At 44.3% G+C, this 70,930-nt stretch overlaps 5 protein-coding genes across 5 annotated transcripts; 2 read left to right on the top strand and 3 right to left on the bottom strand.

The window, feature by feature from the left end:
- The first annotated feature begins 19,585 nt into the window (after positions 1-19,585).
- Positions 19,586-34,194, top strand: LOC109748375 (kinesin-like protein KIN-7D, chloroplastic). The gene is made up of 23 exons (XM_020307407.4): positions 19,586-22,362; positions 22,460-22,557; positions 23,609-23,698; positions 24,040-24,092; positions 24,430-24,495; positions 24,590-24,643; positions 25,476-25,535; positions 26,461-26,539; positions 27,695-27,762; positions 27,905-27,967; positions 28,104-28,208; positions 28,783-28,887; positions 29,004-29,111; positions 29,232-29,378; positions 29,553-29,735; positions 29,922-30,077; positions 30,238-30,459; positions 30,956-31,096; positions 31,186-31,311; positions 31,398-31,448; positions 31,954-32,001; positions 32,099-32,299; positions 33,296-34,194. Exons 1-23 carry the CDS (start codon positions 22,109-22,111, stop codon positions 33,818-33,820), a joined length of 3,003 nt encoding a protein of 1,000 aa, XP_020162996.1. The 5' UTR covers positions 19,586-22,108; the 3' UTR covers positions 33,821-34,194.
- Positions 34,195-43,472: 9,278 nt separating this feature from the next.
- Positions 43,473-44,722, bottom strand: LOC109748376 (allene oxide cyclase, chloroplastic). The gene is made up of 2 exons (XM_020307408.4): positions 44,222-44,722; positions 43,473-44,111 (listed from the first exon to the last, which is right to left on the bottom strand). The coding sequence occupies exons 1-2, from the start codon at positions 44,534-44,536 to the stop codon at positions 43,707-43,709; spliced, it is 720 nt and encodes a 239-aa protein (XP_020162997.1). The 5' UTR covers positions 44,537-44,722; the 3' UTR covers positions 43,473-43,706.
- Positions 44,723-48,722: 4,000 nt separating this feature from the next.
- LOC109748378 (alkylated DNA repair protein ALKBH8 homolog) lies at positions 48,723-50,438 on the bottom strand. Its single transcript, XM_020307409.3, has 4 exons — positions 50,096-50,438; positions 49,875-49,903; positions 49,423-49,626; positions 48,723-49,217 (listed from the first exon to the last, which is right to left on the bottom strand). Exons 1-4 carry the CDS (start codon positions 50,349-50,351, stop codon positions 48,903-48,905), a joined length of 804 nt encoding a protein of 267 aa, XP_020162998.1. The 5' UTR covers positions 50,352-50,438; the 3' UTR covers positions 48,723-48,902.
- Positions 50,439-51,446: 1,008 nt separating this feature from the next.
- On the top strand, positions 51,447-51,990 carry LOC109748373 (putative ripening-related protein 5). Its single transcript, XM_020307405.1, has 2 exons — positions 51,447-51,878; positions 51,967-51,990. Exons 1-2 carry the CDS (start codon positions 51,447-51,449, stop codon positions 51,988-51,990), a joined length of 456 nt encoding a protein of 151 aa, XP_020162994.1.
- A 631-nt stretch (positions 51,991-52,621) lies between these two features.
- On the bottom strand, positions 52,622-54,155 carry LOC109748374 (uncharacterized). Its single transcript, XM_073500697.1, has 6 exons — positions 54,113-54,155; positions 53,883-53,995; positions 53,665-53,775; positions 53,424-53,557; positions 53,234-53,285; positions 52,622-53,159 (listed from the first exon to the last, which is right to left on the bottom strand). The coding sequence occupies exons 1-6, from the start codon at positions 54,153-54,155 to the stop codon at positions 53,046-53,048; spliced, it is 567 nt and encodes a 188-aa protein (XP_073356798.1). The 3' UTR covers positions 52,622-53,045.
- Positions 54,156-70,930: the final 16,775 nt, after the last annotated feature.

The raw sequence follows: 70,930 nt of genomic DNA, 5'->3' as shown, positions 1-70,930 counted from the left end.
TGCCTCGATTTTTGGGAGGTCCATTAAAAGATAAGGATCTGTTAAGATATTCTGGGCCTCGTGCGAAATTAATGCGAGATGACGTCATGGTGGGATAATATGATTCTGTGAGCTGACGTCATGGCGGGTTACAGCAATTTCATAAAATGGACGGTGTAAGATTTTTTGACAAGTCAAGTATTGAAGATTGATGTGAACAAATTCAAATCAACCTGCGGCCTAATGTTGGGGATATAATTATTAGATATAACCCGCCTAGGAGGGGCCGAGTCATACCCTTGATGACTTAAAGATGAAGATGGCGGGTCATGAAGGAAGCCCATTAAGGGCCCAAGACCTGGAGGCGACTTGAGGCCCAAGAGGATGAACCGCCATATATGTAACTTGTATTGTAAGGCAAGCTTTATTAGTCACCGGGCCGGACATGTTGTGTATGAGCCGGCCAGGACTCTGTAAGCCGCCGGGCATCAACCTGTGTATACAAAGGGGTGACCCGGCGGCGGGTTAACTCAAGAGACAACAAGTCGAGAACTACGTCAAGCGTATTCACTCCCCAGTAATCGAAACCCAAGCAATACAACCCAAAGCAGGAGTAGGCTTTTACCTCGTTGAGAGGGGCCGAACCTGGGTAAACTCTTTGTGTCCTTTATCCCGTTTAACCCCTTCAAGCTAACTACGTCGTGATGGCTCCACACCTAAGTCCTTTCGCTAGGACATTTGTCGTGTTAAGTCCACGACAGGGCTCCACGATGACCTCCGTCCTGCCGCGCCATCGTCCTGGTCTTCTTTCATCAAAGCGGAAAGCTTTGGGGGCAAGTAAGCCCAACTGCTCCCTTATCACCGAAGAGGAAACCTGAAGGAAATATGCCCTAGAGGCAATAATAAAGTTATTATTTGTTTCCTTATTTCATGATAAATGTTTATTATTCATGCTAGAATTGTATTAACCGGAAACATAATACATGTGTGAATACATAGACAAACATAGTGTCACTAGTATGCCTCTACTTGACTAGCTCGTTAATCAAAGATGGTTAAGTTTCCTAACCATAGACATGAGTTGTCATTTGATTAACGGGATCACATCATTAGGAGAATGATGTGATTGACTTGACCCATTCCGTTAGCTTAGCACTTGATTGTTTAGTATGTTACTATTGCTTTCTTCATGACTTATACATGTTCCTATGACTATGAGATTATGCAACTCCCGTTTACCGGAGGAACACTTTGTGTGCTACCAAACGTCACAACGTAGCTGGGTGATTATAAAGGTGCTCTACAGGTGTCTCCGAAGGTACTTGTTGGGTTGGCGTATTTAGAGATTAGGATTTGTCACTCCGATTGTCGGAGAGGTATCTCTGGGCCCTCTCGGTAATGCACATCACTATAAGCCTTGCAAGCATTGTGACTAATGAGTTAGTTACGAGATGATGTATTACGGAACGAGTAAAGAGACTTGCTGGTAACGAGATTGAACTAGGTATTGAGATACCGACGATCGAATCTCGGGCAAGTAACATACCGATGATAAAGGGAACAACGTATGTTGTTATGCGGTCTGACCGATAAAGATCTTCGTAGAATATGTGGGAGCCAATATGAGCATCCAGGTTCCGCTATTGGTTATTGACCGGAGACGTGTCTCAGTCATGTCTACATAGTTCTCGAACCCGTAGGGTCCGCACGCTTAAAGTTTCGATGACAGTTATATTATGAGTTTATATATTTTGATGTACCGAAGGTTGTTCGGAGTCCCGGATGTGATCACGGACATAACGAGGAGTCTCGAAATGGTCGAGACATGAAGATTGATATATTGGACGACTATATTCGGACACCGGAATGGTTCCGGGGGTAATCGGATATATACCGGAGTACCGGGGGGTTACCAGAACCCCCCCCCCCCCCGGGGATTAATGGGCCTATATGGGCCTTAGTGGAGAAGAGGAGGGGCGGCCAGGGTAGGCCGCGCGCCCCCTTCCCCTCTAGTCCGAATTGGACAAGGAGGGGGGCGGCGCCCCCCTTTCCTTCTTCTCCTCCTCCTCTTTCCCCCCTTCTCCTAATCCAACAAGGAAGGGAGGGAGTCCTGCTCCCGGTGGGAGCAGGACTCCTCCTGGCGCGCCCCTCCTGGCCGGCCGCCTCTCCCCCCTTGCTCCTTTATATACGGGGGCAGGGGCACCCTTGGAGACACAACAATTGATCTGTTGATCTTTTAGCCGTGTGTGGTGCCCCCCTCCACCATAGTCCACCTCGATAATACTGTAGCGGTGCTTAGGCGAAGCCCTGTGTCGGTAGAACATCATCATCATCACCACGTCGTCGTGCTGACAAAAGTCTCCCTCAACACTCGGCTGGATCGGAGTTCGAGGGACGTCATCGGGCTGAACGTGTGCTGAACTCGGAGGTGTCGTGCGTTCGGTACTTGATCGGTCGGATCGTGAAGACGTACAACTACATCAACCGCGTTGTGCTAACGCTTCCGCTTTCGGTCTACGAGGGTACGTGGACACAGTCTCCCCTCTCGTTGCTATGCATCACCATGATCCTGTGTGTGCGTAGGAAAATTTTGAAATTACTACGTTCCCCAACAGTGGCATCCGAGCCTGGTTTTATGCGTTGATGTTATATGCACGAGTAGAACACAAGTGAGTTGTGGGTGATACAAGTCATACTGCTTACCAGCATGTCACACTTTGGTGTGGCGGTATTGTTGGATGAAGCGGCCCGGACCGACATTACGCGTACGCTTACGCGAGACTGGTTTTACTGTCGTGCTATGCACACAGGTGACTAGCGGGTGTTAGTTTCTCCAACTTTAGTTGAACCGAGTGTGGCTACGCCCGGTCCTTGAGAAGGTTAAAACATCACTAACTTGACGAACTATCATTGTGGTTTTGATGCGTAGGTAAGAACGGTTCTTGCTCAGCCCGTAGCAGCCACGTAAAACTTGCAACAACAAAGTAGAGGACGTCTAACTTGTTTTTGCAGGGCATGTTGTGATGTGATATGGTCAAGATGTGATGAGATATAAGTTGCTGTATGAGATGATCATGTTTTGTTGAAGTTATCGGCAACTGGCAAAAGTTTTATGGTTGTCTCTTTATTGCATAAGATGCAAGCGCCAAATAATTGCTTTACTTTATCGCTACGCGATAGCAATAGTTGCAAGAGCAATAGTTGGCGAGACGACCATGTGACGACACATTGATATAGATCAAGATGATGGAGATCATGGTGTCATGCCGGTGACGATGGAGATCATGACGATGCTTTGGAGATGGAGATCAAAGGCACAAGATGATGATGGCCATCTCATGTCACATATTATGATTGCATGTGATGTTTATCTTTTATGCATCTTATCTTGCTTTGATTGACGGTAGCATTTTAAGATGATCTCTCACTAAATTATCAAGTATAAGTGTTCTCCCTGAGTATGCACCGTTGCGAAAGTTCTTCGTGCTGAGACACCACGTGATGATCGGGTGTGATAGGCTCTACGTTCAAATACAACGGGTGCAAAACAGTTGCACACGCGGAATACTCAGGTTAAACTTGACGAGCCTAGCATATAACAGATATGGCCTCGGAACACGGAGACCGAAAGGTCGAGCGTGAATCATATAGTAGATATGATCAACATAGTGATGTTCACCATTGAAACTACTCCATCTCACGTGATGATCGGACATGGTTTAGTTGATTTGGATCACGTAATCACTTAGAGGATTAGAGGGATGTCTATCTAAGTGGGAGTTCTTAAGTAATATGATTAATTGAACTTAAATTTATCATGAACTTAGTCCTGGTAGTATTAGCATATCTATGTTGAGATCAATAGCTCGCGATGTTGCTCCCCGTGTAATTTTTATATGTTCCTAGAGAAAACTAAGTTGAAAGATGTTAGTAGCAATGATGCGGATTGGATCCGTGATCTGAGGTTTATCCTCATTGCTGCACAGAAGAATTATGTCCTTGATGCAGCGCTAGGTGACAGACCTATTGCAGGAGCAGATGCAGACGTTATGAACGTTTTGCTAGCTCAGTATGATGACTACTTGATAGTTTAGTGCACCATGCTTAACGGCTTAGAATCGGGACTTCAAAGATGTTTTGAACATCATGAACCATATGAGATGTTCCGGGAGTTGAAGTTAATATTTCAAGCAAATACCCGAGTTGAGAGATATGAAGTCTCCAACAAGTTCTATAGCTAAAAGATGGAGGAGAATAGCTCAAGCAGTGAGCATGTGCTCAGATTGTCTGGGTACTACAATCACTTGAATCAAGTGGGAGTTAATCTTCCAGATAAAATAGTGATTGACAGAATTCTCTAGTCACCATCACCAAGTTAGTAGAACTTCGTGATGAACTATAGTATGCAAGGGATGACGAAAACGATTCCTGAGCTTTTCATGATGATGAAATCGATGAAGGTAGAAATCAAGAAAAGGGGCAAAGGGAAGAAGGGGAACTTCAAACAGAACGGCAAATAAGTTGCTGCTCCCGTGAAGAAGCCCAAAGCTAGACCCAAGCCTGAAACTGAGTGCTTCTACTGCAAAGGAAATGATCACTTGAAGTGGAACTGCCCTAGATACTTGGCGGATAAGAAGGATGGCAAAGTGAACAAAGGTATATTTGATATACATGTTACTGATGTGTACTTTACTAGTGTTCATAGCAACCCCTCAGTATTTTGATACTGGTTCAGCTACTAAAGAGTAGTAACTCGAAACGGGAGTTGCAGAATGAACAGAAACTAGTTAAGGGCGAGGTGACAATGTGTGTTGGAAGTAGTTCCAAGATTGATATGATCATCATCGTACACTCCCTATACTTTCGGGATTAGTGTTGAACCTAAATAAGTGTTATTTGGTGTTTGCGTTGAGCATGAATATGATTTGATCATGTTTATTGCAATACGGTTATTCATTTAAGTTAGAGTATAATAGTTGTTCTGTTTACATGAATAAAACCTTATATGGTTACACACCCAATGAAAATGGTTCGTTGGATCTCGATCGTAGTGATACACATATTCATAATATTGAAGCCAAAAGATGCAAAGTTAATAATGATAGTGCAACTTATTTGTGGCACTGCCGTTTAGGTCATATTGGTATAAAGCGCATGAAGAAACTCCATGCTGATGGGATTTTGGAATCACTTGATGCTTGCGAACCATGCCTTATGGGCAAGATGACTAAAACTCCGTTCTCCGGAACAATGGAGCAAGCAACTGGCTTATTGGAAATAATACATACTGATGTATGCGATTCGATGAATCTTGAGGCTCGCGGCGGGTATCGTTATTTTCTGACCTTCACAGATGATTTGAGTAGATATGGGTATATCTACTTGATGAAACATAAGTCTGAAACATTTGAAAAGTTCAAAGAATTTCAGAGTGAAGTGGAAAATCATCGTGACAAGAAAATAAGGTTTCTACGATCTGATCGCGGAGACAAATATTTGAGTTACGAGTTTGGTCGTCAATTAAAACAATGTGGAATAGTTTCACAAATTCGTGCCACCTGGAACACCATAGCATAATGGTGTGTCCGAACGTCATAACCGTACTTTATTGGATATAGTGCAATCTATGATGTTTCTTACCGATTTACCACTATAGTTTTGGGGTTATGCATTAGAGACAGCTGCATTCACGTTAAAAAGGGCACCATCTAAATCCGTTGAGACGACACCGTATGAACTGTGGTTTGGCAAGAAACCAAAGTTGTCGTTTCTCTAAGTTTGGGGTTGTGATGCTTATAAGAAAAAGTTTCATCCTGATAAGCTTAAACCCAAATCGGAGAAATGTGTCTTCATAGGATACCCAAAGGAGATAGTTGGGTACACCTTCTATCACAGATCCGAAGGCAAGATATTCGTTGCTAAGAATGGATCCTTTCTAGAGAAGGAGTTTCTCTCAAAAGAAGTGAGTGGGAGGAAAGTAGAACTTGATGAGGTAACTGTACCTGCTCCGTTATTGGAAAGTAGTTCATCACAGAAACCGGTTCCTGTGACACCTACACCAATTAGTGAGGAAGCTAATGATGATGATCATGAAGCTTCAGATCAAGTTACTACCGAACCTTGTAGGTCAACCAAAGTGAGATCCGCACCAGAGTGGTACGGTAATCCTGTTCTGGAGGTCATGTTACTAGACCATGACGAACCTACGAACTATGAAGAAGCGATGGTGAGCCCAGATTCCGCAAAATGGCTTGAGGCCATGAAATCTGAGATGGGATCCATGTATGAGAACAAAGTATGGACTTTGATTGACTTGCCCAATGATCGGTGAGCCATTGAGATTAAATGGATCTTCAAGAGGAAGACGCACGCTGATAGTAGTGTTACTATCTACAAAGCTAGACTTGTCGGAAAAGGTTTTTGACAAAGTTCAAGGTGTTGACTACGATGAGATTTTCTCACTCGTAGCGATGCTTAAGTCTGTCCGAATCATGTTAGCAAATTGCCACATTTTATGAAATCTGGCAAATGGATATCAAAACTACATTCCTTAATGGATTACTTAAAGAAGAGTTGTATATGATGCAACCAGAAAGTTTTGTCGATCCTAAAAGTGCTAACAAAATGTGCAAGCTCCAGCGATCCATCTATGGACTGGTGCAAGCATCTCGGAGTTGGAATATACGCTTTGATGAGTTGATCAAAGCATATAGTTTTATATAGACTTGCGGTGAAGCCTGTATTTACAAGAAAGTGAGTGGGAGCACTACAGCATTTCTGATAAAATATATGTGAATGACATATTGTTGATTGAAAATGATGTAGAATTTTCTAGAAAGCATAAAGGATTATTTGAAAGGAGTTTTTTCAAAGAAAGACCTCGGTGAAGCTGCTTACATATTGAGCATCAAGATCTATAGAGATAGATCAAGACGCTTGATAAAGTTTTTTCAATGAGTACATACCTTGACAAGATTTTGAAGTAGTTCAAAATGGAACAGTCAAAGAAAGAGTTATTGCCTGTGTTACAAGGTGTGAAATTGAGTAAGACTCAAAGCCCGACCACGGCAGAAGATAGAAAGAGAATGAAAGTCATTCCCTATGCCTCAGCCATAGGTTCTATAAAGTATGCCATGCTGTGTACCAGATCTATTGTATACCCTACACTGAGTTTAGCAAGGGAGTACAATAGTGATCTAGGAGTAGATCACTGGACAACGGTCAAAATTATCCTCAGTGGAATAAGGATATGTTTATCGATTATGGAAGTGACAAAAGGTTCATCGTAAAGGGTTACGTCGATGCAAGTTTTTGTTGGAAATATGCCCTAGAGGCAATAATAAAATGGTTATTATTGTATTTCCTTGTTCATGATAATTGTGTATTGTTCATGCTATAATTGTATTAACTGGAAACTGTAATACATGTGTGAATACATAGACCACAACATGTCCCTAGTAAGCCTCTAGTTGACTAGCTCGTTGATCAATAGATGGTTATGGTTTCCTGACCATGGACATTGGATTTCATTGATAGCGGGATCACATCATTAGGAGAATGATGTGATGGACAAGACCCAATCCTAAGCATAGCACAAGATCGTGTAGTTCGTCTGCTAGAGCTTTTCTAATGTCAAGTATCATTTCCTTAGACCATGAGATTGTGTAACTCCCGGATACCGTAGGAATGCTTTGGGTGTGCCAAACATCACAACGTAACTGGGTGGCTATAAAGGTGCACTACGGGTATCTCCGAAAGTGTCTGTTGGGTTGGCACGAATCGAGACTGGGATTTGTCACTCCGTATGACGGAGAGGTATCTCTGGGCCCACTCGGTAATGCATCATCATAATGAGCTCAATGTGACTAAGTAGTTAGTCGCGGGATCATGCATTACGGAACGAGTAAAGTGACTTGCCGGTAACGAGATTGAACGAGGTATTGGGATACCGACGATCGAATCTCGGGCAAGTAACATACCGATTGACAAAGGGAATTGGATACGGGATTGATTGAATCCCCGACATCGTGGTTCATCCGATGAGATCATCGTGGAACATGTGGGAGCCAACATGGGTATCCAGATCCCGCTGTTGGTTATTGGCCGAAGAACGTCTCGGTCATGTCTGCATGGTTCCCGAACCCGTAGGGTCTACACACTTAAGGTTCGATGACGCTAGGGTTATAGGGAATAGATATACGTGGTTACCAAATGTTGTTCGGAGTCCCGGATGAGATCCTGGACGTCACGAGGAGTTCCGGAATGGTCCAGAGGTAAAGAATAATATATAGGAAGTGAGGTTTTGGCCATCGGAAGAGTTTCGGGCGTCACCGGTAATGTACCGGGACCACCGGAGGGTTCCAGGGATCCACCGGGAGGGGCCACCAACCCCAGAGGCCTGCGTGGGCCAAGTGTGGGAAGGGACCAGCCCCTAGGAGGGCTGGTGCGCCTCCCACAAGAGGCCCAAGGCGCAGGGAAGGGGGAAAACCCTAGGCGCAGATGGGCCTAAGGCCCACCCTAGGGCGCGCCCCCCTCTCTCCCCCTCTTGGCCGCCCCCTCCATCCACTCTAGGGCTGGCCGCCACCCCTAAGGGGGGAACCCTAGATGGGGGCGCAGCCCCTCCCCTTCCCCTATATATAGTGGGGGTTTTGGGGCTGCCATAGACATGAGTCTCCCTCTCTCTTGGCGCAGCCCTACCCCTCTCCCTCCTCGTCTCTCGCAGTGCTTGGCGAAGCCCTGCTGGAGTGCCACGCTCCTCCATCACCACCATGCCGTTGTGCTGCTGCTGGACGGAGTCTTCCCCAACCTCTCCCTCTCTCCTTGCTGGATCAAGGCACGGGAGACGTCACCGGGCTGCATGTGTGTTGAACGCGGAGGCACCGTTGTTCGGTGCTTAGATCGGATTCGGCCGCGATCTGAATCGCTTCGTGTACGACTCCACCAACCGCGTTCTTGCAACGCTTCCGCATCGCGATCTTCAAGGGTATGAAGATGCACTCCCCTCTCTCTCGTTGCTAGTTAATCCATAGATTGATCTTGGTGATGCGTAGAAAATTTTGAATTTCTACGCATCACTCCCCAACAGTGGCATCATGTGCTAGGTCTATCCGTAGTTTCTATGCACGAGTAGAACACAAGTTGTTGTGGGCGTCGATTTTGTCAATTTGCTTGCCGTTACTAGTCTTATCTTGATTCGGCGGCATTGTGGGATGAAGCGGCCCGGACCGACCTTACACGTACACTTACGTGAGACAGGTTCCACCGACTGACATGCACTTGATGCATAAGGTGTCTAGCGGGTGTCTGTCTCTCCCACTTTAGTCGGATCGGATTCGATGAAGAGGGTCCTTATGAAGGGTAAATAGAAATTGGCATATCACCGTTGTGGCTTTTGCGTAGGTAAGAAACGTTCTTGCTAGAAACCCATAGCTGCCACGTAAAACATGCAACAACAATTAGAGGACGTCTAACTTGTTTTTGAAGGGTATGCTATGTGATGTGATATGGCCAAAAGGATGTGATGAATTATATATATGTGATGTATGAGATTGATCATGTTCTTGTAATAGGAATCACGACTTGCATGTCGATGAGTATGACAACCGGCAGGAGCCATAGGAGTTGTCTTAATTTATTGTATGACCTGCGTGTCAATGAAAAACGCCATGTAATTACTTTACTTTATTGCTAACCGTTGGCCGTAGTAGTAGAAGTAATAGTTGGCGAGACAACTTCATGAAGACACGATGATGGAGATCATGGTGTCATGCCGGTGACGAAGGTGATCATGCCGCGCCTCGAAGATGGAGATCAAAAGGCGCAAGATGATATTGGCCATATCATGTCACTTTATGATTTGCATGTGATGTTTGTCATGTTTACATCTTATTTGCTTAGAACGACGGTAGCATAAATAAGATGATCCCTCACTAAAATTTCAAGAGATGTGTTCCCCCTAACTGTGCACCGTTGCGAAGGTTCGTTGTTTCGAAGCACCACGTGATGATCGGGTGTGATAGATTCTAACGTTCGCATACAACGGGTGTATGCCAGATTTACACATGCGAAACACTTAGGTTGACTTGACGAGCCTAGCATGTACAGACATGGCCTCGGAACACAAGAGACCGAAAGGTCGAACATGAGTCGTATAGTAGATACGATCAACATGGAGATGTTCACTGATGATGACTAGTCCGTCTCACGTGATGATCGGACACGGCCTAGTTGACTCGGATCATGTATCACTTAGATGACTAGAGGGATGTCTATCTGAGTGGGAGTTCATTAAATAATTTGATTAGATGAACTGAATTATCATGAACATAGTCAAAAGGTCTTTGCAAATTATGTCGTAGCTTACGCTTTAGTTTTACTAAGATATGTTCCTAGAGAAAATTTATTTGAAAGTTGATAGTAGCAATTATGCGGACTGGGTCCGTAAACTGAGGATTGTCCTCATTGCTGCACAGAAGGCTTATGTCCTTAATGCACCGCTCGGTGTGCTGAACCTCGAGCGTGGTTTGTGGATGTTGCGAACATCTGACATACACGTTTTGATGACTACGTGATAGTTCAGTGCGTAATGCTAACGGTTTAGAATTGAGGCGCCAAAGACGTTTTTGAAACGTCGCAGAACATATGAGATGTTCCAAAGACTGAAATTGGGATTTCAGACTAGTGCCCACGTCAAGCGGTATGAGACCTCTAACAAGTTTCTTAAGCCTGCAAACTAAGGGAGAAAAGCTCAATCGTTGAGCATGTGCTCGGATTGTCTGAGTACTACAATCGCTTGAATCGAGTGGGAGTTGTCTTCCAGATGAGATAGTGATGGTTCTCCAAAGTCACTGCCACCAAGCTACTAGAGCTTCGTGATGAACTATAACATATCAGGGATAGATATGATGATCCTTGAGCTATTCGCGATGTTTGACACCACAAAAGTAGAAATCAAGTAGGAGCATCAATTGTTGATGGTTAGTAAAACCACTAGTTTCAAGAAGGGCAAGGGAAAGAAGGGATACTTCATGAAACGGCAAATCAGTTGCTGCTCGAGTGAAGAAACCCAAGGTTGAACCCAAACCCGAGACTAAGTGCTTCTGTAATGAGGGGAACGGTCACTGAAGCATAACTACCCTAGATACTTGGTAGATGAGAAGGTAGGCAAGGTCGACAGAAGTATATTGGATATACATTATATTAATGTGTACTTTACTAGTACTCCTAGTAGCACCAGGGTATTAGATACCGGTTCGGTTGCTAAGTGTTGGTAACTCGAAATAAAAGGCTACGGAATAAACGGAGACTAGCTAAAGGTGAGATGACGATATGTGTTGGAAGTGTTTCCAAGGTTGATGTGATCAAACATCGCACGCTCCCTCTACCATAGAGATTGGTGTTAAACCTAAATAATCGTTATTTGGTGTTTGCGTTGAGCATAGACATGATTGGATTATGTTTATCGCAATACGGTAATTCATTTAAGGAGAATAATGGTTACTCTGTTTATTTGAGTAATACCTTCAATGGTCTTGCACCTAAAATGAATGGTTCATTGAATCTCGATCGTAGTGATACACATGTTCATGCCAAAAGATATAAAATAGTAATGATAGTACCACATACTTGTGGCACTGCCATTTGAGTCATATTGGTATAAAACGCATGAAGAAGCTCCATGTTGATGGATCTTTGGACTCACTCGTTTTTGAAAAGATTGAGACATGCGAACCATGTCTATTAGTATATATGCATGAAGAAAGTCCATACAGATGGATCGTTTGGACTCACTAGATTTTGAATCACTTGAGACATGCAAATCATACCACATGGGCAAGATGACTGAAAGGCCTCGTTTTCAGTAAGATGGAACAAGAAAGCAACTTGTTGGAAGTAATACATTTTGATGTGTGCAGTCCAATGAGTGCTGAGGCATGCAGTGGATATCGTTATGTTCTTGCTTCACAGATGATTTGAGTAGATGCTAAGTATATTTACTTGATGAAACACAAGTCTGAATTATTGAAAGGTTCAAGTAATTTCAGAGTGAAGTTGAAGATCGTCGTGACAAGAGGATAAAATGTCTGTGATATGATCATAGAGATGAATATCTGAGTTACGAGTTTGGCACACAATTAAGAAATTATGGAAATTGTTTCACGACTAATACCGCCCGGAACACCATAGTGTGATGGTGTGTCCGAACATCATAACTGCACCCTATTGGATATGGTGCACACCATGATGTCTCTTATCGAATTACACTACCGTTTATGGGTTAGGCATTAGAGACAACCGCATTCACTTTAAATAGGGCACCACGCAATTCCGTTGAGACGACACCGTATGAACTATGGTTTAGAGAAACCTAAGCTGTCGTTTCTTAAAAGTTTGGGGCTGCGACGCTTATGTGAAAAGGTTTCAGGCTGATAAGCTCGAACCCAAAGCGGATAAATGCATCTTCATAGAATACCCAAAACAGTTGGGTATACCTCCTATTTCAGATCCGGAAGCAAAGTGATTGTTTCTAGAAACGGGTCCTTTCTCGAGGAAAAGTTTCTCTCGAAAGAATTGAGTGGGAGGATGGTGGAGACTTGATGAGGTTATTGAACCGTCACTTCAACTAGTGTGTAGCAGGGCACAGGAAGTTGTTCCTGTGGCACCTACACCAACTGAAGTGGAAGCTTATGATAGTGATCATGAAACTTCGGATCAAGTCACTACCAAACCTCGTAGGTCGACAAGGATGCGTACTCCTTTAGAGTGGTACGTAATCCTGTCTTGGAAGTCCTGTTGCTAGACAACAATGAACCTACGAGCTATGGAGAAACGATGGTGGGCCCGGATTCCGACGAATGGCTCGAGGCCATAAAATCCGAGAGAGGATCCATGTATAAAACCAAAGTATAGACTTTGGAAGAACTACTTGATGGTCGTAAGGTTGTTGGGTGCAGATGGATTTTAAAAGGAAGACAGACAATGATGGTAAGTGTCACCATTAAGAAAGCTCGACTAGTCGTTAAGATGTTTTCCGGCAAGTTCAAGGAGTTGACTGCGATGAGACTTTCTCACTCGTAGCGATGCTAAGAGTCTGTTGGAATTATATTAGGAGTTACTGCATTATTTATGAAATCTTGCAGATAGGATGTCAAAACATTGCTTCCTCGACGATTTTCTTGAGGAAAGGTTGTATGTGATACAACCAGAAGGTTTTGTCAATCCTGAAAGATGCTAACAAGTATGCAAAGCTCTAGCAATCCTTCTAAGGATTGGAGTAAGCATCTCGGAGTTGGAATGTACGCTTTGATGAGAGGATCAAAGATTTTGGGTTTATGCAAAGTTTATGAGAAACTTGTATTTCCAAAGAAGTGAGTGGGAGCACTATAGAATTTCTTATGAGTATATGTTGTTGACATATTGTTGATCAGAAATGATGTAGAATTTCTGGAAAACATACAGGGTTATTTGAAAAGTGTTTTTCAATGCAAAATCTGGATTAAGCTACTTGAACATTGAGCATCAAGATCTATAAGGATAGATCGAAAACGCTTAATAGTACTTTCAAATGAATGCATACCGTGACAGGATTTTGAAGGAGTTCAAAATAGATCAGCAAAGAAGGAGTTCTTGGCTATGTTACAAGGTGTGAGTATTGAGTAAGACTCAAAACATGACCACGGCAGAAGAGAGAGAAAGGACGAAGGTTGTCCCCTATGCTTTAGACGTAGGCTCTACAGTATGCTATGCTGTGTACCGCACCTGAAGTGTGCCTCGCCATGAATTAGTCAAGGGGTACAAGAGTGATCCAGGAATGGATCACATGACAGCGGTCGAACTTATCCTTAGTAACTAGTGGACTAAGGAATTTTCTCGATTATGGAGGTGGAAAAGGAGTTCGTCGTAAAGGGTTACGTCGATGCAAACTTTGACACTATCCGGATGACTCTGAGTAGTAAACCGGATTCGTATAGTAGAGCAGTTATTTGGAATAGCTCCAAGTAGCGCGTGGTAGCTGCATCTACAAGATGACATAGAGATTTGTAAAGCACACACGGATCTGAAAGGTTCAGACCCGTTGACTAGTAACCTCTCTCACAAGCGAGATATGAACAAACCCCATGGGTGTTGGATTCATTACAATCACATAGTGATGTGAACTAGATTATTGACTCTAGTGCAAGTGGGAGACTGTTGGAAATATGCCCTAGAGGCAATAATAAAATGGTTATTATTGTATTTCCTTGTTCATGATAATTGTCTATTGTTCATGCTATAATTGTATTAACTGGAAACCGTAATACATGTGTGAATACATAGACCACAACATGTCCCTAGTAAGCCTCTAGTTGACTAGCTCGTTGATCAATAGATGGTTATGGTTTCCTGACCATGGACATTGGATGTCATTGATAACGGGATCACATCATTAGGAGAATGATGTGATGGACAAGACCCAATCCTAAGCATAGCACAAGATCGTGTAGTTCGTCTGCTAGAGCTTTTCTAATGTCAAGTATCATTTCCTTAGACCATGAGATTGTGTAACTCCCGGATACCGTAGGAATGCTTTGGGTGTGCCAAACGTCACAACGTAACTGGGTGGCTATAAAGGTGCACTACGGGTATCTCCGAAAGTGTCTGTTGGGTTGGCACGAATCGAGACTGGGATTTGTCACTCCGTATGACGGAGAGGTATCTCTGGGCCCACTCGGTAATGCATCATCATAATGAGCTCAATGTGACTAAGTAGTTAGTCGCGGGATCATGCATTACGAAATGAGTGAAGTGACTTGCCGGTAACGAGATTGAACGAGGTATTGGGATATCGACGATCGAATCTCGGGCAAGTAACATACCGATTGACAAAGGGAATTGTATACGAGATTGATTGAATCCCCAACATCGTGGTTCATCCGATGAGATCATCGTGGAACATGTGGGAGCCAACATGGGTATCCAGATCCCGCTGTTGGTTATTGGCCGGAGAACGTCTCGGTCATGTCTGCATGGTTCCCGAACCCGTAGGGTCTACACACTTAAGGTTCGATGACGCTAGGGTTATAGGGAATAGATATACGTGGTTACCGAATGTTGTTCGGAGTCCCGGATGAGATCCCGGACGTCACGAGGAGTTCCGGAATGGTCCGGAGGTAAAGAATAATATATAGGAAGTGAGGTTTTGGCCACCGGAAGAGTTTCGGGCGTCACCGGTAATGTACCGGGACCACCGGAGGGTTCCGGGGGTCCACCGGGAGGGGCCACCAATCCCAAAGGCCTGCGTGGGCCAAGTGTGGGAAGGGACCAGCCCCTAGGAGGGCTGGTGCGCCTCCCACAAGAGGCCCAAGGCGCAGGGAAGGGGGGAAGGGGGAAAACCCTAGGCGCAGATGGGCCTAAGGCCCACCCTAGGGCGCGCCCCCCTCTCTCCCCCTCTTGGCCGCCCCCTCCATCCAATCTAGGGCTGGCCGCCACCCCTAAGGGGGGAACCCTAGATGGGGGCGCAACCCCTCCCCTTCCCCTATATATAGTGGGGGTTTTGGGGCTGCCATAGACATGAGTCTCCCTCTCTCTTGGCGCAGCCCTACCCCTCTCCCTCCTCGTCTCTCGCAGTGCTTGGCGAAGCCCTGCTGGAGTGCCACGCTCCTCCATCACCACCATTCCGTTGTGCTGCTGCTGGACGGAGTCTTCCCCAACCTCTCCCTCTCTCCTTGCTGGATTAAGGCACGGGAGACGTCACCGGGCTGCATGTGTGTTGAACGCGGAGGCACCGTTGTTCGGTGCTTAGATCGGATTCGGTCGCGATCTAAATCGCTTCGTGTACGACTCCACCAACCGCATTCTTGCAACGCTTCCGCATCGCGATCTTCAAGGGTATGAAGATGCACTCCCCTCTCTCTTGTTGCTAGTTAATCCATAATTGATCTTGGTGATGCGTAGAAATTTTTGAATTTCTGCTACATTCCCCAACAGTTTTGACACTGATCCAGATGACTCTAAGTCTCAATCTGGATACATATTGAAAGTGGGAGCTATTAGCTAGAGTAGCTCCGTGCAAAGCATTGTAAACATAGAAATTTGCAAAATACTTACGGATCTGAATGTAACAGACCCGTTGACTAAAATTATCTCACAAGCAAAACATGATCACACCTTAGTACTCTTTGGGTGTTAATAACATAGCGATGTGAACTAGATTACTGACTCTAGTAAACCCTTTGGGTGTTGGTCACATATCGATGTGAACTATGGGTGTTAACCACATAAAGATGTGAACTATTGATGTTAAATCACATGGCGATGTGAACTAGATTATTGACTCTAGTGCAAGTGGGAGACTGAAGGAAATATGCCCTAGAGGCAATAATAAAGTTATTATTTATTTCCTTATTTCATGATAAATGTTTATTATTCATGCTAGAATTGTATTAACCGGAAACATAATACATGTGTGAATACATAGACAAACATAGTGTCACTAGTATGCCTCTACTTGACTAGCTCGTTAATCAAAGATGGTTAAGTTTCCTAACCATAGACATGAGTTGTCATTTGATTAACGGGATCACATCATTAGGAGAATGATGTGATTGACTTGACCATTCCGTTAGCTTAGCACTTGATCATTTAGTATGTTGTTATTGCTTTCTTCATGACTTATACATGTTCCTATGACTATGAGATTATGCAACTCCCGTTTACCGGAGGAACACTTTGTGTGCTACCAAACATCACAACGTAACTGGGTGATTATAAAGGTGCTCTACAGGTGTCTCTGAAGGTACTTGTTGGGTTGGCGTATTTCAAGATTAGGATTTGTCACTCCGATTGTCGGAGAGGTATCTCTGGGCCCTCTCGGTAATGCACATCACTATAAGCCTTGCAAGCATTGTGACTAATGAGTTAGTTGCGAGATGATGTATTACGGAACGAGTAAAGAGACTTGCCGGTAATGAGATTGAACTAGGTATTGAGATACCGCCGATCGAATCTCGGGCAAGTAACATACCGATGACAAAGGGAACAACGTATGTTGTTATGCGGTTTGACCGATAAAGATCTTCGTAGAATATGTGGGAGCCAATATGAGAATCCAGGTTCCGCTATTGGTTATTGACCGGAGACGTGTCTCGGTCATGTCTACATAGTTCTCGAACCCGTAGGGTCCGCACACTTAAAGTTTCGATGACAGTTATATTATGAGTTTATATGTTTTGATGTACCGAAAGTTGTTCGGAGTCCCAGATGTGATCACGGACATAACGAGGAGTCTCGAAATGGTCGAGACATGAAGATTGATATATTGGACGACTATATTCGGACACCGAAATGGTTCCGGGGGTAATCGGATATATACCGGAGTACCGGGGGGGTTACCAGAACCCCCCCAGGGGATTAATGGGCCTATATGGGCCTTAGTGGAGAAGTGGAGGGGCGGCCAGGGCAGGCCGCGCGCCCCCTCCCCCTCTAGTCCGAATTGGACAAGGAGGGAGGGGGGCGACGCCCCCCTTTCCTTCTTCTCCTCCTCCTCTCCCCCCTTCTCCTAATCCAACAAGGAAGGGAGGGAGTCATACTCCCGGTGGGAGTAGGACTCCTCCTGGCGCGCCCCTCCTGGCCGGCCGCCTCCCCCCTTGCTCCTTTATATACGGGGGCAGGGGGCACCCTTGGAGACACAACAATTGATTTGTTGATCTTTTAGCCATGTGCGGTGCCCCCTCCACCATAGTCCACCTCGATAATACTGTAGCGGTGCTTAGGCGAAGCCCTGCGTCGGTAGAACATCATCATCGTCACCACGCCGTCGTGCTGACGAAACTCCCTCAACACTCGGCTGGATCGGAGTTCGAGGGACGTCATCGGGCTGAACGTGTGCTGAACTCGGAGGTGCCGTGCGTTCGGTACTTGATCGGTCGGATCGTGAAGACGTACGACTACATCAACCGCGTTGTGCTAACGCTTCCGCTTTCGGTCTACGAGGGTACGTGGACACACTCCCCTCTCGTTGCTATGCATCACCATGATCCTGTGTGTGCGTAGGAAAATTTTGAAATTACTACGTTCCCCAACAAAACCGCCTGGCGCCTGCCATGGCGACGTCACCTGCGTGGCGGGCACGCTACCCGCGCCGTGTGGGCTCCTCGGGAGGCCTCACGGGATGGCCCCTCGTGAGGGGCGACCTCATTAGATCACATGCTGTGGTGGTACTTGGTGAAGTCCTTAGGCGGAGAGCCCTTCGCGGGGCAAAGCCCTAGCGAGGCCACTGGCTTCGCGGTGCATGCTGGGCCGCTTCTCGAGTTGGGCCAGGAGACCCTTCCTGGGCCGCACGCAGATGGCCCGTGGTACCCCGGTTCCCACTAGGCCGACGACGGGCTTCACAATGGAGGACACCATGGCGGAGTTCGAGGTCACCCAAGCGGAGGAGGCGGGGCAGCAGACTGCCATCCTAGAGTCCATCTAGTTGGAAGCTGTGGTGGAGCCAACCGACGCTTCCTGCGCCAGCAGAGGGCGGAGATTAGCGAAATATTCGCCTCTAGTGAGTCCTATGACGAGCCGGAGTTGCTGCAGGCACCCATCTTGCCCAGAGCCCTACACGGAGATCGTGAACATCTCCGACAATGAGTAGTTCAGGTAGATAGGACATTTACGTAGCACGTAGATTTTTATTATGCATGGTTTGTATGGATTTGAGGTACTAATTTTGAGGTACTTGTATGTAGCGGATGAATTTTGAGGTGTGACATGTCAGTGCGCCCGCGACGCGCCCGGACGCATGTGCAGGCGTTTGAGGGCCCAAATTTGACGTTCTAAAAGGATTGTTTTTTTCATCATCTACCATCCTTTCACACGATTGAGCGTGTTTGGGCCTCACAATAGTCAACTACTCCCTTCGTTTCAAAATAGATGACCCAACTTTGTATTAACTTTGTGCTAAAGTTAGTACAAATTTGAGTCATCTATTTTGAAACGGAGGGAGTAGCTTTTAGAAGATCGTTTTACTATTTTTTCTTAGCATCCCACTCCACAAACCACAATGGTTAGCACGAGGTAGAGTCGGCATTAAGATTTCTCAGCACCAAGTTTTAACCAAAATTGGCCGCCGTTACAATTTGCATGTCTTGCATTCCATATGTCCTCAGGGTATATTCTCCTTTGCTAAAAAAAATGCCCGCAGGGTGTCTGACAAGAATATGCCGGTGTTTCAGACGTGTGCAATGCAACATAGGGCCAGATAGTCCAATTAGTACACTCAAAACAGAAGCGTAGGACGTAATGATGTGATTAGAACGTCCAAAGACAATCATAGTACCATCTTCCTGTCCACCTGCAAATCCGATCTACGCAAGTGCACAACACAATCATATCACCCTATCATCCGAGGCTCCGATCCAGGCCATCATTGAGTGCCCATCGAGCCACGAACGCCTAAAATGGCCACTAATAAAAGCAGATCAGCCTCCACCTCCACATATTTTTACCCAAACCACATGCTCTCCGTCCGGAGAAAGTGCCATGCCCACCACCATGCCACGGAGGGCAAGGCAAGCATGTGGTCAGTCAGCCAGCAGCAGCAGTGCCTGCCATTTATGACCACTGGAGAGTTGAGACACACACCGCCTTGTCCCGTAGCCCAGACGACAAAGGTGCCAAGACGCAGCACGCGCATGTGGGTGCGATTCCTGGCCGCTCCCGCACGCACCTGGCCTACGCTTTCCACCGGGCTCTGCCTTATCGATCCGAAGCCAAATCTAGCGCGCGCACTGTCGCGGCGGCACGCGAGGACAGCGCCGGAGCCAGGCCCGGTGGTGTTCGCTACAGCGCATTCAAGTCGCGCAAAACCTCCGGCGGTGTCTCTTCCGGGAATTTATCTGTCCTGCGCGGCCCGCGCCCCGGTCCCGGCTCACGGGGGCGCAGTACGTGCGTGCGCGCGCGATGCCGTTCGTGTGGCTCGGCGCGCTTGGCGCATGGCGCATGACGGCGGACCGCGGTCCCGGCGTCCGTGTCCGTGTCCCCCCGCTTGTCCCGGCGCGTGCGGCTCCGGCTCCGGGGCAGCCCGGACGCGGCTGGACTCGCTCGCGGTTTGGCCGGTTCTCCGGTGCCTACGCCGCCCGGCGCGCTGACGGCTACAGGAGATCAATTGGACATCGGAGGAGCTGGCTATGGCGACTCGCGCGTGCGTGCGTTGTCATGGTCGGGTCGTTCTTTCGGTTTGGTGGGCGGGCGGGCGTTCCGTTGACGAAACGGCAAAGACGCACGCACGCGCGCGCGCGCTGGCATTGCCGTGGCGCTGCGGCAACAGAGGCGACGGACGCATGCCCCCTCTCGTCGTCGGTGTGGGCCGTGCGGTCGCGGAGCCTTCCGGCGACCCCAACGCCGGTAGGTAGACCTCTCAGGGTGGATGTCCTGGTCAGGCGGTGACCATGTATCACACATTAATCCCGAATCCCCTAAGATACTGTGTGAAGAACGCAACACACTAGTACCAGAGTGATGTGATGAACTGGGTACTAGTACTAGAGTACTGTGCTTAATTACGCACAGGTGCTGTGCTGCCAGACCACAACAACCCAACTAACACCATCATCATCTTTAAACAAGACGAACGAGAGAACAACTAGTTAACGAGCGCTCCTTCGGGAGCCTCGCAACGATCAGCGCCATTTGGCGCGCTCTCAGCCATTCGCCACGTGTCGCGCTCTATACGCTCCCTCCAGATTTTGTTTTTTTTCGCACGTGTTTTCGGCTTTTTAAACGGTTTTTTCTGGGTTTTTTCGACATTTTGGTTTTTCCCCGGTCTTCCTTAGCGTTTTGACCAAATTTTTTTTAAAATTTTTTGCGCGAAAAAACGCGTTTACTTTTTTTCTTTCGTGAAAAGTCACTTTTTTTTCGCGAGAGGCACGGTTGTGCTTTAGCGAGAGTCACGGCCGTGCCTTTTCGGAAACGAAAAAACACGTTTTCTGTTTTTTTTTCTTTCGCGAGAGTCACGGTTTACTTCCGCGAGAGGCACAGTTGTGCTTTCGTGAGAGTCACGGTCGTGCCTCTCGGAAAGGGAAAAACAAAACGCGTTTTCTGTTTTTTTTTCTTTCGCGAGAGTCACGGTTTTGCTTCCGCGAGAGGCACGGTTATGCTGCCTCTCGGAAAGGGAAAAAATACGCGTTTTCTTTTTTTTTCGCGAGAGTCACGGTTTTGCTTTTGCCAGAGGCACGGTTGTGCTTTCGCGAAAGTCACGGGCGTGCCTCTTTCGGAAAGGGAAAAAACGCGTTTTCTGATTTTTTTCTTTCCACGAGAGTCACGGTTTTGCTTCCACGAGAGGCACGGTTGTGATTTCGCGAGAGGCACGGGCGTGCCTCTTTCGGAAAGGGAAAAAACTGTGCTCCCGGTTTGGTTTTTTCGTCCGGTTTTTTCGTGAAAAAAAGTTCGTCAAAACCTATCAACATGGGATCTAGTTTTGAAGATCTCGACGCGAGGAATCCAATGGTGAAAACGGTTTGAGATTTGGACGCACGGTTTAAGAGATAAAACGTTTTGAATAAACGAATCTACGAAAAAGGAAAAACTCCCAGGTTGCGACAAGTGGCGCGCTGCATGTGCGCCACTTGTCGTGGCCTGGGAAGATGGCGTGTTCTTTGCAACGAGTACTCCTTAATTAGTGATTTCGGATGAACGACCTAACTACATTATCCAAATTAACTCGACAATTATGGCAAAACGGCCTCACAGAACAGTTAGCCGAGTACTGTACCGTCTCGGCCCAGCATCCAATCAAAACCCCACGAGCCCACATCGCCCCGCTCCCACCAACATGTAGACCCACCGGCGTCGGGACCCCACCAGTCAGCGTCCTGGCTCCACTCCACCCACCAAGAGCCAGTTGGAGTGGCGTACTACTAGTTTCTTTTCCTTCTTTTCTTTCTTCTCTCGCGCACTCTGCCTCGCTTCCGGCGGAAGGAAGCAAAAGGGTGGCCATCCATTCCATCCGAAAGGAAAGCACCTCCCGTCCCACGAGCGAGTGAAGTGACACGAACGGGAAAGGGGAAAGGGGAAAGAAAACCCTAGAGAAAACCCGCGTTAAAGCGGGGGGCCGCGGGATCCGAATGCCGGGTGCTGCCGCCACGTGCTGCCGCTAGATCTCGCGCCAATGGCGACGCGCCCGGCCTCGCGCCAGCGGAGGGCGGCCAAGGGCTCGCAGCAGCAGCAGGTTCAGCAGCAGTCGGGCTCGCCGACGTCGACGGCGACCACGTCGTCGTCGCGGCTCGCGCCGGAGATGATGTCGTCGCTCGAGGGCCCCGCGTCGCCGCGGCTCGTCGCGGGGCTGGACAACGCCGACGCCGACGACGACCAGGCCGCCACCAAGGAGAACGTCACCGTCACCGTCCGCTTCCGCCCGCTCAGGTTCCGCCCGCGCTCTCGTGTCGATTCGGTTCTGGATTTGGGGAATGTGGGTTGATTTTGCGTTTTGGTTCCTCACCTCCGTGTGACGTTTTTGAAGCCCGCGGGAGATTCGGCAGGGGGAGGAGGTCGCGTGGTACGCCGACGGCGACACGGTCGTGCGGAGCGAGCAGAACCCCAACGTTGGCTACGCCTACGGTACGTCTCACTCCCTTCTCCGTTGGTTGGCGCTTGGATTGCTTGGCGGTTGTGGCATTGGCACGCTGTTCTCTCTCTCTTTAGCTGTCATTTGTTTTGTCATATGGGGAATTTGCTGTGTCGTGTCGACATGTTCAGTCCTAGCCTAAGCCAGGGGCTGAACTGACCAGATGGGCTTTGGGGATACTTCTAATTGTAGATGGTTGGAATTATCTCATGCCGCCCTGCCACTACTCAGTTTACTTTCCTAGAAATGTATCCTAATTTTCTATTGTGACCTCAGGTTCTGCATCAGTTTGTCGGTGCATTTCACATATGAACCTCATAAATCAAATCACAGTTCGGTGTTTATTTTGCTTATAAGTATCAGACCAATAGGATAATGTTAGTATTCTCAAAACAGAGCACCGATTCACGAGGGGTACATACTTCAACATGGTGGTTTTGTGTACTGAATTACTGATGCACTGGGGATCGGATAATGTGCACCGTCTAGGCTTGCTGTTCCCGTGCTAATTCACAATCCATATGCTGTTCTATGTAGGTAATTGTGCAAAACAAGTATTCACATGGCAGTCTAACATGCTTTAGCCATCTTAAAGGTTTAGCGCATCGTGGTTGTACTTCATTAGCTCATGCTTAGGTGCCAGGGCGGTTCTTGGCTCTGTAAGAGGTGATTACATGAGAATTGACAGTTGGACGGCACATAACTTCGGAGGACTCAAGTTTACTATAGGTTTTTCCTTTGCAGAGGAATCAATCGTTGAAATTTTCTGGTTATGGCGCTAAAACTATTGGTTCAGATAACGAAATTTCTAGGTAGTTTTGTTTAAATGTTTGTTTACACATTCATTTGTATGAACAAAAAACTCTCCCAAAATCTCCTGCACAGCTAGTTATTCGAGTGAAGTAAGCTGTTCCGTTACATGGAACAATTCCAATTAATATCTGGGAGAAGTAGGCGCATTTCTGAGACTAGCATTTTATCTATTCTCTCCAGTTTCAAATTAAACTGTAGAGACTAATACTGTATTGTACTATTGTTACCCAGATCGGGTTTTTGCACCGACTACTACAACCCGCCAAGTATATGATGTTGCAGCTCAACATGTTGTCAGTGGTGCCATGGAGGGCATATATGGTAAGTGATATTTTCTTCTGTTACCCTCTTCAGCTTTATCTTACAACTTAGTATTATGATAACATCTTGTTCTTCCTTTCTGACTTACTTCTCTGATGAAAGAGGCTGGTTTCTGTTCATGGAATGTCACTTTACTATGAGATCTTCTAGAGGTCATAGTGAATATGGTTGCAGTAATTATTTAATTGTGGCACAAGTTTATTGGTTATACAGTCGCAGTTCCATTTTACTACGAGATATGGTCTGAATGAGATTACAATGCAATGATGATTCTGGATCTCTCTAAGACTTGTAGTTTGTTGGCCCTGCAAAGCAAAATATAATGCATTTTCATTATGCAGGAACAATATTTGCGTATGGCGTTACAAGCAGTGGAAAGACACATACGATGCATGTGAGAATACTTATGTAGCATCAAGCTTTTATTATTCTTTTACCGTAGGTATCAGCTGTGCTATATTCATAACTAATGCTCCATTGAGTGTAATCCATATCCATGTTAAATGCTCCTGATACCATACCCGTGATTATTATTTATTTTGTGTGATAAACTGATTATCCATGGAGGTAGGCAAGTTTCATTCTCTTTTGAAGATTACACTTAGAATATACTCATTGATGAGAAAATGAGTTTTTCATTTTTATGTGACTAAGCTAATATTTACGAATCATCCATTAGCTATACTTTTCAATGCCATCAGTTTCTTGATATACTTCTTCTTTTGAGTCAGGGAGATCAAAGATCCCCAGGAATAATACCTTTGGCTGTCAAAGATGCATTTAGCATTATACAGGAGGTACTTTTTAAATATCATGATGCGATGATACATTCTTGCTAGTGCTGTAGTCATTGCTTCTTAAATTATAACTCAGCTTGGTTTTTCTTTGTAGACCCCAAATCGCGAGTTTCTCCTGCGTGTGTCATACTTGGAAATTTATAACGAGGTTTGCTAATTTTTGCTGCAATCATATTTCTTGTCTTCATAGTATTTATAATCTTTTTCCATGTTTTACTGAGAAAAGCACGTGCTCCCATGTACATATTGGTTTCTTCTTTTTCGTCTAGATGAAAAGGCAAGGCAGTGTCCCAGCTGTTTGTTTGAACTCCCCCCCCCCCTCTCCCCTGGTAACCAGGGTTTGTTCTGAAATAAATCACAAGAATATCAGTGTTTTTTGCAATGATGGGTAATTCATCATGATTCGGGACCACCTGCAAGGACCATAGTGTCAAGTATTTGATGATATCATCGCACATGAAATTCTTTCCTCCAACCTGCAAGACATTGGTGCCAATTAGCACGATTACTAGGCAGGCTACTATAACAAAGTGATAGAAATTGGTTTGATGTAACCTTTGTCGTGCTGATGTTTCTAGAAGGCAGTAAAGCATATTCTTGCCGATATGGTTCTAAAACTGTTGGATAGATCATAAATGTCAATGTATTCAGTATAAACTGGAAAACAGAAAATTTTCTTGTGTACGATGTTTACTGTGTAACTTGGTATGTTGTCTACCGAGAAGAAGTCTTTGCTAAATCTCAAAATGTGCACCGTGTCAATACCGGAGCCCCATGTTAGTCAATACTACAATCTGGCACGAACTTTTTTCCATTTTTCCTGCCTTTCCTTTTCTTGCAATTTTCCCCAGATGTCAGGAGGTCCATATTTTCGTAGGTGTTTCAATACTTTACATCCACAATGAATCATCAGACGACCTGTATATTGATCTTTACTTTACTTGGCTATGCTGTTCTAATGGAGGACTCATCAATTTTAGGTTGTCAATGATCTACTCAATCCTGCAGGACAGAGCTTACGAATTAGAGAGGATCCTCAGGTGTCAATATCTTACTTCCTAATCTTCATTAAGAGCTCTTTCCTCTCTAAGTTAAAGCACTGCTGATGCCTCTGACTAACACAGTAATGATTATTATGGAGGATAATTGTCAGCATTTGTATTCTAGAATCTCCTGCAAGACTAGGTTCATAGGGTATGTTTGTTTGCTATCAGCCTGCCATAGCAATAGCATCCCTTGCCAATGTTTGGCAATTGGTCAGAGAATCAGACATTCTGATGTATGTACTACTACTAATCACAATCCTCACACAAAGTAGCTAGATAATTGATACCCAATTTGAAATTCGGGATACAAGTAGAGGATGGAGCTTGGGGAGGAAGAAAGCAGAAGGGGAGTAGAGAAATGAGCGAGAAGCTCAGCTTGTTCCTTTTCTAGCTGCCGTTATACTCACACACCACCAGTCTTATATACAGTGCCAGTACAGGCCCATCACTGTGAACGGAACAGAAGGGGGGGGGGGGTGCATATCATGGACTGATAGTTTTTTAGTACTCCCTCCGATTCATAATTGACGCTGATTTAGTATTGTACTACATCAGCGACAATTAATATGGATCGGAAGGAGTGGACAATTTCCAGCACCACCAAACATACCCATAATATTCATGCCTGAAGTAATGTTATATCATGCCCTTCAAAGGTTGCAAAAGGCTTGCAGTTTGTATGGTTTGGTCAATAAAAACATTTCATTACAAGTTATGATATGTATGGTACTAGTCATGGATACATTTTCCAGTGTAGTGATGGGTACAATTCCAGATGTCTTTATTTGTGGAGAAGTTCATATTCTTAGAGTAACATGCCTAGAAGTTCAATCCTGACCTTGATAGGCACTTAGGATGAATGCAACTTATTATTCTGTACAATGAACTGATAGTTCCTCGGCCCGCATTAACTTCTCAGGGAACGTTTGTCGAGGGTATCAAAGAAGAAGTGGTATTATCTCCTGCACATGCTCTGTCCCTAATTGCAGCTGGAGAAGGTAACTTCTGTAATGATATAATTGTCTGCGTTTTTTGGTCCACCTGTGGATCTATTGTTGTGTTGCCAACTTGCCATGGTCGAACATTTGGCTCTCTAGTAGTAGTAATGAGGATGACATGTCCATTTATTGAGATCTTATCTCATGGATTATTCTCTGACAAAGTTAGAAGATTGAGACCACCAAAAAAAGGAAAATGTGTATTTCTCAACCTTGAACTCTAGCAGAAGTTCACCTTTTAAGCATAAACTCTAAAACCGTTGTAAACTTGCACTATTGACACTGTTCACTTTTCACCCTCGGGTGGTTTCATGAACGTTTTGGGTGACGTGAATGGCACATGTCTGCCACATCACTGCAATGAGTAAACAAACGACAGTCACAAATAAACTCCACCGTTAGGATAAAATAACTTCCACAAAAAAGAATGCTAAAAGTGGAAGAACAATGGCCAGAAACAGATAAATAAACAGAACTTGTGGCAGCAATGTCAGTGATGTGGCTGAAAAGTTCACACACCTTTTCAGTTTTCTTAAGAAAGGACTAGACAAGTAGCTCGAAGTTCTGAAACTGATCATAATCTCTTAATAATTGTAAGTACTTACTAGAGAAATACCATTTGAGCTGTTGATACTGCTGACGATGACGTATACTTTGGTTACTCCCTACTCGCTGCTGGTTTAAATCATACTGCACCCGTGGGTCGTGCAGTATGACTAGTCAAGTACTGCACACCCTTTGGATAAACCTTTGGCTGTCTTACATGATGGATGATGCAGAGCCTCTCAACTGCACACCCTTTGGATAAGAGTCAGAGGACAATGTAGCGGCTCGCCATTGACTGTATTCTGGATCACTGGCCTTTCCAGCAGCTGACTAACAGAGTTGTAGAAAGACAATTTCGGCATTACAGAAAAGTTAAAAAGCTGGTTTTAGTTCACCAAATGCTTGTCTTTTGTAGTGATATACGTACAAGATATATATTATGTTGAGATTGCATTCCCCTGAGTACACTCGTTTGTGGTAGTATCTCTATTTCTCACTTTATAAAATGTATCCACTTTGACTTTCCAGTGGTGCAGATGTGTTTGTTATATGTGCCCTTAGCCAGCATATTCGGTTTATTTGCTAATCAGTGTGTTCATTTTAATGCAGAGCATAGACATGTTGGATCCACTAACTTCAATCTACTAAGTAGTAGAAGTCATACAATTTTTACACTGGTAATGAGGCGTGATTTTTTTTATATGTTTGTAGTATGCAAGGCTACCATTTACCGATCTGCAACATGTACTTTTATATTAGTGAAAGAGCTTCACTTGATGTCTGGAAATGCTCCTTAGGTTTTTCCTTGTTATATGACAGACAATAGAGAGCAGCTCTTATGGCGACTCTAATGAAGGGGAAGCAGTCACCTTCTCACAGCTGGTGGGTTTGGATCCTGCTGTTTTTCGTATTTCTAAAATTTACCGACTTCTTTGTTTTTTTTCTTTGCATTTAGCATGTCTTGATCCATGCTGCCAGAGTATATATTGATTCTTCAATTGTCTCTCCTTTTTTGTAGAACCTCATCGACCTGGCAGGTTCAGAGAGCTCAAGGGCAGAAACAACTGGAGTACGCCGGAAGGAAGGATCTTACATCAATAAAAGCTTGCTAACTCTTGGAACTGTAAGGCTCATTAACGCTACTAAGTACCTGGTTATACGTCATAAGATTCTGATATCTTTGCATTGCCTTGCCTTGTGCTTTATTCATTCTACTACCAAACATGTTACAATGTTATCTGCTATTCTGCTGTGCTCTTGACTTCATGCTCATGTGGAACATGCAGTTAAATGAGTTTATTATCTGCATCATAACGTGCTAAATCCTGATACATGAAATTCATAATCTGGAAGATCGGAATTCTTCAGATGTATGCATGGCATTGTTTATCACTTGACTACAAATCTATATTTTTCTTCGCTGGCGTTTTCTGTGTGTCGCTTGTCTGTCTTCGATTTAGGCGAACCCATGTTTACTCAGTGATTGACGTCCAAACACTTCACTGTTTTGACTTTCATCAAGGATTTAACTTGCTATTAGCTTTTATCTTTTAACTGTGAACAATCTGGTCAAGGAACATGCTTTAGTTTTGCGCTTTTGTTTGTTATCTCAATTTGTAAGTTTTGGTGTCCGAGTTGTCATGAACTGGGAATTTTTCTTCTTGAACAACAGAACAATCACCCTGTTTCTTTTTCAGGTGATATCAAAACTGACTGATGGAAAAGCTACACATATTCCGTTTCGAGATTCAAAATTAACACGGCTACTTCAGTCATCCTTGAGTGGACAAGGGCGCGTTTCAGTGAGTTGTTTCTTGTCCACTTGGCACACTGGTTATAATTAATGTGATTATGATTTTAATTCGAGATGTAATGTTATTTGGATTTGTGACATACTAACCACATCATTTCGTTGCAGCTAATTTGCACAGTGACCCCGGCATCAAGCAACTCCGAAGAGACCCACAACACACTAAAATTTGCCCACCGTGCAAAGCGCATTGAGGTCCAAGCATCACAAAACAAGGTAAGTCATGATTAGTTGCTTACCTGTAATTCTAAAGCCAGTGTTTTTTTTTCAAGTTATAATTCTGAGGTACTTCTGCATTCTGAAATGTTCTTCTGCATCTGTCTTTATGATCTACAGATAATTGATGAAAAATCTTTGATAAAGAAATACCAGAATGAGATTCGCAGATTAAAGGAAGAGCTAGAACAGCTGAAAATGGGTATAATTACTGGAACTCCGTTAAAAGATGCCGAAGACGATAATATGATCCTTTGGAAGCAGAAGGTGAAAAACTGTTTTATTGTTGCTGAATTTGTCCTTGACTCTATATATGATATCTTATCTTGAGCCGTTCTTGTGTCTTGAAGCATTGTGTAGAATCAGCGTAATTTTGAACTATATAACGCTCTCTTTTGTTGGTGTATCCTCCTAACTATGGTCTGTTCATCATATGAAAAGCTAGAAGATGGTAACGTCAAGTTGCAATCAAGACTTGAACAAGAAGAGGAAGCTAAATCTGCTTTGCTTGCAAGGATACAGCGGCTCACAAAACTTATCCTTGTTTCCACAAAGGCAACTCCGACTTCTAGATTTTCTCCACATCCTGGGCCAAGAAGGAGACACTCTTTTGGGGAAGAGGAGGTCAGGTTATAGATATATATGATGGCAGGCATTTTTTATATATATTAGTTTTCTTTGGTTGCTGGTATGTTATACTTTGGAGAATCAATGGACAGATCCAGTTTCTAGAAACATGGAGTTGGTAGTACTTAATTACAATTATCTTGGTAACTTCATATATCTAAAATTCTCTTGCTAAAACTGCAGCTGGCTTACCTCCCGTACAGAAGGCGAGATATCATGTTGGATAATGAAAGCAATGAATTACTCACTCCTGGCGAAGGATTTGGTGTGACACCTGAAGACTCTTCGAAGGAGGAGAAAAAGAACAGGAAAGGACTTCTTAACTGGTTCAAAATTCGGGTATGCAAATATGGCATTTCAGTGTATGGTTCCTGCATATATTCAATTGTTCTTTTGTGTAAATGCAAGTGGTATCAAAATAAAGAGAACCATCTTTTTTTTAACAAGAAAATAATCCATTCACACGGTACATTTTTTTTCTTCTTATTCTCTTTTCCAGAAACGCGATGGTGGAGCTTCTACTCTAACAAGTTCAGAATGCGATAAGTCCAGTTTGACTAAATCAACTGCTCCTTCAACACCTATTGGGGAGAGTCTGAATTTTCCTGCAGAACCAAGAATATCAACTTCGTTGGTTAATGAGAGTGAATCAGCTGATATGCTGAGCATGGGCCATGGGGATTTTCCTTCTGATGGTCTTACTGGAGAAGAAGCATCTCTGGTAGGAAGCATTATCTTTTAGTAAGACCAAGTTTTATCAGGTGGAAAATATCCAGTTGCACACTGCATGAAATTTGATATGTGCAATGCACAAAAGTATAGTCTCACTTTGAAAGTGTCACATGCAGACATGCGATGAGTACTCAATTAGCATTCAAATTGGGGCAAATTATTTCGTGAAATTCCTTAATACTTACTAAAATCATTTTTATGTAGTATATCATATTTCAGAAAATAATAATCAAGTTCTGTGCATGGATAATAGTTTATATTGCGAGAGCAAAATATTACAGGAAAACATTGTACTACATAGCAGCTACTATCTATGAAGAAGACTAATATAGTTTCTAAATTGAACGGTTATTTGTTAAACACTTAAACTAAGATACAGCTACCTATTTTGGACCACATGGGATTAGTCATTAGTGTTCTCTTATTTATTTTCAGTTCATTGTGGTGCGTCTAACGACGTTCTTTCATGTGTGGTGTGATCACAGGCGAGCACAAAAACAATCGACCATGTTGACTTACTAAGAGAGCAATTAAAGATTCTATCAGGGGAGGTTGCACTTCATACAAGTGTTCTAAAGCGCCTCACCGAGGAAGCTGGAAGAAACCTGAATAGTGAGAAAATTCAGGTAATCTCTTGTCTGATCCTAAGATTTAGTGTATTGTTAGTTGTTACATGCTTTCCATCTCGTGAAGCTCAATCTTTTGGCATTTGAAGATGAAAATGAAGAAGATCAGCGACGAAATTAAGGCAAAGCAGCAGCAGATATCATCTTTGGAAAAACAGATGCCTCATTCCTTGTCAAATAGTCAAGTGAAGGTTGACAAGTTAGATCTTTCACCGGTAACATTCTATCATCATCTTGGTCTTATACTAATACCTTTCTGAACATTCCGTGTACCAATATGATGGTTTTATTTGTTTTGCAGTCTTACGGGGAACTACTTGAGCAACTTAATGAGAAATCTTTCGAACTTGAGGTACTTAAATCGTGTATGGTACTCCGCCCTTTTGTTGTTGTCCCATATACTAGTATTAATTCACACCTGTTGCTGCTCTTTTCTTTTTTGCTCTTCATAGTTTGTCATTTTCAGTTGCTTGAGTAGGCTAATATTGTGGGTAAGTAAGGTGGAGGCATGAAAGAAACGAAGAACATTTGTTGTACCCTTTGGAATATATTATCCCCAATTGTTATAGTATACTAATATTGTGGAGTTGTAGTAAGTTCGATTCCTGAAACAAAAATTAAGAACATGTCAGAACACAAGTTGATGAATATTTTGGTAAAATATGAACTCCATTCGGGTTTGTTAGGTTTGTTAGGCCCAATATATATTCAGTTTTGTGTGGATTAAAATTGCACCTCTAGATACAGTTCTGTGCAGATCAAGTTTTTTTCTAGTTTTGTGAACAGCTTCTTCTATGATATGAGTGTGTCAGACCAAGTCTTGGCCGCTAAGCCTGATTTGTTGTTTCTTATTACAGGTGAAGGTAGCAGATAACAGAGTAATACAAGAGCAGCTACAGGAAAAGGTTAGATGTACTAGAATTTGCTTCCTTTTCTTGTAAGTGCAACAGTATAACTATGACGATCAATTCATACCACTTATTTGAATTTATTGTGTTACAGACAACTGAGTGCATGGAATTACAAGAGGCAGTTGCTTGCCTTAAAGAACATCTTTCCCAAGCTCTTCAAGCTAAGGATTCACTGTCAAATAGCATTATGATGCAGAATAGTTCAGGAGTAAACCATGAAGAACAACACAGTGATCAAGAAAAACCAGTTTCCAGGGATATCTCTGCTGAACAACTGCAAAAGGAACAGCAGGTTTGCTTTGCTGTGCCCTTGCTTGCACTTTATTCATAATTACGCCCAGGAGATATGAACCAGTTCATCAATTAGAAACGGAAACTTCTCCTTTTGACCATCAGGTCCTACTTCTACCATATTTTGGAACTTCATTGTGCTCAGCAAACGCGATTTTTATTTTTATTTTGCCTTTAAATTAATTACATAGGTAACACAGCTGCTATCTCTTAAGACTCATCTATATCATCCGGAGACAACACTAAAGACAATTAGTTGTTGTCTCTTATATCTCTTGAGTCTCGTACCTGAGCCATATCTCTAAAGACCAACTAACTACTATAACTGTTATCTCTTTTATTTCTTGAGTCTTATGGCTGAGTTATCCCATCGCCCAACATTTTTTTAATAAGCTTCGTCAACAGATTGCCACACTTTCTCTTCACATGTGCCAAAAACTGGCAAGATAACTGACATCACACCATTGTACATTTCCTTAGGTTTCTTGTCGTATTAATGGGTTGCTAACACTAAACTCTCCAAGGATTTTATCACATGTGTGCACACTTCATTCCCAATAAGTGAAACCTGTTGTAATGAATTTACTATAAATAATGGTCTGATTCTGAGCTACACAGGCAGATATCAAAAACAAACATTCTTATCAGTGTGAAAATCTGTCTTGACCTCGTGCCCACGGTGAGGTCTGCATTAAACTGATTTGTTCAATGAGGTGTTCATTAAACTGATTTGTGCAACTAGGCAATTGCTCTTTCAAGTTTTGTGATGTACTCCCCGCAATATGCTACTCCCTCCGATCCATATTACTCGTCACACAAACGGATGTATCTAGCAGTGAAATAAGTTTAGATACGTCCGTTTGAGCAACAAGTAATATGGATCGGAGGGGGTAGTATTTTTAATTATCTTCCCTAAGTGTATATTTTAGAAATGCCATCAACATTTATTAAGTCTGCTTATTTGTTCTACTGTTTCCTTTTTTCCCCCTATCTTCAGTCACTTGAGCTTGGTGAGCTAAAGCAGAGGGTACATGAACTCACCGAAGTCAAGGCTCAACTCGAGGCTCGCAATCAGAAGCTATTAGAGGAAAGTACATATGCAAAAGGCTTGGCTTCGGCTGCAGGAGTGGAATTGAAAGCGTTGTCAGAAGAAGTGACCAAACTCATGAACCAAAATGAGAAGCTTGCTTCCGAGTTAACATCGCAGAGAAGTCCAACCCCTCGCAGAGTAAGCAATGGACCAAGAGGTACTGCTAGGCGAGAGAGCATGAGTAGACGAAATGAACCAGCAAGCAGAAGAGATGGCAATGCGAGAGAAGAGAGGGAGAGAGCGTTAGAAATCATCCTTGCAGAGAATGAACAAAAAGAAGCAGAACTCCAAAGGAAAGTCGAGGAATCAAAGCAAAAGGAGGCCTTCTTGGAGAGTGAGCTTGCAAACATGTGGGTTCTAGTGGCAAAATTGAAGAAGTCTCGTGGGGATGATGACCATGAGGATTTGGAGGCCAAATATAATGGCTCCTGAGCCCTAATCGAACACGTGTTTGGCTTGGGTGTGGGCTTTTCTGTATGTATGCAAGATTGGTGGTTTGGATCGGTTTTCTTTGTGAATTAGTGTCGTCCCCTGTATATTCTTGGGCTAATCAAAGTTTGTGAGTAGTGCCTAGTGGAGAGTGGTGTGCTAACAACTGCTGAGAGCTTCCTACCATTGCTGTAATGAGATTTTGCAATTCCTAGAACATGGTCGTGGTAATGAAGAGAAACGTCTCTGGTGCCTGTACCAGATTTGAGATGTCTAACGTAGTAACTTGTTTTTCATCTGCTTGTCCTGCAATTGGATTGGAAGAATATCACTGGAATGTGTATATTATAGAAAAATGCCATGTTGGTTTTGTTGAAGGATAGTTGTATGATCAAAGCATAACCTCCTGTTTTCGGAAATGCCATGTTGGTTTTGTTGTGCTATGTCAGTTCTGAAAAATTCTGGACACCTAAAGGCAATCTGTTGTCCCCATTTTGTTTGATTGTGTAGCTGGAGGGTCATATTCCTGAGACTGTCGTCGTGTCTTTGAAACTCAGTTTTTCGACGTCCACCATTATTGATGACATATATATACCATATCGTTGCATGTTTGTTACTACGTGTCTGAGGAGAGACGTGTAAAGTTGCTCAATTTTTTTTATTTCCCGAACACTGGGAGATTAAGACATGGAGATAAAGTTTGACATTTTGTTATATGCTCCCAGGGATAGTGAGTTATGCGTTCCGTCAGTCTGTCACCACATGGTTCGTGCTTAGATCTTCATACAGACTGCATGCTGCACAAATAGAACACAGGGATGCAATGTCTTGGTTGGTTAGCAATAAAACCGTGAAGGAGCTTAATATATGCATGATGCATATCTCTATGGCTATATAAGCCAGAGCTTCCCGGCGGTTGATTCAGATAGTGCAAGCGAGATGGTTACTATTTGGCTCTAAAAGTACTTCAATTTTTTTATCATTGTTTTTCCAAAAAGGGAAAGTGTTCATTGGGATACTGGAGAAGAACAAAAGCATGCTACGGTTCTGTTCATACATCATTTCAGGACAAATAGATAGAGATCTTCTGTCAAAGCAATGTCGTCGTGGCAGTTCCAAGAGGAAGTTCCAAGGGGAAGAAGGCGGCATAGGAGAAGAGGCAGCAGGAAGGGGCATAGTTGCGTCCACATGACATATGTGATGAAGCAGAGAGCAAAAAAGGATACGGTGGCATTTGGGAGTAAAAGCTCGCTATGGACAAGAAAAGGTCCCGGTGTATTAAAAAGTAATAGTGCTATCTGACAGTGCGTCACAAAGTTGTACACATTTCTCAAAAACAGGTTTCGTAATGTCATCTGTATGAACCAAAGAAGTTGTACCTACGGTTGCATATTCCCAATTCACTCGTCCTCCGTATTTTGGCGAATTATTTTCAAACATCCTCCAAAATTTCTGCAATAATTACACCTTTGGCATTTAGTTCAGCTCATACCAAAAGCCTATATCCAAAAAGGATTTCTCCTGGATTTATTTTTTAGAGGAATTTCTCCTATATGCCATCTCAACAATCAGATTACTAACTGCACAAACACAAATTAACCAAGCACCAAGCACGCACATGCTCGTATAATGTTTAACAACCGTACCCACCTTATTCAAACGGTTTTAGGCCCCGTCTGGATCATCGTTTAGCTCGTAGATACCCCTGTAAAACCGATACACACCTCCAGCCGTCGTTTTCATTCCAGGAGAAAATCATACTACGACCGGTATTATACACCTGTAAATTAAATCTGGATGTATCAACTTACAACGATTCCAAGCAGGGCCTTAGTGTTTTGGATATAAATGCCATTAACAACGCCAACCAAACATGGACACCTACCTCTTCTCTCATACCAGTATCTAGCCTCCTCCCCACGCGAATGATGTCTTGCTTACTGTGAGACGGAGCACCGCCTCGCCTCAAGGGTTCCATGCCCCCCCCCCCCCCCCCCCCCACACACACACGCGCGAATGATGTCTTATTCTTTGGGGCGAGGGGCGGCCTACTTGCATGGTGGTTCCATGCCCCCCCTCCCTCCCCACACGAATTATGTCTTGCTTACTGTGAGACAGAGCATCGCCTCGCCTCAAGGTCGTCTTTCTAGGCCGATCGTTTCCCGTTGGCTCTTCTCACTTTCTTCTCCTTCTAATCCCTCCGTACCGATACATTAATTCCCACCTCGTTTCTTATTTCTTGACATGAATAAAGGAATCAATCAATAAGAGACGTGGGGCGTGTATGTTTTTAATGACTTGAGAGTACCTAGCACATCATACAGTGGTCAATTCTATTGCATGCAATGGTATTAATTAGCAAATAAACATTAAAGTTCTCTGGTTTTCCCTCCGTCTTGGTCGCAGTGCACAACGTAAAATGACTTATGCACCGGTACGGAGGGAGTATTCCGGTTTGAGTAAGGTTTCGGCCCCCCTCCCCCACCACTTTATTTTTCTTTGCGGTCCTTTGCCGGTTTCCTGTTTCTTTTTGGTTTTTATTTGCTGTTTGATTTTTCTGTTTTCCTTCTTTATTCCATCTTTTCTTTTTCATTACATTTTCCTTTACTTTCATTTACAAATCCATTATTTTTAGTCCTTTCGGTTTTAGTGTACGAATTTTTTTATATGCCATCATTAAAAAAAATGAGTGAACAAATTTCTACATTTCATGATTCTTTTCAAAAAATAAAATTAAAACACATCGCCATTTTTAAAATACATGTGAACATTTTCTGAATTCACACTAAATTTCCTCACACACACACGGCCTTTTAGTACATGTTTGAACATTTTAAAGTGTTATGAAGAGTTTTTAAATGGTAGGAATATTTTTTATATGCCATGATTTTTTAATATGTGAACAATTTTAAACGTCATGAATTTTTTTGGAATTGTAGGAGCATTTTTAAGAATTGTGCGGACAAGTTTTGACATTCCACGATCAATTTAAAACACTGTCATCAACATATTTTCATATGTCTGAACATTTTTTAAATATCACAAATCTTTTTTTGAATCCTATGCAAATTTTACTTGAATGAGTGTTTTACATTTTCAGGAACAATTTGTCATATATGTGAAATTCTTTCTGAATTTCACAAACATTTTTTTTTAAATTTGCGCGCACATTTTTTTTTCAGTTTTGAACATTTTTCTAATAATTCTCAGGATCAAATTTAAAGGGCAGAAACAAACCTTGGACATTTTTCTAAACGTTTCACAACAAATCTTGGCCAATTATGAGCCGCTGGCCCACTCAACAGTGGAGCCTCTTTCGAGGGAGTGGATTTCACTTTAGATTTTTCATAGCACTGTCATGTTTTAACACCAGTTTGATGGTCCATATTCCCGTCGGGTCATAGAAACTCAGATTTTCACCTCCACCATTTTTAAAGATGGTACTGTGGGCTCATTCGGAGGAATCATCAAGGAGATACAGGAGAGGAAAAGGCTTTTATTTCATGAATTTCGAGCTACTACTAATTATGAAGCTCATAAGATAGCTAGACTGGGTACTTTGTTGCCTCAGGGTAGACACATTTGGTTGGGCGTACTCCATGATGTTCTTTTAATTCCCGGAAACATTGTGATAGATCAATAAAGTCTGGCTATCTTTGCTAAAAAAAACCTCCACCATTTTTTTTTGATGCCACCTCCAACATTATTAATGACATAAAAATCCCATGTAGTTGCTTGTGCGTTACTATGTGTCCGAGGACACACATGTCAAGATGCTCAAATTTGTTGAAAATTGTTTTTATTTCTCGAACACTGAGAGATTAAGACATGGAGATAAAGTTTGACATTTTGTACTAATACGCTCCCAGCAGTGGTGGGTTTTGTGTTCTCCTAATTTAGGACCACATGGTTCTTGCTTAGAAGCCAATCATTTCCTTGCAAGCAGCACATACAGAATGCATGCATGCACAAATAGATCACAGGGATGCAATGTCTTGGTTGGTTAGCAACAAAAACGTGAAAGAGCTTAGTATATGCATGATGAATGACACATATATCTTTCTATGGCTATATAAACTAGAGCGTCCCGGCGGTTGATTCAGATTGTACAGGGGAGATGGTTACTATTTGGCTCGAAAAAGGCTTCAATTTTTTATCATTGTTTTCCAAAGAGAAATTGTTCACTGGGATACTGGAGAAGACTAAAAGCATGTTGTGGTTCTGTTCATATATAATTCCAGGGCACATTGATAGTGATCTTCCATCAAATCAATGTCGTCGCCCGCCACAACACTGCACACCGACTATTTCGTAATAAGTTAGTGAGACGTAATAAGTAAGTGAGACATGCCCAGGATGGCCATTTGTCCTTCACAGGATTCCCTGTTCTGACGATGTATGACACAGATGGCTCGTGCCTTACACCGACGGCAGTTCTCGGTGCTACGGATGCAATGGATAGGTTCCGAGTTAGTGATATGGAGACAACAAGAGGACCAACAGACTACAATAGCCAATGTCTTAGATTGGCTCCGTAATGACCCACAAGTGTAGGGGATCTATCATAGTCCTTTCGATAAGTAAGAGTGTCGAACCCAACGAGGAGCAGAAGGAAATGACAAGCGGTTTTCAGTAAGATATTCTCTGCAAGCACTGAAATTATCGGTAACAGATAGTTTTGTGATAAGGTAATTCGTAACGGGTAACAAGTAATAAAAGTAAATAAGGTGTAGCAAGGTGGCCCAATCCTTTTTGTAGCAAAGGACAAGCCTAGACAAATTTTTATATAGAGGAAAACGCTCCCGAGGACACATGGGAATTATCGTCAAGCTAGTTTTCATCACGCTCATATGATACGCGTTCGGTACTTTGATAATTTGATATGTGGGTGGACCGGTGCTTGGGCGCTGTCCTTACTTGGACAAGCATCCCACTTATGATTAACTTATGTGCAAGCATCCGCAACTACAAAAGAAGTATTAAGGTAAACCTAACCATAGTATGAAATATATGGATCCAAATCAGTCCCTTACGAAGCAACACATAAACTGGGGTTTAAGTTTTTGTCACTCTAGCAACCCATCATCTACTTATTACTTCCCAATGCCTTCCCCTAGGCCCAAACAATGGTGAAGTATCATGTAGTCGATGTTCACATGACACTACTAGAGGAAAGACAACATACATCTCATCAAAATATCGAACGAATACCAAATTCACATGACTACTAATAGCAAGACTTCTCCTATGTCCTCAGGAACAAACGTAACTACTCACAAATCGTATTCATGTTCATAATCAGAAGGGTATTAATATGCATTAAGGAACTGAACATATAATCTTCCACCGAATAAACCAACTAGCATCAACTACAAGGAGTAATCAACACTACTAGCAACCCACAGGTACCAATCTGAGGCTTTGGGACAAAGATTTGATACAAGAGATGAACTAGGGTTTGAGAGGAGATGGTGTTGGTGAAGATATTGATGGAGATTGACCCCCTCCCGATGAGAGGATCGATGGTGATGACGATGGTGATGATTTCCCCCTCCCGGAGGGAAGTTTCCCTGGCAGAACAGCTCCGCCGGAGCCCTAGATTGGTTCCGCCTAGTGGCGGTTGAGTTTCGTCCCGTAAGCTTGCTTCTGATTTTTTTCAGGGTAAAAGACTTCATATAGCAGAAGATGGACACCGGAGGCCTGCCAGGGGGCCCACGAGGCAGGGGGGTAGGGCGCGCCCCCACCCTCGTGGATGGTGGGTGGCCCCCCTCTGGTACTTTCTTCGCTCAGTATTTTTTATAAATTTCAAAACTGACTTTCGTGGAGTTTCAGGACTTTTGAAGTTGTGCAGAATAGGTCTCTAATATTTGCTCCTTTTCTAGCCCAGAATTCCAGCTGCCGGCATTCTCCCTCTTCGTGTAAACCTTGTAAATAAGAGAGAAAAGGCATAAGTACTGTGACATAATGTGTAATAATAGCCCATAATGCAATAAATATCAATATTAAAGCATGATGCAAAATGGACATATCACTCCGCACTCAGACAATCGAGCTAATAGAACCTAGGAAGGAAACTCAAGGAAGATCGGGTTATACATACTATGGGAGAAGTGTGGCAAATTGCATGCATGGCAATTTTAGTAGTTAATATTAGGTCCAAGGCGACAACAAGATCGTACCAAGAATTTTTGCTTTGTCTGATTAGGCAGGAACCAAAGCAAACATTATACAAGAAAGAAATGTTAGGAACAAAATAAAAGGGAAAGAACTACTCTACACTTTCATTTGTTCAATGTTTGATGGTTTATTATATTAGTTATGCTCGAAAGCACGATATACCACTGGAAAGGGAGTCTTGTGGTGCATTGGGGCTAGGCACTGCTTGGTGCCCGGTTGTAAATTGGTGGTATGGTTGCTAGGGTTATTGGGTCCACCTGTAGGTATGTGTGTGCCTCTTTGCATCACACGTGTCGGCTTTGGTAGGATGTGCGTTGTAGGGTCCATGATGAGTTGCTTTCGTGATTACTGTATATGTAAAAATGGGTGGTGATCATCTCTGACGACTTAACGTTGTAGGTGCCAAGGAGGAATTTCGTACTGCATTCTCGCCGAAGGAAGGGCCCGTTGCGATCTTTCTCTCTTCCACGCGGTCAACATCGCACAAACACGCAGCCACCGCCGCCTCCTCCAAAAAAGTTAGGGCTCCTTTGTCTCCCTCCGGCACCGCCGTCGATCCACCTCGTCTCCGGTGGCCCTAGGGCCATGGGGGCATGACGAATCATGGACCTTGCCGGTAGGAGGGCTTTGTTTTTGAATATGTATATCCTAGCTTATTAAGTTTTGTTGCAGCCTGAATGATGCTAGTACACAAACTTACTGACAGCAGCATATCATGTATTGGTTTGATCTCCTTATCACCTTGAACCTAACAAACCCAACTTAATTTGCCATGCAAGTGGCTATATCTAGATTTAGTTAATTCTCATCTAAATGAGTGCATAAGGGCATCTCCAAGGCGGACCCGCATACCTCCCGCAACTGCCCGGACCGCGTAAGCCATCTAACGCGGTCCTGTATCGGTCTGAGGAGCAGTCCGGACACGATTTCTTCCACAAACCGGAGACAAACGTGGGGGAGGTTTGCGGTGGTCCAGATCGATCCACGCCCGTTTCTGACCGCACTGGCCCACGAAAAACGCTCCTCCCTCGTTCGTGCGCGTTCCTGCTCGGCGCCAGCTGCCCGCATTCATGCCGGTGTAGAGTGTGCCGCTCGACATTGAAGACGGCCCAGGGCGGATGGGAGCTCTCACTTCCTCCGCCATTGAAGCGATGCGCCCACTGATGGCGCCGCCCGTGACGCGTCTCCGGTGTCCGTGCCTCTTCAATGCCGGAGACGCGAGGTAGGACTACATGAAGAACCCCCCGGAGAAGTACTCGCTTCTCCTAGCGCCTCATCGGTCGTGACCTCTGTTTTCATCTCATTTTGAAGATCCGACAACATTATCTCGTGTGCAGGCTTGAACCGGCCCGCCATCGCCGGGTGGGCCTGTGGTTTCCCCTGTCATGTGGGGCGAGCTGCAGGGACGACCTACTTGCATGGTGTTCCATGCCGCTTACTGAGAGACATAGCACTCTCTAGTGTTTCCACTAGCGCATCGTTCGAGGCTATCCTTTTTCCAGTTGTCTCTTATCGCTTTCTTCTCCTTCTATTCTGGTTTCAGGAACCTCTGTTCCGGCCTGAGGAAGGTTTTGGGTCCTTTTCTTTTTCTTCCATGTGGTTCTTTGCCGGTTTTCTGTTTTTTTGTTCTCCATTTTTCATTTCTTCCTCTTGTGTGGTTCTTTGCCGGTTTTCTATTTTTTATTTCCTGTTCTTCTTCTCTTTTCCCTTTTCCTTTCTTTATTTTTTTCCATTTTTTCATTATCAGATTCTTGAAATTTCTAGTTCGTCCGGTTTTAGTGTACATAACTTTCTTTGTATGCCATGACTATTTATAGAAATATGAGCGAATATTTTTTTACATTTCATGAACATTTTAAAATACAGGTCAACATTTTTTTCAAATACACGTTGGACATAGTTTGAATTCATGCTAAAAATCTCTCACACATACGTTGAAACATGTGTTAAACATTTTCTTTAATATGTATTTGAACATTTTTATATTCTTGCCCTGGCGAAGGGCATTTTTTTCAGTTAACCCAAGGGCCCGGAACTCCATTTAGAAGACATTGGTTTTCTGTGAGTTTAGAAGGGATTTTATCTAGAAGATCCAGGAAGGTGGGAATCCCCTAATAGAGAGAAAAAACATGAGTGAGTCCTAAGTTGACTGAGTCAAATGCCTTGCGAAAATCAAGTTTGAAGACCATGGTAGACGGTTTTCTAGTGCGGCACGATCTTAGTATGTCAACATCATAGTTAAAATTTTCCGCTATGTGCGTTCAAGGATTTTAGCCATTTGGTTAGTCGCTTTGCCAAGGCCTTGAGAGGGCTAGAGCTAGATTGGTCGGAAGGCGTACAGAGTTCTCGCAGTATCTTCTTTTCATAGAAGGTTCATGTGAGATTCTTAAAATGTTCAACATCGGTGTTTAGCAGATTGAAGTCGTGAAAGAAGGGCACGATGACATGCTTAACCAAGTGCCATTACATTTTGTAGAAGCTTGGTCTGAGACGACCGGTCGTGCCTGAGCTTGCATCGGGACTCGTTTAGAGGAAAGCATCATAAATTCCTGCTCAGTGAAAGGTGCATCGAGAGGGAGAAGCTATGGGATAGAATCAGGGTAAAGGTCCTCAGGAGACAATCATTAAGATGAGATTGTGAGAGAAACCTTGTTTTAGGGAGTGAAAGAAACCTCCTAAGATGAGATGGAGGCGTTTTGATTTTGAGAGGAGAATCGATCCCTTGTTCGTCGATAATGGCAGTCTTGTTTTTTCTAGAAACGCTAGGAAGCATAGACGTGAAAATATTTTACCCTTTCATCATCAGGGATGGGATACCATGTTCCTTAATAATGGCAATCTTATTTTTGTGGAAATGCTAGGAAGCCGAGTCGTGAAAGCATTTTATGCTTTCATCATCAGAGATGTCTGCTTTAATTTTTCCTCTTTGCTTAAGCACATGACCATTTGTCCAACGACACGTTGGAGAGAGACAATGACTGTCAGCCGCAAAAGGAAATCAGATATGCCTGATTTCTTTAAAGCAATCAATGTGGATTGGTTTGTGTTGTTGGACTTAATTGTTGTCGTATAGGCAGCATTCCAGTTTTATGGAGCGTTTTTATTGATTATGGAGGCCTCTAGGATGAGCAAACTGAGAGTCTTCATAATTATTGTCTATGTTATCATGGGACCAATTATTTTCAAATTAAAATAAAAATCGTGAACTTTCCTGTCCATCGCACACAATCGTGAAAGGAAGCGCGCTTTATAAATTATATATATATATGCTGATTCCATAAGATGGCGACTCTACTAGATATCTTTTTGCCCGTCCCCGTCATAGTGGCGGTTACTATGGCGATTCGGCCAACATGACTTGTTCTAATTCTCATTTAGACGGAGATTGCTACTGGCTCCGATTTAAAATAAGTTTCGTAGTTTCGAATCAATTCAAAATTAGAATTATGGCACTTATTTTATTTTGGATCAGAGGGAGTAACAAATATGAATGTTTTATTGAGAAAGAAATCAAGTTTCCGTACTTGAAATTATTCCACCGTTGCAAGGACATTCATTCAACACTGGTACAAGGAATTGGTCGTACATAGATATATTTTGGGCTGCCTAGCTAGACTGCTAGAGCTAGCTAGTCGGTGAAGTTGCAACACACGCACGCAAGTTCAACTACTAGCAGGAGCAATAATAGATATTTTGGGCTAAGCTAAGGTAGCTAGTCTGTGAAGTTGCTGAGGCATGCGTGTGGCTCGGTGGCCTTGGCGGCGGGCGTGGGCTCGACGGTGGGGGAGGGCGGGACGGGCGCCGCGCAGAGCAGCTCCTTTGGCAGGTCGGGGATGCCCTTGAGGTAGAAGGTGTAGAAGATCTTGAAGGGGAAGACGATCTGGTTGAGCTTGACCTGGCCGTAGGCGCCCTCGAAGACGCCGGAGCCGCCGGTGACGGCGAGGTAGGACTCCTCGTAGGTGAGGTAGGGCCCCTGCACGGCGATGTGGCCGTAGTCGCCGAAGTAGATGCTGTAGATGGCCTCGTAGCGGTCGCCGTTGCGCTCCGGCACGTGCTGGATCAGGATGCAGATCCCCGCCGTGATCCCGATCCGCTTGTCCAGGCTCCCGTTGTACACCTGCACGCCGTTGACTCACTCACTCAGCAAAGCAAGCAGAGGAAGAGGAACAGAACAGAGGAAGGAGCGACGGAGCAAGAAAGATTCATCACTGGCTTTGGCTGACTGACCTTGTTGGTGAAGGGGACGAGGTCGCCGAGCGCGTTCTGGCTCTGCTTGGCGCTCAGCCGGAGGTACGCGGGGCTCTCGCGGTCGCGCTCGTTGAGCTCGTAGACGTGCAGCTCCTGCACCTTGGTCGGCCTCGCGTCCATGGCCACAGCGGGCTTGGGCGAGAAGAGCGACGCCCGCACGGGGCCGCCGCACTTCCTGCCCGAGCTGACGCTGACCCTGCCACCGAACCCAGCCCTCGCGGCCTGGCGAGGGGTCAGCTTCGCCGAGACGGACGCGCCGGCCCTGACGGACACGGAGGAGGGGGGCGCTGCCATGGTGCTGGACTGGTGGTGGTGGCGACGGCTAACGGATGATGATATTCTTGGGTTCGATCTGCTTTCGATTGACGATGAGCTGGTACACACCCTAGGCTGTCCTCCTTATTTAAGCACGCCTAGGCAGTGAGCTGCTGGGTTAGGTGGTGCGCGAGCTAGCTAGTGCGCCGTGCTTGTCGCTGGATCAATTCAACTTTATTATCATGGGTCCTTGTTCTCACTGTTCTGAGCACGCCGACCAATAATTGGCACGAGGGGAACGTGGTGAACGAAGGCGACACCGTGCTGCCCATCCAGTTCGTTTGTTTCTTATAAGAATAATAATAATCCTCAACCAGGAAATATTCAGTTTTGAATTGTGCTATGTGTACGACGAAACTCATAGTCTTGTACTACGACGATTAAAATCCAGCCCCGCGTGTACCGGAGTGAAAAGGCAACCGCCGCCCGATTGCATGGTCGTAGTCGTTGAAAGATCAGACGGTAAATGCCGTGTGTGGAACACTTTTGTTTAGCCTTTTGAAAGAAAGAACTAATGGCGTTTCGGTCGACCCAGCAATATTTTTTTTACCGACAACTCCTTTGACTTATTTTTCCTATTTGATTGGAGTGTTCCTTTCACAATCAGTCACTAACCGCATTCTCACGGCTCATGTGCTATTACAATCTACTCCCTTCATCTCATAATATAAGAGCGGTTAACGCTCTTATATTATGGGACGGAGGGAATAGTATTTTCTTATTTTCTAAGAGTTGACTCATCGGGCATGCTTGGCTTCTTGTAGCCTTGCTTTGTTTCTCTACCTTCATACAAATACTTTGGATCTACTCGTTTTCTGTACCGCACCATGCCTTATGCCTAGTACAATTGACAGCTAGAAAGTTGTTTTCTTGTGAGAATAGGCGTTACTAAATAAGGAAAAACGTGCTATCCCCAAAGCAACAATTCAAGCAGTTTACCTCGGCCTTTATGGCATATCCCTTCGAAATATCACACACACACATATATATATATATATATATATATATATATATATATATATATATATATATATATATATATATATCCATATTTGACATATCTCAGAGTTGTGCACGCACAGATCATCATGTTTAGTGGGCTTTATCTTGCCTAACAGCCAACTACCGAACAGTTGAATGATCATTCATGATTTTTTTTTCGGGTAGAGAGCCTCCTAGTGCAATGACTAGCGTGTCATGTTTCCACTTAAGCCACCTGCATTTCATTCTTCCCACCTAACAACGGAAGTTAAGAGAGGGAACTTCCCTCATTAGCCTCATTTTTTTCCCATTCATGAATTTTCCTAATCGCCTATAACTAAGAATTACAACGAAATTTGCAATATAAAATATTGTCGAGGCTTCAATAAAGACATTGCAGTCATACCAAAGTAGTAACGCTGCCACCGTATACCGGCACAAACATGATTGCTTTCAAAAGGTTTTTGAAAGCTCCATTAGTCGTCATCCAAAAGGATGAGAAGTCGTGAGCTTTGAACATACTTAGGGCGAGGATGACCCTCTGGAAGTAGAGGCCGTCGAACGACAAAATCTTTACCAAAATACCAAAGAAGCATTCTAAACTCATCAAAGTAATAGACAGAACACAAACTCATTCGATCCACATGTACGCGGACATAGCTCTTCCCTGTACCGGTGCGCTGCTAAACCTAAACCCCGTGCACACCCAGAACAAAACATTGACTGCGTATACTACAAACACAAATATCTACTTACTGAACTTGTTCATATCATGTAAATGTAAACCCCCCCCCCCCCCCCCCCCCCCGCGCAAGGTGTTGCAGATATGCCCTAGTGGCAGGCCCGCATTGGGAACCTGTGCAGGAGTGCACCTGCACAAGGCTCCCAATCAACAGGGGCTCCTTGTTTTGATTAAATACACTACAATAATTAGCAGGTTTTATGTATAAGCATAAAGTGCTGAATAGTCAAAGTAGGAAAGGTAATTACTACCCTTGAGATAACAAATTAACTCAGTCAACTACTACCTCCGTCCTTGCTTATTAGTCCTCATTGTAGTTTGGATCAAAGCTTCACGACATATTTGACTAGAAAAATGTCAAGTCACCAGAAATCCTATTGTTGGATTCATATGTTAATATAGTTCACAATGATATTATTTTTGGTAACTACGATTTATATTTTATTAGTTAAAATCATGATTAAAATATGACCCAAAATTAGAGGGGGGCTTGTAAACGAGGACGGGGGTACATGAAAAATTGCACGAATGAACTATCCAACCATCTCCTCATGCACGATTCTCTCTTACTCTTGGTCTTCTTCAAGCCTCGGACGCAATTCTCCTTCCTCAAATCCCCAGTTCTCATTAATCTCTAGTCATAGCAAACGTTCCACCCCCGATTCCTCATCTATTAATCGTTCGTGATTTTTTTAAAGGGTTTCCTATTTTTGTGCGTCCATGGTGTGGAAATGGACCCATGGCCGCAAGGGGAGGCACGACCAGGAGGCGGGTTCTTCCTTCTGTCGGCGCCACCCGCATTTAGCACCTCCTTGCCGGTGGTCCCGTAGCGCTCTTGGACATACACGGTGGTTGAGATCTGCTAGCGCTATCGGGAGACGGGGATGCCACTACCGTGCAGCGACGTGCACCTCCCGAACAACTGGCATCACTCCGCAGATCAGGTGCCCACTCCTCCGATCCCGATGAGCAGCCACGGCCGCCTTGAGGAGATCAACCGCCGCCATGCGCGCCTACCGCCGGACCTCGTCAACGACGCCAGGTACGTCATCGACTCCCCGCTGTGGGATACGTGACCTCGCAATGAGCACGACTTGCAGCGGCAATCCTTCTTTGTCGGTCGTGCTCCAAGCCCGCCACGAGAGCTCCCTGCCAGCCGGGAGCACGCTCTCAGTCCGGCTCGGTCCTGCAGGCGTGCGCGGGCTAACATCGACACCCTCCTGTCCCTGCCACCACCACCTCCCATGACCGCCAAGGAGGAGGCGGAGCTCATGAGGTGGGTGCTCGAGGACTCCGTCCGGGAGCACGACGAAGCCCAATGGGAGGGCCTCGAAGAGATGATTGCCCTCTTCGCCACAGGCGACGCCACCATCCCGGAGCTGCAGGCCGTGGTCAAGGAGGAGGCCATGGAGGAGGTGTCCGACGAGCCCACCGCCGCGGCCTAGAACCTGGCATTGGTCGGCCAGTCATGGACGTGGACAGAGACGACTGTGCACGTCGGAGTATGTGTCTGTGCCGCCCACGTGGGTGGGCGCCGACGCATGGTCACCGTCTTTGCCACAACCAGAGGTGGTGCAGGCGCCTCCCGCCTGGCAGCAGCCATAGGGGCCGCCAACCCACATGTGGTAGCCTCTGTCCTACATCAACCTGACAAAGGACGAAGAGGACGACGAGGGCGGCGGTTGAAGACGAAGACGGAGGCGGCGACGACGACGGCCCTATTTTTTTTATGTCTTTTTAATTTCAGTTTAGTTTGAATGTGCGGCCTTAAGACTTTGTGGACATTTATGTAATATATATATATCGTTTCTAAAATAGTGCATTGTCTATTTAGGTCTAAATTTGATAGTCCAAAAGCGGACAAAATTTGGGATGCAGCGGCCGGACGACCACGTCTGGACGCGTGTGTCCGTTTTTCTGGCCCAAACGGACAAAATCCGAACAAAATGGACGTTCATTTGGGGTCTAGTGTTGAAGTCGGCCTTAAGGTGAATGAGGGTTGTGAGGAGTAGCAGTGGGGATCAACACTACCCCTGGGCGGTTCGTTCCCAAGCAACCGGATACCTATGCCTGCTACCGCTGAACACTCACTGGCGACCTGTGGTGGTTAAGAACCATGTGCATCAATTATCCGAATCATGTGTGAGGCTCAGTTACTGAGCCATAACCAGTTCACCAGCAACCAACTAAAATGTGTGCCGTGTGCATTGTTTCTTATGGAATTAATGAGCGCTCTTTCTACACACTTGCAGTTGTGCTTAAAGAAAAACACATCCTGCTAGGATGGATGCAAATGACACCAAGATCAGCTGATTAAGGAAAAAGTATCAACAACTAATGTCAGGACTAGGGAATTGGTGTATTCATAATGTATTACAACCTTGCTCGTCAATATTTAAAGATCATATGACTGCACAAAGAAAAAAAATCTTGCAGGCATAGTTTCTAAACAGTCAACAATATTTTATTAAATACATAGCACTGTATTCACATGCCCAAAACAAACATTTAGCTGATTGTATGTAGCAAACTAATTAAACTTCTCCATGATACACTGCAAAATAATCGGTATAACATTGCCAAAACGATAACATTATGCAACAAATGTTAACAATGCCAATTTTAGTTGGGAGAAGCCCTGAGTTTCCTCAGAGTAACTGAAGTTCTTCTATGCTGCTCAAGCTCACTCCCGTTCCAGAGCTGAGCACCTGGCTTGCGATTAATCTCATGCTTCCAGTGATACCGTGCATCGCCTGACATTACGACAAGTGAGCCTGGGTTCAGGTAGACGGGGACGTTTGTGCATTCGCTCTCCCCGTGCTTTTGCGTATCACAGGCAGCACCTTCTTGACTGAAGCGCATCACGCATGCAGACTCGAGAGAGACTATAACAATCCCGTCGTCGAAGCGCATGAGATCAACATGGGCACAAATACCCTAGATTGCAATATCAGTTTGTTACAATAGATGATAGGAAAAAATGTATATCCTCAAAAAGATAACAAAATTGTATCCCGCTGCTTTACTTGTGTAGTTGCCTTGTATATATATTGAAGAAAGATTGTTTGAATTATAGCACTATTGTATGCTTGATGTTAAACATAGGGCTCCAAACTATTGAGAAGAATTAACAGTTTCGCACCTCACCTGGCTTGTATCTGTTTGCAATCAGTTGATCAAAAAGCGGTTCTCTCCACAGCAAATCTGACGGCAAAGGACATGCGTCTTCATCCTCGTTCATCCACCCAGCGCCAACACTAGCATCAACACCACCAACGCAAATAGCTTCCCGAACAAGTGCAGAAAGTTCCACGGCCCATGGAGGGAGATCACCAAATCTCATTGCCTAGTACATAAATTTTGAAAGGAATTCTCAATATTAAAAGCAACTGACGCAAATGTAAATTCTTAGCATTACATGACAGACAGTAGTTGATCTCAACTGCTCTCAGGACATGAACACGACACAATTAAACACTCATGGAAGATGGAACCTCTAGTGTACAAGCAAAGAACAATTGCCAGATCTGAACCCTAGTGTACAAGCAAAGAACAATTGTCAGATCTGAAACAATCGAGGGGAAACAAAGTTACTTGGTTGTGTGCATCAGTGAACCATTCTTCTGCAAAACAAAAACACAAATGGGCACATTAACACTTTGAATCATCTCATCAACATTTAGGATTCATAGAAGCGATAGCAAGCTAGACGTGAGTTTCCTAAAAGATTTGGTGGCTCGAACCAAATATGGAGAGAGCGCCCAGCTAAAAAGATAGCCAGAGGAAGACATGAGGCGACCGGCCCGGCTACTCACCTCGTTGGATCGCGGCGAGAAGGCGCGACTGCTCGTCGGGCGAGAGGAAGGCGGCGCAGAGCCACAGGCCCCTTACCCCCGCCACCGCCGCCCATCTCCAGCGCTCGCGGCCCGCCCCGTGAACCGGCGGGGTGCTAGCCGCGCCGCGGGGCGCGTCGGAATCGCTGTCTGATGAGTCTCCGAAGGCCTCCCGCAGCGCGGCACGGCTGTGAACCTCGTCGTCGTAACTGGCGGCTGCGGCGGCGACGGTAACCATGGTGACTAGAGTCTGCTGATTTCACCGCAGGACCCCCCAGAATCTACAGGCTCCGCGTTCGTTCGCTAACCAAAGTGGGCCTTCAGCGGTTCAGCCATGCCCATTAACGCCCCATTAAGGCCGAAAGAAGGGGCCAGTCATCAAAAGTTTCTTTTCCCTAAAAAAATTGAAAAGTTTTTTTTAGATATTTTTTCTTTTTCGGAAGATGGAAGTGAGGCTTTTTTTTTGAAAAAAGTTTTTTTCTTTTAAGATGGAAGTAAGGTTTTTTTTTTCTTTTCGAGATGTTCTCTTAAGCTAGTTGGTTGATGTGAGTTTTTTTTTCCTAACTTTGAGACGAAGGGAAGAATTTTTTTTCTTCAAGATGAAGGAACCCACGCACACAACTTCCTCTCAAGCGATCTGCAATGGCGGCCTCCAACCACTAGTATATAGGGGCTGCACTTATAAAACCTACATCTAGGCTTATTCCCCTTGTGGCCTATCATTATCACCAGCTCGTGGCCACAAAAGAAGGTGACTAGGAAGGGGATGGATGAGGGAGAAGATGAGGACACCGTGATGATGCAAAGGGGCTCTGCTTTTAGGGCTGCAACATTGTAGCGAAGGCTCAGGCAGGCCCAGGACTACACCCGGGCCATGCTAAATTTCTAGTTCTCGCTACACGAGATGCGCCTACCGCTTTTAATGTAGTGTTGGCCCACTTTGTTTTTTTATGCTACACTTTGGCTATGACTAAGAACGCGTGGATTCACATGAGGCTGGACGATGTTGATATCAGGAGCAGCTGAGGCCAGGCCCAAAATCAAATTTTCATTTATATGTACTCAAATGGGAATAATGAGCATTAGGTGGAATAGATCAAAATATTTATGAAGTATTTTTGGTAACAGTAAATAAGAATTTTTTTGTCATATTTGCTTCACTATAGAAAAAGATAGTTTGCAAATGAAAAAAGGATAGTAGTTTGACACTTTGACTATAGGGCTGTTTGGATCGCTACCCTGAGTTGCCCAGCCAAAATTTTGGCTTTGACCATAGCATTGGTATCCGTTTGGCTGGGGCAATAAGATGGCGACTGCGAGAGCTCGACCCACCATGGCCATCGTCCTCCTCGCCACACTCTCGGCCTCCCACACCGCGTCATGCCTGGTTCGGCACGACGTCTTCGGCTGCCAGCCCAGCGGCTACCTCCTGGGCAGGTCCGGGAACTGCGAGATTAGCAACAACCCGGACTGTTGCGTCGACGGCAAGCAGTACCCGCAGTTCCTCTGCTCGCCGCCCGTCCCTGCGACCACGTGGGTCGTCCTCACAGTCAACGGCTTCAGTAAGGGCAAGGACGGCGGCCTCCCGTCCGAGTGTGACAGCGCGTACCACGATGACTCGGAGATGGTCGTCGTGCTCTCCACCGGCTGGTTCAGCGGCATGTCCTGCTGCATCCGCAACATCAAGATCACTGCGAAGGGTGGCAGCTCGGTGTACGCCAAGGTGGTGGACAAGTGCGACTCCCGGTTGCGACGTCGAGCACAAGTACAAGGAGCCATGCGCCTACAACGTCCTGGGCGCCTAGCCGGCGGTGTGGGATGCCCTGGGCCTCGATCAGAACATCGTTTTGCAGGATGTTACCTCATCTAACGAGTGATCAGTTAGTTGGACCATATGGATATTCGTGCTCCTACTAAGTATTTATTTTATATTTTTTTGTTCCTTCTAAAGTTTATCATTATTTCTGTAGTTCTATTTTGATCCAAATATTTTTTTAATCGATGGTTGTTCAAGAGTGAGATTCTCGTGTTTCAATAAATTCATCTTGGATCCACGAACTCAAAACTATTATATACTTTTACCTCTCATGTAAAAAAGAGGTAAGGGTGTCCTATATTAAAATTTGCTCACAAAAGGTAAGCAAGACTGATTTGATGTAGGCGTATTTAAAGTGGACAAAAGATTTGTCTTAAGGCTTCTAAAGTCGACCTTAGCAAGTTTTATAAATTTTAAAAAGTGGGTCTTAAGCTAAAAAAACGTAAAGACCGAGTAGCACGTAGCAAACAATTGCTTTTGTTCCGCTGTACATGTGAATTGCCTCCCAATACGCGACCCAAACTGCCTCCCGGGTTGCTCGCGAGCGACTCCGGAGGTCGCCGCCACTCCTAGAGGCCTTCACCACCGCTTCCCTCCCTCGTCATTGTTGAAGGAGGCTGTTGGGCTAAGCCCCACAGCGGAGGTCGACGGCGAGGACGTGCGCTGCCTCACCTTGGTGCCTCCAACTCGCCCCTCAGATCCAACGTCCCGCAACTGCTAGCTGCTCTCTGGCCAGGGTGTGCTGACCCTTCGATGGCTACTCACACTCGTCATTGCCAATGCAGAGGCCAGATGTGTGTTCATTGTTTCTGTATCCACATAATACTTTGTTTTGAGTCAATAAAATTCACCCTTTGTCAAAAAAGAAGAAGAGTACATCTAACAACATGTTTCACCAAAATCTACCTTTCAAAGGAGTTAGAATCATGTCGATCGTGCAGAGAAATGTAGGACTTTTGCGTGTTCTCGAAAAAGGAAATCTTGTCGACCGTGCTACAGAAATGACTTCAACAAGACGGATGGAGCTCGACTACAATGTTGCGGAGACTATGATAATGATACATCTTTTACATACTCTTCGATCACTTGATGCATTCTTTAACCCCTAACAAGACATTATGGAGACAACCCACATAAATCTACCGCGGTTACACTGTTACCCAATATACTTCTGGAGTTGTAGTGCTTCGACCATTCAGCAACATCTTTCATAAGAAGGAAAAGAGAGACCTTGTGTGAGTATTTAATTAAATAAACAATGGTATATACAGAAATTAACCAGAATATAATGTGTGCTTGCGTACCTTATAAGCTTCACTGATGAAGACAGTAGGCCATCCAGCATATGGCAAGTAGCTGTTAGCATTGGACAAAACACAAAAATTAACAATGCAAAGACATTAATCAATTGAAACGGTAGAGAAAGGTATATATACATCCATATTAATATACGTCCAAATTCGATAGTAGATGCATGATAAGAGAACAACCCACCCTGCAACCCGTCCAATAATTTCATGCGGTTGAAGCCAAAGCTGTCCGTTCGCATAGAGAAATCGGTCATCCACTAAATTGTTGTCTTCTTTCGTGAGTATTCGGATTTCTCCAGTATCTCGATGCTCGTGAACCTAGAATAATTTGAGAAGATTACTTTCAAGGCAAACAAAATATGACATATAAACTTTTAATGATTTGATTGGTGTCTAGCAAGAGATACTAGAGGGCTTGCTATTACCTTGATCACACGATGGACAACTGGATGTTCAAAACCATCAACCTTGAAAAGAATGATCTCTCCTAAGCGGAAAGGTTCATTGCTCATGTTGTGCACAAACACCATGTCGCCCTGCAAAATAAGCACATATTCCATGCATGCATCTATCAATGTGTCCGTCGAAATCAAAGGAGGCGACAAACTGAAGCCCACATTTAAAAACAAATTGTATCACGTACCTTTTTAATTGCAGGCTCCATACTTCCCGACAAAACCGCCATTGCCGGTGTCTTGACACCCGTCACTAGCATTATCCCCTCGGGCACCAGCACCAACAATGCAACGACCATGACTGCATTCCAAATTCAATTAAAAATTCTCGAAGAAGAAGAACAGATAGAAGCAAAATACAGATATAAGCAAAATATCAACGTGGAAGAACACTGCAAAAAGAGGCCTATATATGTACCGAGGATGGTGACGGATTGGGTGAGCACATGCCGGATCTTCATAGCCTCCTCTCGGCTGGACGATGGAGAAAACACAGCTAGTTTTCTGATCGATTCTAGAGTATTTTCCAGCGAACGTGTAGTAGTAGTAGTCTTGCTTTGCAGCTAGTACCTTCCCTTAGTGTGTGTATATATAGACGGAGCCGCGGAGTATAAAAAGGTAGGTAGACGTACGTACTCACTCGATACGAATCGGTGACGGACACCATCGATCACCACGCGCACGGGATTCGGTTTCCGTGTCCGACTCCGACCATGCAATGGAATCATATACGGTGTCCGTACGTACGTGCGGTTTGCAACTGATTTATCCCTTGGGTCTATCGTTAATTACGTGTGCGTGGTAATTACACCAGCTACGGTATTCTGAGAGTCCGCCACCACCATTTACGTGCCTGGCGAACAGCTGTGAAGGTCTTGCCATTTGTTCAAGGTGCTTGAGCTTGCCAAATGCCAATGGGCGACGGTATTGTACGCCAGGTTGATGAAGTTGTTGCCTCATAAGAGAACAACAGTGGACGGCACGACGGCCGGCCAGGTTCCAACAATGAAACGGCCAGGTCGATATACATACACCTCGCGTTTCATGCTTCATGTCAGTTCAAGCACAGTTGCGCCTCAGCATTTGAAGAACAAGTTCTGGATGCAGCCGCAAAGCTCAAAATCATGGAGCTGGAGATCCACCCCGCGAAAAATGAGAAGCAGAGAGAGAAACTTGGTGTCTCTGGCCTATTCCTTCAGCAGGCAATCCTGGAAGCCCGGCTCCTACTCTTCCCGGTTCAGGAGGTTCCTGCTGATGGGCACGATCTCGTTCATGCGCGGCACATTCAATCTGCTGGGAGATCCATGTGAAGTGTCATATACACTTCTTGCAGATGGATAACATGGAAGTGGCCCATAACGAGAGCGCAGCAGAACACATAGCAATTTGTTCTCCCATCTGTGCAAATCTGAAAGAAAAACTTGCATAAGCTTATACATACGAGGAATCTTCAAACAGGCCAAGCAATTTTCCGGTGGCACTTTAGCATCAACAGCATAATCCTTGATCTAGATTAGGAGTAAAAATAAACTGAGTATTAAGGTAACAGCTTGTGCTTGGGCATGGAGACCCAAGATTGAAATGGCAAATAAGAACATGTAAGGAAAGATACACTGCTTTCTTTATAGACGAGAGATGCCTTTCCTACCAACAAATAAATTTATAGACGAGAGATGCCTTTCCTTTCAAACTCACTGTGTCTGATAAAAGAAAATGGAGATGTATTAATTAGGAGAACAAGCAATCAGTTGAAGCTATCTTCTCCTATCATTGATTTGCTTGTGCAGGATGCTTCAAGTTCACAAAGGTGATTCTCTGTTATTTGCAGTTAAGGGCCTTCCCTTTAAAGATGTCAGTTGTCATTGTTGCTAATATTTTGGCAATAGCTAAGAGCAATGCTTCTGTACACCCCCCTCACAAAGCGTATAAAGGGTAATATAGACATTTCACAGATCGTATCCATTTTGTATGTATACGCCGTATAGGAGTTAGTTATTATAGGCTTTTTCCTGGGCTCGGCCCATTTACATTTTTTCCATTTTTCAGGTTAAAAAATATTGCGCTACCCGAGGTTCGAACCAAATACCCCCAGGTTATTTCTCAACATAGTAACCAACTCGGATACATAACCTATCATGCAGACTTGCACTTCTTTTACGTCTTGGTGTCCACAATTCCGGTTTGGATTTTTTTTCAGGGGTAATTCCGGTTTAGATCTGCATGGTTTTTCCGTGCTATTTTTTTCGTATTTTTACACATGGTTTCCGCTCGGTTTTTTCTTCTCCTTTTTTGGTTGTGGTTTTATATTTATTTTCCCATATTTATTTTAAATTTCCTTTGAAAAAATCAAGAAACATTTTTCCAAATACGCAAACAATTTCCAGATTTGTGAACATTTTCCAAACGTGAATTTTTAAGAAAACTTATGTATATTTCAAAATTTTAACTTGTGAATTTTATCAAATTCATGATTTTTTTCAAATGCATAGTATTTTTAAATTTTTAAGTCACAAATTTTTTGTAATTCAAAAAATAGCTTTCAAACTGATGAACTTTCTTTAAATTTATAATTTTTTTAAAATTTAACTCATGAACAATTTTCGAATTCATGAACTATATTTCAAACTTCTTAACTTTTCAAATTGATTAACTTTTTTCAGAGCTAACTGGCAAAGCGAGCGAGCGTGCGAAGCTGGTGAGCGGGCTAGCGAGCTTCCCCAATATTGTGCCACGGCCTGCTGGCATGTGCACGAGCGCCAGTTTCCTAACCAAAGTTTAAAGCGCTGGCCAGGAGCTCCTGAACTAGACGATGCCATACACATGGTTTTGTTCAAAATTTCAGAAAAAAATTCTATTTTAGAAAATTCAAAAACTTGAAAATATTAGTATTTTAAAAATAATTGCAGATTTTTAAAAAAATTGTTTCTTCCAAAATTCCTCAGAATGTCAAAACATGAACACTTTTTAAAAACAGCGAACAAAACTGTTAACAGGAACATTTTTTAAACAATATAAATTTGGAAGTTCGAAAAAACAGAAAAATACAAAACAAATTAATATAATTTTTTTTGTAAATTTCCCCGAACATTTTTATATGTGTAGAATGTTTTAAAATAGGAACAATTTCTGGAAGTGCGAACATTATTTGAAACATACCAAAAAAATGAATTTCGGAACAAGTTTTAAAAAAGGGAACATTTTTTCAGTTTGTGAACAGATATTGAAAATAAGTACATTTTTTGAATTTGTGAATGAATTTTGAGAATAGGAACATGTTTTGAATCGTTGAACTTTTTCGAAATCCGTGAGCGCTATGCCCGGGCTAACAGGCGCCTGACCAAAGCGATGCCGTCACCTAGTTGGGCCAAATCCTAACGATTTTTATTTCTATTTTTCGTTTTTCTTCCCTTTTTGTTAATTAATTTTCCTAGGATTTTCTCGGTGAAAAACCGTAAAATATCGGCTGTCCGTGATGCAATGTGAGTTCGGTGTCCGGATTCGTTCAAAATTTGCGTGGGGGACTACCATGGGCATGCCCACCTATTGAAAAAAAATTGGTGGTGTTTCATGTATGGAAAGAAATACACCATATGTACACCCTTAACAGTTCGGGTAGACCGGTAGGGAAAGTCTCGGAACACTTTTTTCACCTCCACAAAAATAGACCCAAATTTTTTCCACACCATGGGAAGTATCCCTGCCAATTTTTATTGATATATGATATTTTATGCATTTTCTAGGGTTTTTCTGATGAAAAAAATCCTAAAATACTAACCGGTCATGACGCAACGTGTGTTCGGTGTCTGGATTGGTTCAAATTTTGCATGGGGTGATTATCATGAGTATGCCCACCTTCTGGCAAAATTTGGTGTCATTTCATGCATGGCAAGAAAAACAACATATACAACCAGGACAGTTCGGGTAGGCCGTCAGGGCAAGTTTCAAAGAACTTTTTTTTTACCTCCAACAAAGGAACCCAGATTTTTTTTCTTCAGACAATGGCATCACCATGGAAAGCATCCCTGCCATGTTCCATTGATATCTGACATTTTATACAATTTTTAGAGTTTTCTCAATTAAAAACCCTAAAATACTAGCCGGTCGTGACACAGTGTGCATTCGGTGTCCATATTCCTTCAATTTTTGTGTGGGAGACTACCATGGGTATGCCCACCTACTAGCAAAATTTGGTATCATTCCATACAAATTCCCAATAATTTAAGAAAAATTTGACCACAAATTGCTAACCATGTAATATTAATTAAAATTTATCAACTTTCATTGAATTGCAAACATTTGTTAAATTTGTGAATAATTTTTTTAAAAGGGGGGAATTTTTTGAGATTCTAGATTTTTAAAAAATTAAAAACAATATTTGAAAATAGGTTTCATAAAGAATGATAAAGTCCAAAAAAGGAGAAAAATAATTTAACAAAAAATGAAAGAAAAAGGAAGAAAACTCTTAGACCTTACCACAACTAGGCGACGACATCACCCCATCGGACGCCTGTTCGGCCGACCTAAGCGTTTGCGGATAAAAAAAAATCACTACTAAAGTTGCAAGACATGTTAAATGTGGAGGATTGCATCATGTTTTTTTTCGTTTATGCTCGCAAATATTCTAAAAACATATATTTAAACGCATTTTATATAATGCTTTTGAAAGGAATGTTAACCAAGCATTTGAAAAATATTAATTATGTATAAAGAAAATGTTTCTCATGTATATAAAAAATGTATACAAAAAATATATAATGTGTGTGTAAAGCTGAACATGTATTTAAAAAAGCCTGCAAGCATTTGAAAAAAATGTTAAACAAGTATTTAAAAAATGTTCATCAAGCATTTAAAAAATGTTAAATATTTATACAAAAATGTTGACCATGTATTGAAAAAATGTCAATGAAGTAATTGAAATAAGGTAAATGTGTATAGAAAAATGTTGACTAGGTATTGAAAAAGATTACTTTGTATTAAAAAATATTAATGTATCATTTGAAAAATATTAAATGTGTATAGAAAAAAGTGTTAGCCATGTACTCCCTGTGTACCATAATATATGACATTTTAGTAGCTCAAATTGAACTGCTAAAACTTCATATTTTATGGTACAGAGGGAGTATTAAGATATGTTAATCTTGATTAAATAATGTTTAGCAACTATTAAAAAATGTATTAGATATACCAAAAATGTGTATAGAAAATAATGAAAACGTTGAAAAAGAGAAAGAACCAAATGAAGCCGAAAAAGAAACAAAAGAAATCTGGTGAAAACCTTGAAAGAATCAAAGAAAACCATAGAACAACAAATAAAAGAGAAATAAAAAAACACCAGTGAAAAATAACGAGTGCAGGAAAAAGGAAAACACGAAGACAGAATCCCTCAAAAAAAAAAACGAAGACAGAAAAGGTACGGAAAACCAGCTGATAACCGGCTCTTTTTCCTTAAGTTGGTGGCGCCCTTCTACCATACCACAAATCCAACAGTGAGCTACTGGATGGATGTCTAACGCTACAACTAGTACACCTGGTTCGATTCCTGTCTTCACTCATTTTGCCCTGTATTATATTTTATATTAATTGTTAGCTGATGGGCCGGCCCATTACTGTAGATATCTCTTGTATCTGCGACTAAAAAAAAGGACGCGGGTGATGTATTTTAAACAAAGACTATCCTACCCTTTATTATGAAGGGGTATGGAGAGATCTCGTCTGTTGATGTGTTTAGGGGGTGTGTACCGAAGCAGAAGTGAATAGCTAATATGATCTTTCTAAATTTTATAGGGATATTTTGGAAATAGCTAATATGATCTCATTAAATTTTATAGGGGGTTTCCACATTTTTACTACTGATTGCAAGGTCCATAAATTGGATTAGACTCAAGAACCAGGGGCAACTTTATAACCAGTTTCTATAGTGACTAAACTCTAAAGACGTGACGTCAACTAGGTCTCCTCAGTTACCTCAGAGTTTGTCGTGTGTTGATTCTCATCAAGATCATTCATTGGTAGTCCCAGTTGGAGATTCCAGTCTCTCGTCAAGCTCCAATGGCTGTTCCGGTACAGCTTTGCTGTTATCTGTTTTCTGCTTCTACATCCATCACTAGATATCTGTTTTGCACTATATAGCATATGTACGGAAGTTCTGCATTAGATAACCATTGTATATTTAATATTTTCTATCTGGATAATAATATTTTCATCCTTTAAGAACATATCATGATTATCTTGGGTATCCCACAAGATTTTTTATAGTGGATTGTAATTTGTATACACCAAAAGCTACTGCCCAATGTTGCAGTTGTTTTAGGGAACCCTTTGTTTCTAAATTTTTATTTGTTGTGTTTTAGGAGCATATTTTCTATATCTATTGCATTTCGATGGGTGTCTGGAACTTAGTCTTTCATTCCAGAGTGCAGTTGGAAGGGGTGTTTTCACCTCCTACGGATAGAAAAACCTTGCTCCCACTTCCAAAAGTTAGAATCTCACCGTACGGCAAGTGTTTTGCTACATTGGATTTGAATGGTTCCGTCGATATCTTTGCGCTCGACGGTAATATGTGCTCTGTCTCTCTTCATCCTCATGGGAGTGGTGCTGGAACACACCTGATTGGTGTGAATGACATCAGTTTGTGTTCAGATAATATTATCATGATAGTAAAGGAAGATGGTAAGATTAGCATGTGCAGTATTGCTGAGGATATGGTGGTTTCAAAAGGTGACCTTGTTTTATCTACACCACTGTTGGAAAAGGCAAAGGCTATCGAAGGATATGCATTTGTTTTGCAATCTAGCAGACAAATGGATAATATTCCTGGGGATCATCAATACACTGAGACGGATACAATATTTTGGAGTCATGTAATCAGTAACTTTTAGGCTGTAATGAAGGGTTAACAGCTTGCGGAAGTCTAGTGTAGGTGACAATGCTGCCAATTTCTTGAGGTGCTTTAAACTGTATCTGAAGTTGTGTGATTCAGCACTCGGGAAGTTGAGTGAACAAGCACTTGATCAACTTCTTTGGCTTTGTTGGTCGTATACAGTGTACTCCCACTCCTTGTAAACAGTAGGTCAATTTCTCTAGATGCATTACCTGTGTAGCCTGTAGATCAACCATTATCATTAGAAGCACAGATAAGATGACTTCACCGTCAGTTAACTAGGGCTAAAATAAGAAATAGTGTGCTGAATTTTGTATTTCCATCAAAATGTCTCATCGAAGGTAAAGATACCGAAATAAATGAGTTTCGTGGTCAGACATTTACTAATGGAAGCAATCAGGTGAGTTGTCCGCCGTGACGTTGGTTGTACATGTCAGATTATAATTAACGTTACATCAAGGTAGCAAGCTTATTATTTCTTTGGCTAAAACTGCATGGATCATCCTGCATGCTTCTCTGTTTTCCTTTTTTAGAAATGGATTTGCTGTCCTGTTGCATGAATTCGGAGCACAATAACATGTCTGAAGCCCATGTACTAGGACTCGGACAAGAAATGGTTATCTCCGCCTTCTCTAGCTAAATATAGTTTGTACCCAGTGACAAGAAACGCTTACAATTATGATGAGGGCGACTGGAGGCGCGACGGGCGGGGCGACCACGGGGTCTCCGCCTCCATCCTCCGGTGACCGTCGGCGGGTGGGCGGCCGGTTCTGGGCCCTCGCCGACGCCGACGAGGATGATGGAGATGAGGACGCAGATGCGATGCCGCCATCTCCGCCATCACCGACGCCTTCTGATTTTTTGTGTGATTTTTTGTGTGATTTTTTGAGTGATTTTTTGAGTGCAGGATATGACGAAGATGAAGTGGCAATTACTATCGATGAGGTTTTGCCCCCCGATGATCCGGCTAGGGTTGGGCTTCATGCGGGAGATAAGAAGGAGATGCTTCGCGCGTGGTTCATCGGAGGACGGCGGCGGCGGCGATCCGGCCATGGAAGGGCCCCTTACCTAAGGTACGGCTTCCGAACCTAACGCTTTTCGATATGATTCGACCGGACTCGTGGATCATGGTGAAGAGTAGAAGAAAGCCATGCCGGGCAGGACCTAGATCGGCGCCGGTGGTGGCCGCGGCGGCGACGCCGGCGGTCATGGCGATCCAGATCAAGGCGGCTCGCCAGGAGCATTTGAATTCGCTCCTGGGCCGAAGTGGGCTGGGTGTGGAGGATGGGCTGCAGTGTATCCGTGGGCCGGGAACTGTTGGGTATGAGGCCCAGTCAGGTCCGGTCCCGATCGCTAATGTGGGAGACGTCGCATGCAGCGACCGATCTACGTCCCCAGCCTCATCCTCGCGCCCTAGGGTTTTTCGTCGCCGGAGTCCGCTGCGGCGTTCTGCTGGAGGTGGTCGCGCTCGGCGCATTCCTCCGCTTGGGGCAATGGCTGGCCGCGGTGGTGCGTTGCCGCCGGGGAAAAAGCCCGCCGCGCCTTCCAGGACAGGCCGCGCCGGGGTAGTGCCGCCGCCGGGCGGTGGCCGTGGCGCGGTGCCGTCGCCGGCCCCTGGTTCCGGCCGCGGAGGGGTGCCTCCGGTGGTTTCGGCTGCGGGTCGGGGCACAACGGTGGTCAGTGCGGCCGCGGGCCGTGGTGGCGTGTCGTTGCCTGGTGCCCGCCCGCCGGCGACTGGCTCAGTAGCGTTGCATGCGGTCGGGCGCGGTGCGGTTCCCAGGCCGCCTGCGCCGGGGATGACGAGCGGGCAGCTGCCTAGGGCGGCACCGCCGCCTCACCTCGTCGCCAAGCCTTCGCAGATCAGGGCCGGGACGGTGCAGACGCAGGCACCGCCTCCGCCTCAAACCTCCGGTGTTGGGGGTACTTCTGCCACGCCCCGGGTCAGTGGGGAGATGATGGATATGATGCATACGGGGTTGGTCAGCACCGTGGTTCCTCGTCGTCGGGTGGTGGTCGAGGATATGCTTGGCAGAGCGATGGCTCGGCGGAGCGACCGTTTATGGGACCCACGGGTGGTTTCGTTGAGGGGGCGTCTGGCCTGGGCTATCGACAGCGGGGTGGTTTCCGCGGTAATCGTGCTGGTCGAGGTGGTCGAGGTGGCCGGTACCGCCCACGACTGCCTCCTCCGCCTGTGGTCGAGCAGATGGTCGTTGATGGGACTGTTGAGGAGCCGATGTTGTCAGGTCAGGCTATGGAGGTGGTGTCGGCGCTAGCTAATGCTGAGATACCCGGGAATGAGACCGTGTTGACAGCGTCAGTGGAGGCGACAGACAGGGCTGATTCGGAGAGGGCGTCCAAGTGGGCGCGTAAGAAAGAGAAAATGTTGTGCTATCGATGTGGTGAGAAGGGTCATTTCATTGCTGAGTGTGTGGCTGATCTTTGTAGCACTTGTGGAAAACCGGCACATGATACGGGGGATTCTTCGATTTTGCGAGATCAGGCACCGTCTCTCATGATGTATGGAGTGTACTGTGCTAAACTCACGTTCTTTGAGTCTCCTACTGAGAGGGAGGTTCCTGATGAGACCCTGAGTTTGACAACTGGGATAGTCAAAGTTACCAGAGGAGAGGTCTCTGAGACACAGATTGTGGAGAGGCTGAAGGAGTTAGCTCCAGGTGACTTCCAGTGGGCGCTTGTTAGTCTCGAAGAAAAACTGTTTAGGGTTGAGTTCCCTTCGGTTGAGGATCTGCAGAGACTTCTGAGTTTTGGGATGTGCAATGTGCCGGGTACAGATTATGTCCTTGAGTTTCATGAGTGGAAGAGGGTTGAGCCTCAGGGTAAGCCTCTTACTCAGGTTTGGCTGCGTTTTTCCGGGGCTCCCTCGAAGCCGATGCAGGATGCTAGGCTCGTGGCTAGTTTGGGCATTATGGTGGGGAAACCAGAGAGAGTGGATATGGATTTTACCAGAGCTCACGGGATAGCCCGACTGCTGGTCAGTGTTCTGGATATTGAGTACGTGCCTGAGGTGGTCAAATGGGCATATCGAGGCCAGATTTTTAACCTCGTGATTGAGTTCGAGGATGAGAGTCTGTTCGCCGAGGCGGCTAACGGGCCTGATATTGATATGCACGAGGGATATGACAGTTCGGGGCTTAAGGAGGCGCCGGTTGATGATGCTGGAAGAGAGTCGTCCACTGCACCGGGATCCATTTCTCACACGTCCGGGAATGGGACGGTACCACCCTCCTCGGTGCCTACGACTACTCTGAGATTTGGGTCCTTCGAGCCGGCTTCTGCGCCTCCGAGGCTTTGGAGTGAGCGGGTGGAGTCTGATGAGGTGCTTGAGCACATGTTACCTATTTTGGATTTTGAGGAAGATGTGAGTCCGCCAGTACTAGGGGCTTCGCCGATCCCGGTCAGGGGTGAGGAGGAGGAGGTTCCCTCCCATCTGCTCATTGATAATCCTCAGGTTGAGGGCCTGACGGTGGAGGTATTTCACTCAGGAGGGGGTCCGGGGCTGGTGGTCTCAGTTCCCTCTCCTTCTGTCGCGATGCCGGAGCTGCAGGTGGCGGTTCCGCCTTTTGAAAGGGGCTCGGGGCAGGTGGCCTCGGCGCCCTGTTCTCCTCTCGCGGTGGACGCGGTCTCGGTGGTGGAGGTTTTATCTTCGGGAGGGGGTCCGGGGCAGGTGGCCTCGACACCTTCATCTCCTCTCGCGAGGCCGGAGCTGCAGGCGGCGGCTCCGCTTTCCGGAGGGGGCTCAGGGTAGGTGGCCTCGGGGCCCTCTTCTCCTGTGGCGCCCAGGGTGGCCGGCCCTCCTGGGGCGCCGGTGACCCCTTCTGGCCGAAGGGCCGGGGTGGATGGGGAGCTCGGGCAGGTGGCCCACGCTCAACCTTCCCCCGGCGTGGTGCAGTCTCTCTGTGGTGGGGCGTGACAGACGTCGCCGGTGCCGTTGAGCGCCCCTTCACTTTTCGGCGGTCCAGTTGGTTCGTCGATGGAGGATGACCGGCTGCGTGTTCGGGGTGGGGCAGGAGACCCCACAACGAACAGGGTCACTCGGGAGGAGATTATTGCTTTTGGTGGTATTCTAGATCCGGTTTCTGAGGGGCGATGGTTGAGCTGCCGTCTCTAGGATCATCCGGAGGTGGACGACATACAGCAGCGGTGCGCCATGAGGGCGGCCAAGCTTCGTGACATTGAGGTCACTACTGGTATGTCGGTTAATACCTCTAATTCCATCTTGCATTTTTGTAATGATGAGATTATTAATAATGCAAACCAGCTAGGAATTTCACTAGGTAGTAATGATAGTGAAATTTCAAGTTCTATTAATGATATCCTGGATTTAGAGGCAGAACAGGCTTTAGAGATGATTCGCAACTTAGCAGCGGTTAAACCCATGAATGATTCCGATATTGATGCTTTGGGGGTCAGGGTGCTCGATAATTTTTGTGTGGATCTTGGTCCTCCTCTTCCTGAGCCTGAGGAGGAGGATGAGGGTGTTGAGAATGTTGTAGTTCGAACTTCTGAGCCTGGTTGTGAGGACCGACCGGAGAGTAAGAACATTCCTAAACACAAATGGAAGCGGAAGATCTACCCGGATTCCGCAGTGCGTAGGAGTGCTCGGATCCGAACGGCTAAAAAAATTCCATGACGAGATATGAAAGGAATCTTTTGGAATAGCAGAGGTCTAAAAGACTTGGCTAAAAGAAGGTTTCTTGCAGAGGCATCTATTGAGCATAGGTTGGACTTTATCGCATTGTCGGAAACTGGTAGAGATACCTTTTCGCCACAATTCTTAATACTTTATCGGGCGGTATTGATTTTGACTGGCATTGTCTACCACCGCGAGGAAGATCGGGTGGGATCTTACTCGGAGTTAGATGCGATTCGCTAGAAGTCTGAAGTGTGGTCATGGGAGATTTTGCTGTTAAGTTTAGGGTGCGGTCGAAGGCTGATGGGTTTAACTGGGCTTTGCTGGCGGTATATGGTGCCGCACATCCCGAACTAAAACCGGATTTCTTGGCTGATCTGGTTAGGATTTGCGGTTCTGAGCAACTTCCTATCCTGGTGGGGGGTGATTTCAACATCATTAGAAGGCGTGATGAGAAGAATAATGATAATTTTGACGCCAGATGGTCGTCATGTTTAATACTATCATTGAAAGCTTGGATCTGAGAGAGATAGAGCTTTCGGGAAGAAAGTTTACCTGGGCTAACGCGATGTCAAATACGACGTTTGAAAAGTTGGATCGAGTTCTGGCTAGTGTCGAATGGGAACAGAAATTCCCCTTTGTAACAGTTCAGGCACTTTCTCGCGACATTTCTGACCACACGCCTTTATTTCTTGACTCTGGTGAGGCCACCCACTTGGGAAACAAAAACTCATTTTCTTTCGAGCTTGCTTGGTTTGAGAGAGAAGGCTTCTTTGATCTCGTAGCCAGAGAGTGGACTAAGGATGCAGGTGGTAGGACTGCGCTTGAGCGTTGGCAGAATAAGATTAGGCATTTGAGAAGTTTCCTACGTGGGTGGGCTAAGCATCTTAGCGGGATTTATAAGGTCGAAAAGGAACAGCTCCTTACCCTTATTCAGTCCCTAGATGTAAAAGCAGAAACCACGGTTCTGCCAGCCTCGGAGCTTCACGCCAAGCTTGACGCGGAGATGAGGCTGAAAGACCTTCTTCGTGAGGAAGAATTAAAGTGGGCGCTGCGGGCCAAGGTTCGAAGAGTAGTCCAGGGGGACGCGAACACTCAATTCTTCCACATGATCGCTAATGGAAAGCACAGAAAGAAGAGGATCTTTCAGCTCGAACAAGATGAAGGAACGATTCTTGGTCAGGAGAACCTAAAATTATACATTACTGAATATTACAAGCAGTTGTTTGGGCCTCCAGAGTATAACTGTGTGTCGCTGGATGAGTCTAGGATTGAGGATGTGCCTCAACTTACTGCTGTTGAGAATGATATTTTAGCTGCTCCTTTTTCTGAGAAAGAGGTGTTTGAGGCCATATCGCAGATGAAAAATAATAAGGCTCCCGGCCCGGATGGATTCCCGGCTGAGTTTTATAAGAAGTGATGGCATATTATTAAAGGGGATCTTCTGCCGTTGTTCCATGATTTATTCTCTGGCCAGCTTCACCTTTTTTAGCTGAATTTTGGAATGATAACCCTGCTTCCTAAGAAGACAGAGGCTGTGAGAATCGAGCAATTCAGGCCCATTTGTCTTCTTAATGTTAGTTTCAAAAAATTTACCAAGGTCGGGACGAATAGGCTCACACAGATTGCGCATGCTGTGGTGCAGCCTACTCAAACTGCTTTCATGCCGGACAGGAACATCCTCGAAGGGGTTGTGGTCCTTCATGAAACGCTCCATGAGATTCACACGAAAAAACTTGATGGAGTTGTTTTCAAGGTGGATTTCGAGAAAGCGTACGATAAAGTCAAATGGCCTTTCCTTCAACAGGCCTTACACATGAAGGGTTTTGATGAAGCTTGGCGACGCCAGGTAGAATCTTTCACGCAAAAAGGGAGTTTTGGAATTAAAGTGAATGACGACATAGGTCATTATTTCCAGACACACAAGGGCCTGAGACAAGGGGATCCAATGTCTCCTATTCTGTTCAACATCGTCGTTGACATGTTGGCAATCTTGATAGGTAGGGCAAAGGAGGCCGGTCAGGTGGGTGGCTTGGTGCCTCATCTAGTTGATGGTGGTGTGTCCATCCTGCAGTACGCTGATGATACAATCATCTTTATGGAGTACGACTTGGCTAAGGCGAGAAATATGAAGCTGGTGTTATGCTTATTTGAACAATTGATCGGATTGAAGATTAACTTTCATAAAAGCGAGTTGTTCTGTTTTGGTAGAGCCAATGAGGAATAAGAGGCTTATAGGCAATTGTTTGGATGCGAATTGGGAACATTACCTTTCACGTACCTAGGTATACCCATTCACCATCGTAAGCTGACAAACAGAGAATGGAAGTGCATCGAGGATCGGTTCGAGAAGAAATTGAGTTGCTGGAAGGGCAAACTCATGTCATATGGAGGCCGATTGATTCTTATTAATTCTATGCTCACGAGTATGCCTATGTTTCTCTTATCTTTCTTTGAAGTCCCAGTTGGGGTTAGGAAAAGGCTGGACTTCTATCGATCCCGATTCTTCTGGCAGAGTGATGAACTAAAGAGAAAATACCGACTCGCCAAATGGGATATCATCTATCGACCAAAGGACCAGGGGGGCCTTGGTATTGAGAATCTTGAGGTCAAGAACAGATGTCTTCTCAGTAAGTGGTTGTATAAGTTATCAGTTGAGACTGAGGCAACTTGGGCGCAGATTTGATACGTCTCCAACGTATCTATAATTTTTGATTGCTCCATGCTATATTATCTACTGTTTTCGACATTATTGGGCTTTATTATTCGCTTTTATATTATTTTTGGGACTAACCTATTAACCGGAGGCCCAGCCCAGAATTGCTGTTTTTTGCCTATTTCTGAGTTTCACAGAAAAGGAATATCAAACGGAGTCCAAACGGAATGAAACCTTCGGGAACGTGATTTTTAGGAAGAATATGATCCAGGAGACTTGGACCCTACGTCAAGAAACAAAAGAGGAGGCCACGAGGTAGGGGGTGCGCCCACCCCCCAGGGCGCGCCCTCCACCCTCGTGGCCCCCCTGTTGCTCCACCGACGTACTCCTTCCTCCTATATATACCTACGTACTCCCAAACGATCAGACACGGAGCCAGAAACCTAATTCCACCGCCGCAACCTTCTGTATCCACGAGATCCCATCTTGGGGCCTGTTCCGGAGCTCCGCCGGAGGGGGCATCCATCACGGAGGGCTTCTACATCAACACCATATCCTCTCCGATGAAGTGTGAGTAGTTTACCTCAGACCTTCGGGTCCATAGTTAGTAGCTAGATGGCTTCTTCTCTCTTTTTGGATCTCAATACAATGTTCTCCCCCTCTCTCGTGGAGATCTATTCGATGTAATCTTCTTTTTGCGGTGTGTTTGTTGAGACCGATGAACTGTGTGTTTATGATCAAGATTATCTATGAACAATATTTGAATCTTCTCTGAATTCTTTTATGTATGATTGGTTATCTTTGCAAGTCTCTTCGAATTATCAGTTTGGTTTGGCCTACTAGATTGATCTTTCTTGCTATGGGAGAAGTGCTTAGCTTTGGGTTCAATCTTGCGGTGTCATTTCCCAGTGACAGTAGGGGCAGCAAGGCACGTATTGTATTGTTGCCATCGAGGATAACAAGATGGGGTTTTTATCATATTGCATGAATTTATCCCTCTACATCATGTCATCTTGCTTAAGGCGTTACTCTGTTTCCATGAACTTAATACTCTAGAGGCATGCTGGATAATGGTTGATGAGTGGAGTAATAGTAGTAGATGCAGGCAGGAGTCGGTCTACTTGTGTCGGATGTGATGCCTATATACATGATCATACCTAGATATTCTCATAACTATGCTCAATTATGTCAATTGCTCAACAGTAATTCGTTCACCCACCGTAAAATACTTATGCTCTTGAGAGAAGCCACTAGTGAAACCTATGGCCCCCGGGTCTATCTTCATCATATTAATCTTCCAACACTTAGTTATTTCCTTTGCTTTTTACTTTGCTTTTATTTTACTTTGCATCTTTATCACAAAAATACCAAAAATATTATCCTATCATATCTATCAGATCTCACTCTCGTAAGTGACCGTGAAGGGATTGACAACCCCTTATCGCGTTGGTTGCGAGGAGTTATTTGTTTTGTGTAGGTACGAGGGACTCGCGCGTAGCCTCCTACTGGATTGATACCTTGGTTCTCAAAAACTGAGGGAAATACTTACGCTACTTTGCTGCATCACCCTTTCCTCTTCAAGGGAAAACCAACGCAGTGCTCAAGAGGTAGCAAGAAGGATTTATGGCGCCGTTGCCGGGGAGGTCTACGCAAAAGTCAACATACCACGTACCAATCACAATCCCTTATCTCCCGCATTACATTATTTGCCATTTGCCTCTCATTTTCCTCTCCCCCCACTTCACCCTTGCCGTATTATTCGCCCTCTCTTTTCCGTTTGCCTCTTTTTCGCTTGCTTTTTGTTTGCTCGTGTGTTGGATTGCTTGTTTGTCACAATGGCTCAAGATAATACCAAATTATGTGACTTTACCAATACCAACAATAATGATTTCCTTAGCACTCCGATTGCTCCTCTTACCGATACTGAATCTTGTGAAATCAATGCTGCTTTGTTGAATCTTGTCATGAAAGATCAATTCGCGGCCCTTCCCAGTGAAGATGCCGCTACTCATCTAAATAGCTTCGTTGATTTGTGTGATATGCAAAAGAAGAAAAATGTTGACAATGATATTGTTAAATTGAAGCTATTTCCTTTTTCTCTTAGAGATCGTGCTAAAGCTTGGTTTTCGTCTTTGCCTAAAAATAGTATTGATTCATGGAATAAGTGCAAAGATGCTTTTATCTCTAAGTATTTTCCTCCCGCTAAGATCATCTCTCTTAGAAGCCATATTATGAATTTTAAGCAACTTGATCATGAACATGTTGCACAAGCTTGGGAGAGGATGAAATTAATGATACGTAATTGCCCTACTCATGGTTTGAATTTGTGGATGATTATACAAAACTTTTATGCCGGATTGAATTTTGCTTCTAGAAATCTTTTAGATTCGGCCGCGGGAGGCACTTTTATAGAAATCACTTTAGGAGAAGCTACTAAACTCCTAGATAATATTATGGTTAATTATTCTCAATGGCACACTGAAAGTTCTACTAATAAAAAGTGCATGCGATAGAAGAAATTAATGTTTTGAGTGGAAAGATGGATGAACTTATGAAATTATTTGCTAGTAAGAGTGTTTCTTCTGATCCTAATGATATGCCTTTGTCTACTTTGATTGAGAATAATAATGAATCTATGGATGTGAATTTTGTTGGTAGGAATAATTTTGGTAACAACGCGTATAGAGGAAACTTTAATCCTAGGCCTTATTCTAGTAATTCCTCTAATAATTATGGAAATTCCTACAACAACTCTTATGGAAATTTTAATAAGATGCCCTCTGAATTTGAGACTACTGTTAAAGAGTTTATGAATTCGCAAAAGAATTTTAATGCTTTGCTTGAAGAGAAATTGCTTAAAGTTGATGAATGGGCTAGGAACATTGATAGAATTTCTCTTGATGTTGATTCTTTAAAGCTTAGATCTATTCCTCCTAAGCATTATATCAATGAGTCTCTCAAAGCCATGAGAATTTCCATTGATGAGTGCAAAGAAAGAACCGCTATGATGCGTGCTAAGAAAGATTGCTTTATGAAAGCGTGTTCTTCA

Source organism: Aegilops tauschii, chromosome 6 (genome assembly GCF_002575655.3).
Source record: "Aegilops tauschii subsp. strangulata cultivar AL8/78 chromosome 6, Aet v6.0, whole genome shotgun sequence".
In the NCBI taxonomy this organism is placed as follows: domain Eukaryota; kingdom Viridiplantae; phylum Streptophyta; class Magnoliopsida; order Poales; family Poaceae; genus Aegilops; species Aegilops tauschii.
Note: the sequence above shows the minus strand (reverse complement) of the source record. Positions and strands in the feature narration are given on the sequence as shown.

Bases quoted from the DNA above. Each gene is read 5' to 3' on its own strand.
- LOC109748375 (XM_020307407.4), top strand. From the start codon at position 22,109: ATGGCGACGCGCCCGGCCTCGCGCCAGCGGAGGGCGGCCAAGGGCTCG. The intron at 24,644-25,475 runs GTTTGCTAATTT...CATCAATTTTAG, and splicing joins ACTTGGAAATTTATAACGAG to GTTGTCAATGATCTACTCAA. The intron at 31,449-31,953 runs GTACTTAAATCG...TTCTTATTACAG, and splicing joins AGAAATCTTTCGAACTTGAG to GTGAAGGTAGCAGATAACAG.
- LOC109748376 (XM_020307408.4), bottom strand. From the start codon at position 44,536: ATGGCAGCGCCCCCCTCCTCCGTGTCCGTCAGGGCCGGCGCGTCCGTC. The intron at 44,112-44,221 runs GTCAGTCAGCCA...AACGGCGTGCAG, and splicing joins TCGTCCCCTTCACCAACAAG to GTGTACAACGGGAGCCTGGA.
- LOC109748378 (XM_020307409.3), bottom strand. From the start codon at position 50,351: ATGGTTACCGTCGCCGCCGCAGCCGCCAGTTACGACGACGAGGTTCAC. The intron at 49,627-49,874 runs GTAACTTTGTTT...TTTATGTACTAG, and splicing joins TCACTGATGCACACAACCAA to GCAATGAGATTTGGTGATCT. The intron at 49,218-49,422 runs GTGCGAAACTGT...ATTGCAATCTAG, and splicing joins ACAGATACAAGCCAGGTGAG to GGTATTTGTGCCCATGTTGA.
- LOC109748373 (XM_020307405.1), top strand. From the start codon at position 51,447: ATGGCCATCGTCCTCCTCGCCACACTCTCGGCCTCCCACACCGCGTCA. The intron at 51,879-51,966 runs GTACAAGGAGCC...ATCGTTTTGCAG, and splicing joins GGTTGCGACGTCGAGCACAA to GATGTTACCTCATCTAACGA.
- LOC109748374 (XM_073500697.1), bottom strand. From the start codon at position 54,155: ATGAAGATCCGGCATGTGCTCACCCAATCCGTCACCATCCTCG. The intron at 53,996-54,112 runs GTACATATATAG...TTTGGAATGCAG, and splicing joins CCAATCCGTCACCATCCTCG to TCATGGTCGTTGCATTGTTG. The intron at 53,776-53,882 runs GTACGTGATACA...CTTATTTTGCAG, and splicing joins TGGAGCCTGCAATTAAAAAG to GGCGACATGGTGTTTGTGCA.